The 72,089-nt window shown below is 47.2% G+C and overlaps 1 protein-coding gene across 1 annotated transcript; it reads right to left on the reverse strand.

Annotated features, from left to right (window-relative positions):
• Positions 1 to 13,190: 13,190 nt before the first annotated feature.
• On the reverse strand, positions 13,191 to 53,558 carry SENP5 (SUMO specific peptidase 5). Its single transcript, XM_075340554.1, has 10 exons — positions 53,262 to 53,558; positions 47,816 to 49,263; positions 28,532 to 28,637; positions 25,905 to 26,037; positions 25,704 to 25,751; positions 23,728 to 23,805; positions 22,065 to 22,202; positions 20,859 to 20,942; positions 15,925 to 15,975; positions 13,191 to 13,874 (listed from the first exon to the last, which is right to left on the reverse strand). The coding sequence occupies exons 2-10, from the start codon at positions 49,230 to 49,232 to the stop codon at positions 13,764 to 13,766; spliced, it is 2,166 nt and encodes a 721-aa protein (XP_075196669.1). The 5' UTR covers positions 49,233 to 49,263; positions 53,262 to 53,558; the 3' UTR covers positions 13,191 to 13,763.
• Between the last annotated feature and the right edge of the window lie 18,531 nt (positions 53,559 to 72,089).

Here is a 72,089-nt window from a genome sequence, read left to right on the forward strand (position 1 = left end):
CCCATAGAAGCGTGATCTTGCGAAAGACCTCCGGGTCCAAGGACCACTCCCCCTGACGGAGACAGTGCCGGCTGAGGAAGTCTGCCTCCACGTTGTCCGTCCCCTTGATATGAAGAGCAGTCAAGGAGGAGAGATGTTGTTCGGCCAGCTGGAAGATGTGCATAGTCAGAGTCAGAAGAGAAGGGGATCTGGTGCCGCCCTGATGGTTGACGTACGCCACCGTCACCCTGTTGTCCGAAAGGATCCGAACATGGCGACCTCTCAAGAAGGGGAGGAACCCCTCTAGTGCCTTGAGAACCGCCATGAGCTCCCTGTAGTTGGAGGACTGTCTGACCAACCGAGCGTCCCAGGGACCCTGGAGCACCCGGTGGCGTAGATGGGCACCCCACCCCCAATGGCTGGCATCTGTGACTTTTGTGTCCGTGACCGGGGAAAGCCAAGGAACCCCCATCCGGAGGTGAGAGGGGTCCTGCCACCAACCCAGGGAGTGCAAGGTGTCCGCAGACAGGGTCAATTGTTTCTCCAAACAGCCTCCAAACAGTCTCTGAAACTGAAGGACCTCCATCTGGAGGATTCTGGAACGCAGTTGGGCCCACCACACTCCTGGGATGCAAGAGGTAAGAGTCCCGACCAGCGAAATAGCCTGCCGTAAGGACATGCTTGGGCAACTCCTTACGGAAGAGAGAAAGGACAAGATCCTGGCGACCTTGTCCTCTGGCAGGTGGCACAACTGTCTGGTAGAGTCCAAGACGAGACCCAGGAAGACTTGACACTGGAGAGGCTGGAGTCTGGACTTCTGCTGATTCACCACCCACCCCAGGCTTTCCAGGATGGTGATGACCCTGGTCACGTGAGCCGCACATAGAGACTCCGACTGACTCACTATCAGGAGGTCGTCCAGATACGGAATGATCAATATGTCCTGTTCCCTGACATGTGCCATGACCTCCGCGAGGACTTTGGTGAAGATCCGTGGGGCCATGGAAAGCCCGAATGGCAGCGCTGCGAATTGGAAGTGTCTCAGCCTCCCGGAGACGTGTAGTGCGAACCTGAGAAACCGCCGGTGAGACGGAAAAATAGGGATGTGATAATAGGCGTCCTTTAAGTCGAGGACCGCCATAAAACACTCTGGATACAACAGCCTGACAGTTGACTTCATGGTCTCCATTTTGAAGGCTCGCTGCACCAGATGCAAATTCAAGTTCCTCAGGTTGAAGATGGTGCGGAAGGTGGAGTCCGGCTTCCGAACCAGAAAGAGAGTGGAGTAAAAGCCGTCCCCTTCTTGTTCTATGGGGATCTCCTGAACGACTTTCCTCGAGAGGAGAGTTAGCACTTCCACTTCCAAGGCCATCTGCCGCTCTGGGGACCGCAAGGATGTTATCACGAGAGACCCCCGAGGGGGTGAACGGAAGTCCAATTTTAACCCTTCCTCCACAATCTGAAGGAGCCACCTGTTGGAGGAGATTGCCTGCCATGCATGGAGGAAGAGGGACAGCCGACCCCCTACCTGATGATAGGCGTCATTGAGAGGGCTTGGGCTTATTATCGGAGTGCTTGCCAAAGAGAAAGCCCGAGATAGTCTTTCTACGGTCCTTCCACTGATCTTGCGGTTTTTGAGACCTCTTTGCGAAAAACTGACGTCTCCGAAAGGGCCGGCTGCGAGAGGACGCCACCGGAAAAACTGGAAACCCCTGTTTCTTATCGGATGCCTTAGTGAGGAGGTCGTCCAGGCCAGAGCCAAAAAGATAGGCACCTTCACAAGGCATGCTGCATAGTCGCCCCTTGGATTGGACATCACCCTTCCAAGTTTTCAGCCAGAGGGCCCGACGCGCGGAATTGGAAAGCGCCGCCGACCTGGCAAATAGTCTTAAAGAATCAACCGAGGCATCAGCCATAAAGGCAGCAGCACCCTGTATTAAGGGCAAGGACGAGATAATATCTTTCCTAGGAGTGTCATTGCGCAACTGGTCTTCTAACTGCTGAAGCCACACCATTAAAGACCGGGCAACACAGGCGCTGGTCACGGCCGGGCGCAAGCCACCTGCCGTAGACTCCCATGTCCCTCTCAGAAAACCATCAGCCTTCCTATCCAGCTGATCCTTAAGGGACCCCAAGTCCTCAAACGGCAAGGTAGTGGAACGAGACGCCTTGGCAATAGCGACATCAATTTTTGGGGTTCTATCCCAAGAGGTAGATGCTTCCTCATCCACGGGGTACTTCCTTTTAAGGGAAGAGCTAAGATTCAACCTTTTGTCCACTTTTTTCCACTGGTCAGTAATGAGACTTTGAACCTTCTGGGGAATGGGAAACCCCTTACGCTTCCTGGAATCCAAGCCCCCAAACATGACATCCTGGGTAGATTCGGGCCCCCTGGGGTCCACTATACCCATGGTCGAACGTACTGCCTTCACCAAAGGTCCGACGTCTGCCGTAGGGAAACAAGGGCGACCACCTTCATCGGAAGAGGAAGAGGAGCCAGAATCGGAGGGGGAGGATCCCGAGGATCCCGACGACCGAGAGCCCTGAGCCGAACCCGCCGAGGTATCGGGAGTAGACAGCTTATGATGACGGTTCTTGCGCCTCTTGCCCCCCTTAAGGGATTTAAGGGACTCCTGTACTTCCGCTCTGATAATGGAACGTAATTCAGATGAGAACCCCGGCCCCTCTTTGAGTAGGGTCTGTTGGATACAGCCTGCACACAGGGCCTTGGTGTAATCCGAAGACAGGGAGGATTGGCATATGGCACATTCCTTGTGACGCTGCTTGGAGGCACATTTTTTCGGTACCTAACAAGAGAGGGGACACGGAAACGGGGACTTAGAAACATGGAAGACCACGAAGTCCACTCACCCCCACGACTCCAGGCAATACCGGATCAGGAGGCGGATTCTTATCTCCCTTGGACCTCTTGGGACCCACCGACCGAACGCTGCCCGGACTGGATACAGCCTTCCGGGAACGATCCGCAGAGCCGCGTTCCGAGCCCCGCTGTGGCGACTCCTTGCGCTGCTCCTTGCTGCGGGGTGAATCTCCTGCCATAATGGTAACAATGGAGGAGAAAAAACTCACCAGTCCCAAGCGCCGGTCACATTTGTCTCGTTACATGGGCGCCGCCATCTTGGATCCTAGTGCGCATGCGCACACCAGTCACTTCCTGGTCGCATTGCACACGTCACCCTGGAATCGCGTCACTTTCGGTCGGAGCTTCCAGCTTCACTCCAGCGTGCTGCACAACAGGGACAAGCCTTCCAGCGGCCACCGTGAGTGCGCACATCCCTGGAGCGACGCCGGGCCGAGCTCCCGCTCCAGGCCCGCGCCTCACCGCCGCAGAGGTCTGAGACCGAGGGGGGGTGCATCCAGGCCCGAGCACCGGCTTCAGGGAAGTACCAGGCTTCCACACCGGGTCGGACCTGGGACAGCAATGGGTTGTCCATACCAGGACAGGAAACCAAAACTGATGTGGAGGAGAGGTACCGCCTTTTTATCAGTGGGTTTCCTGTCCTGATGTGGGCGGAACCTATCTCTCATGTGGTGCTGTCATGGGCGGCAGGGAAAAAACAGAATAAAAAGGCAGATTGGACATAATTTCACACAAAACACTAAAAATGGGCCAAACAAAACTGTTAGCACCTTTCCAAAATTGTGGGTAAACAACTTTGTTTCAAGTATGTGATGCTTGTACAAACTCACTTTTTTGCAAGTAACAGGTGGGGGCAATATGAAAAACACACCTGAAATCAAATAAAATGGGGAGAAGATAATCTTTCCATTGTGTGTGCCACACTAAGCATGGAGAACAAGAAAGAAGGGAATTTTGTTACTTACCGTAAATTTCTTTTCTTCTAGCTCCTATTGGGAGACCCAGACGATTGGGTGTATAGCTACTGCCTCCGGAGGCCACACAAAGCATTACACTAAAAAGTGTAAGGCCCCTCCCCTTCTGGCTATACACCCCCAGTGGGATCACTGGCTCACCAGTTTTAGTGCAAAAGCAAGAAGGAGGAAAGCCAATAACTGGTTTAAACAAATTCACTCCGAGTAACATCGGAGAACTGAAAAACCGTTCAACATGAACAACATGTGTACCCGAAACAACCCAAAAATCCCGAAGGACAACAGGGCGGGTGCTGGGTCTCCCAATAGGAGCTAGAAGAAAAGGAATTTACGGTAAGTAACAAAATTCCCTTCTTCTTCGTCGCTCCATTGGGAGACCCAGACGATTGGGACGTCCAAAAGCTGTCCCTGGGTGGGTAAAGAAATACCTCATGTTAGAGCTGCAAAGACAGCCCTCCCCTACGGGGAGGCAACTGCCGCCTGCAGGACTCTTCTACCTAGGCTGGCGTCCGCCGAAACATAGGTATGCACCTGATAATGTTTGGTGAAAGTGTGCAGACTCGACCAGGTAGCTGCCTGGCACACCTGTTGAGCCGTAGCCTGGTGTCGTAATGCCCAGGACGCACCCACGGCTCTGGTTGAATGGGCCTTCAGCCCTGATGGAACCGGAAGCCCAGCAGAACGGTAGGCTTCAAGAATTGGTTCTTTGATCCATCGAGCCAGGGCGGCCTTAGAAGCCTGCGACCCTTTGCGCTTACCAGCGACAAGGAGAAAGAGTGCATCCGAACGGCGCAAGGGCGCCGTGCGGGAAATGTAGATTCTGAGTGCTCTCACCAGATCTAACAAATGTAAATCCTTCTCATACCGATGAACTGCATGAGGACAAAAGGAAGGCAAGGAGATATCCTGATTAAGATGAAAAGAGGATACCACCTTCGGGAGAAACTCCTGAATGGGGCGCAGCACTACCTTGTCCTGGTGGAAGACCAGGAAGGGAGTCTTGGATGACAGCGCTGCCAGCTCAGACACTCTCCGAAGAGATGTGATCGCTACCAGAGAAGCCACTTTCTGGGATAGTCTAGAAAGTGAAACCTCCCTCAGAGGCTCGAAGGGCGGCTTCTGGAGGGCAACTAGTACCCTGTTCAGATCCCATGGATCTAACGGCCGCTTGTACGGGGGAACGATATGGCAAACCCCCTGTAGGAACGTGCGCACCTTAGGAAGGCGTGCCAAACGCCTCTGAAAAAAGACGGATAGCGCCGATACCTGACCTTTAAGGGAGCCGAGCGCCAAACCTTTTTCTAACCCAGATTGCAGGAAAGAAAGAAAGGTAGGCAATGCAAATGGCCAGGGAGACACTTCCTGAGCAGAGCACCAGGATAAGAATATCCTCCACGGTCTGTGGTTCTTAGCGGACGTGGGCTTCCTAGCCTGTCTCATGGTGGCAACGACCCCGTGGAATAATCCTGAAGACGCTAGGATCCAGGACTCAATGGCCACACAGTCAGGTTCAGGGCCGCAGAATTCCGATGGAAAAACGGCCCTTGGGACAGTAAGTCTGGTCGGTCTGGTAGTGCCCACGGTTGGCCGACCGTGAGCTGCCACAGATCCGGATACCATGCCCTCCTCGGCCAGTCTGGGGCGACGAGTATGACGCGGCTGCAATCGGATCTGATCTTGCGTAGCACTCTGGGCAAGAGTGCCAGAGGTGGAAACACATAAGGGAGCCGGAACTGCGACCAATCTTGCACTAGGGCGTCTGCCGCCAGCGCTCTTTGATCGCGAGACCGTGCCATGAAGGTTGGGACCTTGTTGTTGTGCCGGGACGCCATTAGGTCGACGTCCGGCCTTCCCCAGCGGCGACAGATTTCCTGAAACACGTCCGGGTGAAGGGACCATTCCCCTACGTCCATGCCCTGGCGACTGAGGAAGCCTGCTTCCCAGTTTTCTACGCCGGGGATGTGAACTGCGGATATGGTGGAGGCCGTGGCTTCCACCCACATCAGAATCCGCCGGACTTCCTGGAAGGCTTGCCGACTGCGTGTCCCTCCTTGGTGATTGATGTATGCCACCGCTGTGGAGTTGTCCGACTGAATTCGGATCTGCTTTCTTTCCAGCCACTGCTGGAAGGCTAGTAGGGCAAGATACACTGCTCTGATCTCCAGAACATTGATCTGAAGGGTGGACTCCTGCTGAGTCCACGTACCCTGAGCCCTGTGGTGGAGAAAAACCGCTCCCCACCCTGACAGACTCGCGTCTGTCGTGACCACCGCCCAAGACGGTGGTAGGAAGGATCTTCCCTGTGATAATGAGGTGGGAAGACGCCACCCTTGCAGAGAGTCCTTGCCGTCTGTGAAAGGGATACTTTCCTGTTCAGGGATGTTGACTTCCCGTCCCATTGGCGGAGAATGTCCCATTGAAGTGGACGCAGATGAAACTGCGCAAACGGAACCGCCTCCATTGCCGCCACCATCTTCCCGAGGAAGTGCATGAGGCGTCTTAAGGAGTGCGACTGACCTTGAAGGAGAGTCTGCACCCCAGTCTGTAGTGACCGCTGCTTGTCCAGCGGAAGCTTCACTACCGCTGAGAGGGTATGAAACTCCATGCCAAGATACGTTAGTGATTGGGTCGAGACAGGTTTGACTTTGAGAAGTTGATGATCCACCCGAACGTCTGGAGAGTCTCCAGCGCAACATTCAGGCTGAGTTGGCATGCCTCTTGAGAGGGTGCCTTGACAAGTAGATCGTCCAAGTAAGGGATCACAGAGTGTCCCTGTGAGTGCAAGACTGCTACCACTGCCGTCATGACCTTGGCGAACACCCGTGGGGCTGTCGCCAGCCCGAATGGCAGCGCTACGAACTGAAGATGGTCGTTTCCTATCACGAAACGTAGAAAAACATTGGTGCTCTGTAGCAATCGGCACGTGGAGATAAGCATCTTTGATGTCTATTGATGCTAGGAAATTTCCTTGAGACATTGAGGCAATGACAGAGCGGAGGGTATCATCCGGAACCGCCTGGCCTCCACGTGCTTGTTGAGCAGTTTTAGGTCCAGAACGGAACGGAAAGAGCCATCCTTTTTTGGCACCACAACCAGCTTGGAGGAAAACCGTGTCTTGTTCCTGAAGAGGAACCGGGATTACCACTCCTTCTTCCCGCAGAAGAGCATCTGCTCGGTGGGGAGGTGGGGACGTTCTGAAGAATCGAGTCGGAGGACGAGAACAGAACTCTGTCCTGTGCACGTGGGCACACTGTCCCTCACCCACCGGTCTGTGACCTGTGGCAGCTAAATGTCGCCAAAGGCGAGCGAGTCTGCCATCAACCGCGGATGCGGAGAGATGAGAGAGCTGAGAGTCATGAGGAGACCGCCTTGGTAGCGGTTCCTCCGGCTGCCTTCCTTGGGCGTGATTGAGCCCGGCCGGAAGCTGAGCCCCTCTGAGGCTTTTCAGCCCTTTTGGACGAGGACAATTGGGACCTGCCCGAGCCTGGGAAGGACCGAAACCTCGACTGTCCTTCCAGGACAGCATTAATAGGGTAAGTCGCAATGCAGACATTGCGAGGTTACGGACGCCCCTGCGGCACAGATGTACATGTGCTCAAGACCAGCTGCGCAAGAACAGCTGAAAAGCTTAGGGTGCCCATACGGCTGTGAATGCCGGAGCAACCGACACGCCGATAGCCTCATAGACAGATTTCAACCAGAGTCCATCTGTCTGTCAATGGCATCTGTAAGTGAAGTCCCATCTCCACTGCAACTATGGCTCTAGCCGCAAGCCTGGAGATTGGAGAATCCACCTTTGGACCCTGGGTCCAGCGCTTGACCACGTCAGGGGGAAAGGGATAACGTGTATCCTTAATACGTTTGGAGAAAACGCTTATCTGGGAAGCGTGGTGTTCCTGGACTGCTTCTCTGAAGCAGCGTGGCGAGAACAATACTCAATATACGTTTGAGCTACTGAAATGGGACTTCTCCTGCTGTGAAGCTGACTCCTCCGCTGGGGGAGCTGAGGGAGAAAAGATCCAACATTCCATTGATGGACGCTATAGGATCATTCCTTATGGCGTCACCATCCGGTGTATCCGGAGTGAGAGCGGTGTCAGGATCAAAGTCCTGATGAGCTACGTCTGCCTCATCATACAGAGAGTCGTCCTGGGACCCCCCCCGGAGCACCGATTTTATTCCAAATGAGGGTGGCCAGGGAGCAATGCTCCAGATTGCCCATGGCCTGTCCGGACTGCAAATCTCTATCCCATCGCAACTCCGTCCCTGTCCTTGGACAGGGTTGAGAGGTGGTTCTTTTGGCCACGTCAAGTAGAGACCCCGGCTGACCAAGTGCTACAGGGGAGCATTGCACACAATGGGGATCAGTGCCGTGGAACAGTATCACATGCAGTAAAAACAGCATCGAAAGCCTGTGTTGCTTATATGCTGCTGCCGACTTATAGAGCCAAGAATGGCGACCGTACAGTGCAATGTATAGCATACAAGCATAAAGTACAAATGAACACTGCAGCACATGCAGTACAAGCAGCATAGAAAGCCTGTGCCTTGGCACCCTTGCTTTTTTGCTGCTGTTGTGTAGCCATCTAGGGGAATATGGCCCAGAATAGCGACCATACAGTGCAATGTATAGCATACAAGCATAAGTACAAATGAACACTGCAACCCCTGCAAAACAAGCAGCATAGAAAAAAACCTGTGCCTCAACACCCTTGCTTTTCTGCTGCTGTAGTCTAGCCATTCTATGGCGAATATAGCCAAGACTAGCGACCGTACAGTGCAGTGTATAGCATACAAGCATAAATACACATGAACACCTCAGTACGTGCAATACAAGCAGCATAGAAAGCCTGTGCTTTAGCACCCATGCTTTCCTGCTGCTGATGTGTCGCCATCTAAGAGGGCATATAGCCAAAAATAGCGACCTATGCAGTGTAAGCATAAAATACAAATGGACAAACTGCGGTATTTAGTGTCAGCACTTCAGGTGCCGCTTACCGCCCGCCTATAAGCGGGTGTGTGGTCGCCCTAGTCCTGTGCCTGGTTGCCCAGAGTCCGTTCTCTCAGCTCGGACTGCAGGAATGGCTGCCGGCGTCCTTCTCCAGCTCGTGTGAGTAGGGGCGGGCCGTAGGCGTGCCCCTAGTCAGAGCGGGAAACCGGCGTCCCACAGTGTCCAGTGAGAGGGCTGGAGCATGTAAATAAGGCTCCAGCCCTCGGCGCTGCTGATTGTACAGCGTCTCTCCCCTACCCTGATTGACAGGGTGGGGGCGGGAACGAAGCGGAGCTAGGCCGCAAAAGCCGGGGACTGGATTTATAAGCGCCGCCGCCGTAAAAGCGCGGTCGGCGCTAAGTCCCCGGCGCACTACAAGTCCCAGCCGCGCCGCCGCTCCCGGAGCGTCCGGCGCGGTAGTTCCCAATAAATAAAGTCACTCAGCTAGGCTGCAGTGACTGTAACCCTTTACTGTCCCCGGCGCACTAGCACACCCAGCAAGTCTGGAGTGTGCTGTGCCTGTGTGTACGGGGACACAGAGTACCTGAATGGTGCAGGGCCATGTCCCTGAACGGCACTCCCGCTCCACATCCAGCAGGTTCAATGGGTCTGTGGATGGAGCCCGGCCTCAGGGCTTTGGGGCCGGTAAGATCCCACTTCCTCAGAGCCCCTCAGGGGGATGGGGAAGGAAAACAGCATGTGGGCTCCAGCCGCCGTACCAGCAATAGGTACCTCAACCTTACAAACCACCAGTGGGGTGAGAAGGGAGCATGCTGGGGGCCCCATATGGGCCCTCTTTTCTTCCATCCGATATAGTCAGCAGCTACTGCTGACTAAACAGTGGAGCTATGCGTGGATGTCTGACCTCCTTCGCACAAAGCCGAAAACTGGTGAGCCAGTGATCCCACTGGGGGTGTATAGCCAGAAGGGGAGGGGCCTTACACTTTTTAGTGTAATGCTTTGTGTGGCCTCCGGAGGCAGTAGCTATACACCCAATCGTCTGGGTCTCCCAATGGAGCGACGAAGAAAGTAGAGAAAATAACTTTCTAAGGATTTGTGAACCACAAAATTGTTGAAAAATATCAACAATCTCAAGGTTACAAGTCTATTGCCAAAGATTTTGATGTTTGTCTATGGTGCGCAACAAAGTCATGAAGCTTACAACCCATGGTACTGTAGCTAATCTCCCTGGACAGCAATGAAAAATTGATGAAAGGTTACAATGCAGGATAGTGTGGATGGTGGATAAGCAGCTCCAATCAAGGTCCAAAGAAATTCAAGCTGTCCTGCAGCTTCAGGGTGCATCAGTATCAGCGCAAATTGTCGACATTTGAATAAAATGCTATTGAAGTAGACCCAGGAGGATCCCACTGCTGACATACATAAAAAAAAAGACTGCAGTTTGCCAAAATGTACACGAGATAGCCAAAATCATGAGAAAGTGTCTTGTGGACAGATAAGCTCAAGATAGTAGAATTATGTGCTTTACCAAAAAGCTCTGTTTACAGAAAACAGAATGAGGCCTACAAAGACAAGAACACAGTACCTACAGTCCAATATGGTAGGGATGTAAAGAGGTTTTGCTGCCTCTGGCACAAGATTTCCAAAGGATTTTGGGTTGCAAAAGTAATCAGTGTCAGAAAGTTGAGTTTGTATCCTACACTGTGTGCAGAATTCTCTGTAATGAGGAGGGGTGTCAGGTAATGACATCAACACCCTATAGGTGTGCTTAATTATTAGGCAACTTCCTTTCCTTTGGCAAAATGGGTCAGAAAAGAGATTTGACGGGCTCTGAAAAGTCCAAAAGTGTGAGATGTCTTGCAGAGGGATGCAGCAGTCTTGAAATTGGCAAACATTTGAAGCGCGATCACCGAACAATCAAGCGTTTCATGGCAAATAGCAAACATGGTCGCAAGAAGCGTATTGGGCAATAAAGGCGCAAAATAACTGCCCATGAATTGAGGAAAATCAAGCGTGAAGCTGCCAAGATGCCATTTGCCACCAGTTTGGCCATATTTTAGAGCTACAACGTTACTGGAGTTTCAAAAAGCACAAGGTGTGCCATACTCAGGGCCAAGGTAAGGAAGGCTGAAAAATGACCACCTTTGTAAGGGAACCTGTCACCACTTTTTTGGCGTATAAACTGCGGCCAGCACCACCGGGCTCTTATATACAGCATGTTAGAATGCTGTATATAAGAGCCCAGGCGCTGTGAGAACATAAAAACCACTTTATAATACTTACCTAACAGTCGTCCGGTGGGCCATATGGGTGTCTCTTTTCTCCGGTGCCGGCGCCTTCTCTTTCGGCTATCTTCTTCCTCTTTCTGAAGCCTGTGTGCATGACACGTCTACGTCATACACACCGATCCTGCGCAGGCGCACTACAATACTTTGATTTGCCCTGCCCAGGGCATATCAAAGTGCGCCTGCTCAGGACCTGAAGTGGAGAGTGTGGATGACGTCAGACGCGTCAAGGACGAAGATGGCCAAAAGAGGCGGCACCGGCACTACAGGAAGGAGTTGGTATCGTTCAAGAAAAACATGATTTTCATGCAGGACAATGCTCCATCATTTACATCCAACTACTCCACAGCGTGGCTGGCCAGTAAAAGTCTAAAAGATGAAAAAATATGTATAACAAAATGTGTACTTGCAATTATTTTCTAGGAGAAATACTTCATTTTCTGGAACAAATTCAAGGGTTCCAACATTTTTGGCGGGAAAGGTGTTTACATCTTTATTTTATAACCTTCTTTCTGCCAGCATCTTTGGATTTGTAAACCCACTGCTTTCTGCCAGCATTTTAAAATTAGTAGGCACTCCTTCCTGTCAACAATTTCATGCTAGTTTGTTCTAAAAAAAATTGGTGCCTTCTATCATTCCCATAGGTCTATCACATCCATATGACCCACACACTGCTTCGATATATGCACTTGTCATCTAATGCTGTATTTCTTTGATCAATTTCTGTATGACCTTCATGCCATGCCTATTAATCAAAAGATGCTAGTAGGTAGTGAGGGGGTGCACAGGGCTCTGGTCCGTTGGCCAAGGACTACCTATATATTTACTGGACCAGTATTCTGTGAATATTTCTGCTCAATTCTAACAAACCGGTTTTTGGAGTCTGAAAATTTAGTATATTCATTGTGTCATTTGGTGAATTTTTTACCTCAGTATTTGTAAGACAACACCCAGGTGTGGATGCACGTATTTCTATTATACTTTTCTTCTGATTGTTCCACTCCTGGTTTTGGCTTACAAATGCTGAGGTAAGAAACTCACAAAATACTCAACGGCATGTGGCCTTACAGTTCATTTAGGATTGACTCCCCCTTTTATTTGAAAGGACTGAATTAAATTTGTTTTAGTCATGTAGGCCACACATTATATATATTATATATTTATACACACACACACACACACGGTAAAATCCTTTAGTAACCGTGGCCAGATCTGTGCCTTGCCACAATTCTGTCTCTGAGCTCATTGGGCAGTTCCTTTGACCTCATGATTCTCATTTGGTCTGACATGTACTGTTAGCTGAGCGGTCTCATATAGACAATTGTGTGACTTTCCAAATCAAGTCCTATCAGTTTAATTAAACACAGCTGGACTCCAATGAAGGAGTAGAACCATCTCAAGGAGGACCACAAGGAAATGGACAGCATGTGACTTGAATATGAGTGCCTGAGCAAAGGAAAGGCATGCAATACCAAAAGAACAAAAAAATAAAAAGCCTCACTGAGTTTCTTTCTTGTCAACCAGGTGCACATTAGGTGAGACTCAAGCAAATTAACCCAGACTGTGGGTATTAATGAAAAATTAGCGAAAGACGAAATTCAGCAATTTGTTCTCAAAACTCAGACCCCCACGGCTCAAAACCTTTTACTTTTGTATTTTCAGATTATTTTTTTTGTTATATAAGCAGTACTATGCTTAAATCACCACTCCAGCATTTTTTTCTTTAGAGGGGTTCATCTTTTTTCGTCGTTGCTCTAGTTCTGCAGCACCACAAGTTATGTCACAAGCTCTCAATACAAGTCTATGAGAGCCAGAACGAGGCCCACATAGACTTGTGCCCTCCGGTGTTCTCCATGAAACACTGGAGCAGCCGGTAGGACACAAACTGCCGGAGCCGGACGGGAGTAGCGGTGATAACAGATAAACACGCCAGAGGCCAATAATAACACTAGTGTAGGGGACTTTAAAGCACCACTCCAGTAGTGAAATAAAAAAAACGCTGGAGTGGTGCTTTAGAAGCATAAGTGAAATTTTTAGCACCTGATTCACCCCAAACAATGTTCTTAGTCTATTAATGCAGACACAGAAAGACCGAGGCACATGAAATAAAATAGTATCATTGTTGAAGCATAAACATAGCGCAACTGACCATATCCACAATCATCCCTAATTTGTGGAGCTTCCCATTATACATGGGCTGTAAAGAAAAGTGAAAATGCAATAAATAAAATACGTCTGAGCAAAATATATGTAATGAGTCATTTTTTCCATTGGAAAAACATTTAAAAGTAAATACAGTTTTAATAACCACAGGAAAAATGTACCTGTTATTCAATATATTTAAACAAAATTAAAACTTTCTTTGTCACTTCTATCTACAAGTCAAAGGTGCATCAAATATACAGTCCTTGTTGTACTGCTGCATGCTTCTGCATATTCGCATGCTGACATAATAAATAATAAATACCAGAATCAAATGAAGCCACAATAGATTTCATGGCAGCCTTCTTCTAATTCATAGTCCATGTCCAAATCAGATGAAATTAAACAAAATAAAAAGGAGCATTTGAGGTAACAATGGAGGGCCAGCCACCCTTCAAACGTTCATGTCTAAAAGTTGTGGAAGTATTAAATAATTCAAGTAGAGCTTGAATGTCTTCAAATGGGCCACAAAAGGTGCAGCTGTCTTTTTATTAATCCAAGAGTCTACGTTCACAGAGTTCTTTGTATATCTTCTTACGGATACTAGGCATGTCATCTTGGGAGAACTGGAAAGGCTGTTCTTGAGCGAGGCACTTGCAGTACTAAGAAGACATTAAAGACTTCAGTTATTTCTAAAGTATAATCTATGGAGACAAATGGTCAGCAGCATGCAAGAAGGCCTGGCTGCACGATTACGGTCAGGTACATTACTCCCTGAAACGCTCCGGTGTGTCACAGAAAATATAGTTATATGGAAGAGAGCTGTCAATCATCTGAGTGGTGCTGAGAGAAGCCGGCCAGGAGAGGTGCCGGACTAGTGTCACCTTTGGCTATGGTCCCACTGCGGATGTTTTAAAGGGAACCTATCACCGGATGTTTATAATACTTACCGAACGGTTGGTGCGGAGAAGACTGGTGGGATGGGTGTCTCCGTTTTCCAGGTCCCGTGCCTCCTCTTTCGGGCATCTTTGTCCTCATTCTGCAGCTAGTGTGAATGACGCATTCTACATCATCTACACTAGCTGACAGCACTGCTCTGTACAGTAGAAATACGGATTTCTTATAAACGCCGGCAAGCAGCCGGCGTTCACAGGAAGTTTGTCATGACAGGCACAGGGATCATCAGCTAACCCCTGGCTGTCATGACAACTCATTGGCGCCCTAGGGTAACATCATGGGGCTGCTGATGGAAGCGGGGAATGATGCGTCCCTCTGCCAGATTGTGTTAAATCTCGCTGTCAGAGATTAACATTGGGAGTTAACTAGTTTAAAAAGGAGTGTGTGGATCTCCGATAGACCTGCAGCAGTTAGAGGCACATGTTGGCTTGTGAGATCAGCTGACAGGTGCAGGGAAAGATGCGGGCTCAGCGTGTAAGCCTGCATCAGGGAGCTGACATGAAACATACCTATCGGTAAGAGGTTAAAGGGAATCTGTCATCAGGTTTTTGCTATATCGACTGACAGCAACACAATGTAGAGAAAGAGACCCTGATCCCAGCGATGTATCACTTAGTTTACTGGATGCAGTTGTAACACAATCAGAATTTTTAGGCTACATGCGCACGCTGCTGCTTTTTCTGCACACAAACTGCAACCAAAATTGCATGTTGTCAGACAGCCTGGAAATGTAAAAAACCTGCTTGTAATGTAGGTGCATTTTTGGTGCAGTTTTTGTGACAAAACTGCACCAAAAACACACCAAAATGACAGCATGCGTTTTTTGATGCGTTTTTGTGTGACAAAAGTTGACGAAAACGCTAGAACGAACATGCTGCTTTTTTTTGTCACAAACCTTTGTCAAAGAAAACATTGACAAAAACTGCAATGTGTGCACAGCAAATCTGACTTCTCATACACTTTGCTGGGAAGTCAAAGGTCAAAGTTCTGACAACAAAACTGCACCAAAAAACGCGACAAAGAACGCAGCGTGCACATGTAGCCTTAGTTCTGTAGTGATAATCTCATACTGATAAAACACTCATTGTATTAAAACAAAAGCTCACAGCCTAATAAATGACGCATCACTAAAACAAGTGTCTCAGTGTGTACCTCATGCTGCCCTGAAATTATATAATGAAAACCTGCTGACAGCTTTCCTTTAAAAAAGGAACTCTGTCAGCACAGAATGACTATGCAAACCAAGCACAGGTGCTTATGCATCATGGCAGGGCCAAACATTTAAGTGCAGCTTCTCACCTGCTTGTTTTCCCTCTATCTCCACCCTCTGCTTTGATTGACGAGCTTCATAAAGCCAAAGAAGGGTATGGATGGAAAGAAAACAAGCAAGGAGCACTTATAAGATTGGACACACCATAAAGCACTAAACGCCTGTATTTGGTTTGAACAGTCAGTCATTCTGTCCTGATAATAGTCCCCTTATATTTGTCAGTGGGATGGCTATTAATTTGTCTAAATCTGAACTGGTAGAGAGCGTCTGTACTAAAAGGTCTGGAAGATGTATAATTCGAAATGGTGCAAGTAATTATTGTAATGCGCAAAACATTAATTGAAAAACTGACAGTTCAGGTGGTGTGCCACATTGCTAAATGTGGTATGTATTCTGTATGTGACAAACTGAAGAATCTATGGCATTTTTTCTAACAGACTGATACACGAGTCTCAAGTTGTTCTGGCAAAAGGCTATATATTTACCTGAAGCAAAAATACGCCGCAGTCAAAGTCATTCTTCTGTTGTGGAATGCACTGGAAGAGAAAAAAATCTAAACTGAAGAATCCAACATTTTACTAAACGAAATACACAAATCAGGAAAGAGCATAAAGGTAACTCAGAATTTGGGCTGAATGTGACCAGATACTGTGCCCGCTCCACACTGCTCCTGTCCTCATAGGATGCCATAATAGCTTTTTTGCATTTCTTCCCATTCTCACTTTAGTAGAAGTGACATAAATGTAAACCTCCTAGAAGATGGAGTAACTTCTAAATGATGTTAATAACTTGTGTTGGATTAAACGCGGATTACAGGGGTAGAATTCAGATTCTGTGGTGAAATCCATGATTTGACGATAACCCACATGCCTGTATTTGGGGTTTCGGCAACACCACTCACATCCAACAGAAAACTTTCAGTTTCTCTAGAGAAACAAAACAGAGGAAGTAGCATGGCACTTATTTTACTTAGAAACGCAGAGGATTAGCCACACTGAATAATAATGGGCACAATCCTAATCATCATATGGTTCTGCTGCACACACAGCACAAACCTGTAGCAGAAATCCAAAAGTCAGTCATGGATCTTTTCTGCAGATATAGCAGTATATCATAATTTTAGCCGATGTCTGAACAGAGCCCTAAGCATAAAAAGTTGGAAAATACAGATGCTACTTTTCTAAAACAGAGAAAAGAAGGGAATTTTGTTTACTTACCGTAAATTCCTTTTCTTCTAGCTCCTATTGGGAGACCCAGACAATTGGGTGTATAGCTACTGCCTCCGGAGGCCACACAAAGTATTACACTTTAAAAAGTGTAACCCCTCCCCTCTGCTATACACCCTCCCGTGCATCACGGGCCCATCAGTTTTGGTGCCAAAGCAGGAAGGAGGAAACTTATAAATTGGTCTAAGGTAAATTCAATCCGAAGGATGTTCGGAGAACTGAAACCATGAACCAAAAGAACAATTCAACATGAACAACATGTGTACACAAAAGAACAACAGCCCGAAGGGAACAGGGGCGGCTGCTGGGTCTCCCAATAGGAGCTAGAAGAAGAGGAATTTACGGTAAGTAAACAAAATTCCCTTCTTTGTCGCTCCATTGGGAGACCCAGACAATTGGGACGTCCAAAAGCAGTCCCTGGGTGGGTAAAAGAATACCTCGATAAAAAGAGCCGAAACAACGGCCCCCTCTTACAGGTGGGCAACCGCCGCCTGAAGGACTCGCCTACCTAGGCTGGCATCTGCCGAAGCATAGGCATGCACCTGATAGTGTTTCGTGAAAGTGTGCAGACTCGACCAGGTAGCCGCCTGACACACCTGCTGAGCCGTAGCCTGGTGCCGCAATGCCCAGGACGCACCCACGGCTCCGGTAGAATGGGCTTTCAGCCCTGAAGGAATCGGAAGCCCAGAAGAACGGCAGGCTTCAAAAATCGGTTCCTTGATCCACCGAGCCAAGGTTGACTTGGAAGCCTGCGACCCCTTACGCTGGCCAGCGACAAGGACAAAGAGCGCATCAGAGCGGCGCATTGGCGCCGTGCGAGACACGTAGATCTGGAGTGCTCTCACTAGATCTAACAAATGCAAATCCTTTTCATATTGGTGAATTGGATGAGAGCAAAATGAAGGTAAGGAGATATCCTGATTGAGATGAAAAGTGGACACCACCTTAGGGAGAAAGTCCGGGACCGGACGTAGAACCACCTTATCCTGGTGAAATACCAGGAAAAAGCCTTTACATGACAGCGCTGCAAGCTCTGACACTCTACGGAGTGAAGTAGCCGCCACTAGAAATGCCATCTTCTGCGAAAGACGCGTAGAACCATGTTGAAATCCCAGGGTTCCAGCGGACGCTTGTAAGGTGGGACTATGTGGCAAACTCTCTGCAGGAACGTGCGGACCTGCGGAAGCCTGGCTAGACGCTTTTGAAAAAACACGGAAAGCGCCGAGACTTGACCTTAGAGAGAGCCGAGAGACAACCCTTGTCCAATCCCGATTGAAGGAAGGAAAGAAAACTGGGTAAGGCAAACGGCCAGGGGGTAAACCCCCTCTCAGAGCACCAGGCTAAGAAGATCCTCCAAGTTCTGTGACAGATCTTGGCTGACGTTGGTTTCCTGGCCTGTCTCATAGTGGCCACACAGTCAGGTTGAGGGCCGCAGAATTCAGATGGAAAAATGGCCCTTGAGATAGCAAGTCTGGTCGGTCTGGGAGCGCCCACGGTTGCCCCACCGTGAGATGCCACAGATCGGGGTACCACGACCGCCTCGGCCAATCTGGAGCGACGAGAATGGCGCGGCGGCAGTCGGACCTCATCTTGCGCAACACTCTGGGCAGCATTGCCAGAGGAGGGAATACATAAGGCAGTTGAAACTGCGACCAATCCTGAACTAAGGCGTCCGCCGCCAGAGCTCTGTGGTCCTGAGACCGTGCCATGAATGCCGGGACCTTGTTGTTGTGCCGAGACGCCATGAGATCGACGTCCAGCGTTCCCCAGCGGCAACAGATCTCTTGAAACACGTCCGGGTGGAGAGACCATTCCCCCGCGTCCATGCCCTGGCGACTAAGGAAGTCTGCTTCCCAGTTTTCTACGCCCGGAATGTGAACCGCGGATATGGTGGAGGCTGTGGCCTCTGCCCACAGCAGAATCCGCCGGACTTCTTGGAAGGCTTGACGACTGCGAGTGCCGCCCTGGTGGTTGATGTACGCAACCGCCGTGGCGTTGTCCGACTGTATGCGGATCTGCCTGCCCTCGAGCCACCGATGGAACGCCTTGAGGGCTAGATACACTGCCCTTATCTCCAGAACATTGATCTGAAGGGAGGACTCTGTCAGAGTCCAGGTTCCCTGAGCCTTGTGGTGGAGAAAAACCGTTCCCCATCCTGACCGGCTCGCGTCCGTCGTGACCACAGCCCAGGATGGGGGCAGAAAGGATTTTCCTTTCGACAGAGAAGTGGGGAGAAGCCACCACTGTGTCAGCCTCCTTCAACACAAAGCATAAAACTGATGGGCCCGTGATGCACGGGAGGGTGTATAGGCAGAGGGGAGGGGTTACACTTTTTAAAGTGTAATACTTTGTGTGGCCTCCGGAGGCAGTAGCTATACACCCAATTGTCTGGGTCTCCCAATGGAGCGACAAAGAAATGTAGGGTTTTTTTTCCATCTTAGGCTACATGCGCACGCTGCTTCTTTTTCGTGTTCACAAACTGCAGCCAAAACTGCAGCCAAAACTGCACCTTGTCAGAGAGAGCCTGGAAATGTCACAAAAAATGTAGGTGCTTTTTTGGTGCATTTTTGCTGCTTTTTTGGTGCGTTTTTGGCTGCAGTTTTGTCAACAATTGTTTCATGTATTTTTCAGTTCAAACAAGCCCATAAAGCTTGTTGAATTGTAAAAAAAAAAAAATTAGAAATAAATAAATAATTAAAAAAAACGGCGTGCGGTCCCCCCCAATTTTAATGCCAGCCAGATAAAGCCATACGGCTGAAGGCTGGTATTCTCAGGATGGGGAGCCCCACGTTATGGGGAGCCCCCCAGCCTAACAATATCAGCCAGCAGCCGCCCAGAATTGCCGCATCCATTAGATGCGACAGTTCTGGGACTGTACCCGGCTCTTCCCGATTTACCCTGGTGCGTTGGCAAATCGGGGTAATAAGGAGTTATTGGCAGCCCATAGCTGCCAATAAGTCCTAGATTAATCATGTCAGGCGTCTATGAGACACCCTCCATGATTAATCTGTAAGTTACAGTAAATAAACACACACACCTGAAAAATCCTTTATTAGAAATAAAAAACACAAACACATTCCCTCATTACCAATTTATTAACCCCGACAAACCCTCCATGTCCGGCGTAATCCAGCATGCTCCAGCGTCGCTTCCAGCAGTGCTGCATGGAGGTGACCGGAGAAGCAGCAGACACCGCCGCTCCGGTCACCTCCATGCAGCTAATGAAGGCAGCCGCGCGATCAGCTGAGCTGTCACCGAGGTTACCCGCGGCCACCGCTGGATCCAGCGGTGGCCGCGAGTAACCTCTGACAGCTCAGTTGATCGCGCTACAGCGTGGAGCCGGCGGCAGGAGCGTGGAGCCGGCGGCAGGAGCGTGGAGCCGGCGGCAGGAGCGTGGAGCCCGGGACTTGCGGCGGCGGTGAGAGGGGTCCATCATCTCCCCTGTGCGGGGACCGCGGTACTTCGGGGAACACGGGGAGGACGGGACTATCAGCGGCGGCAGCAGCGAGAGGGGGATTGACGTTGGCAGCTGAAAACATTGATTTTTCCCTCTCGCTGCCGCCGCTGCTGATAGTCCCCGTCCTCCACATCATCTCCCCTGTGCGTGTACGCTGGGGACAGTGGTACTTCGGGGAACACGTGGAGGACGGGACTATCAGCAGCGGCAGCAGCGAGAGGGAAAAATCAATGTTTTCAGCTGCCAATGTCCATCCCCCTCTCGCTGCCGCTGCTGATAGTCCCCGTCCTCCACATCATCTCCCCTGGGGACAGTGGTACTTCGGGGAACACATGGAGGACGAGACGGGACCACTTGCCTGACCTCACTTCCTGACAAATCACCTGCGTTTTTGCTAGCAAAAACGCAGGTAAAAGGCAGGTAAAATGCACCACTTTTGATTAGCATGCATTTTTCCTGCGTTTTTGATGCCCTCATTGATTTCAATGGGTGACAAATGTTGACAAAAACGCAGGAAGAATGAACATGCTGCATTTTTTTTGTCACAAACTTTTGACAAAAAAAACGCTGACAAATAAACTGCAGTGTGCGCATGACAAATCTGACTTCTCATAGACTTTGCTGGGAAGTCAGATGTCAGAAAGTTCAGCTGACAAAACTGCAGCCAAAAAAGCAGCAAAAAAGCAGGAAAAAAAGCAGCGTGCGCATGTAGCCTTACAATGCCTGAACGGATTACCTTTTTTACAGTAGTCTGCCAACACTGAAGAAATTCAGGATGATTCTTTTCCTTGGCTTCTGTCATAAGGTACTTGAGGATGTTCTGCATAAAATTAAAATAAATAATAAAAGAGGAAGTAAATCAACATGAGCCACCTTAAAGGAAATAGTTTTCCTTCCTTGTAAACGACACAAAATATGTAAAATAGTCTTAACATATTGCAAAAGAAGTACACAAGAAAGGCAGAGGTGGTCAGAGACCCCAAAGAGCCACTGTGCCCTGCTCAAGAGCCTTTATGGTCAGGAGACCATAAGATGTTGCGAAAGGAAAGCGCTAGCTCCTTCTCACAAGGTTCATCCAAGTTAATTTTTACCAGTGACTAGTTGCAATTCAGCAGTGTGCAAGTGTGATCACTCCTCTATGCCACAGAAAAGTAACCTGGGACGTTATAGTACTGTAACTTAGTCTAACCAGATGCAAGCCCAAAAATATAAGAAAATGTGACTAATGATTATTAATAGTCACATACATAACGACGCCTGCCTCGAAATGATTATCACTTTCCGTAACCTCAGTCCATACGCCTGGTCAACAGTCTATCTCTGGATAGGATTTGCACAAATTTCCTTACCTTCTGGGATCCCAGGTTGGCATTCTGATTAGCCAGGTAGATGAGATTTTACCGATGCACCATACTCCGCACAGGTGAAGTCGTGCAAGGACGAATCAATAGCCGCGCCGGGTAACCTGGAAGCCTGGGAAATAGGTGCAGCTCCATGGCCAGAGAGCACAACCCAGAACACTAATCTGCTCATCTCTATTCCTAACCAATTTATTTAGCATGAGAAGAATTAAATACGGGAATGTATTTTCTACAATAAAAGATTGCCTTATCACAATGTTATTCGGTTATGCTCCCCATTTTGTGCAGTTCTTTTCTCTTCGTTGTTCTCATCTATTTTACACTGCACAGGTGAGCATCCAGTTTATACAACAAATATTATATTGATATTCCGGCAGTGCACCCCTTGTGTACTTCTTGCTCCATGGCCAGAGAGCACAACTTGGAACACTAATCTGCTCGTCTCTATTCCTGACCACTATTTAACATGAGAAGAATCAAACACGAAAATGTGCGAGCACCAAGCATCTGGGCTAGGTGGCTTCCTGGAAACACAAGTCCTTGGGACTATCATTTTGAAAATGAAGATGGCTGCCACTTACCTCTGTACAAAATTTTAAATGTAAGCCTTGGGAGTCATAAAAAGAAATAGTCTTATTTGGGATGTTCACACCAACAAGGGCCCAGTGGACTTGTAAGTGTATTGGAATCAACAGCAAGTTCTTCTTGAAAAGGTCCACCTAGAGAAAACCACATGAACACACTAAGTAAAGCAAGTCTGGTATTCTGAAGAAAATAAATGCGAGTCCCTCATAGGCAGCTCTTATCTGAATCTCCACAAAATAGAAAACCGCACAGGAGGACACTATCACTAAACACTAATAAAATGATAACCTCCCAGTCATTTTTCACTGGAGTGATAGAAGTGACTGCCTCCACTTTCCCTATGCTGCAACTGACTTTCTGCATTGGCTGTTGCTGACGCTGCTTCAGGATCCTCTGGTCCTGTTTGATCTGCCATGTCAGACATGGAGGAGGGCATGAGCATTCGTTATTGCTCCCCACGCCACTTTATCTATTGCTGAAGTGGAAGCGGTGGGCAGCGCCATCTTGCAGCCTACTGCGCATGCGCAGAGGCAGCTTCCGGTTTCTGCTGACGTCACATCCACCGCAGGCACCCGGATCGTGTTCAACTGCATGGACAGCCAACAGGTGTCGAGCAGGAACAGGCAGGAAACGTTGTCTGGCGTGTTCTACTGCAGGGACAGCACATGCGCGCTGAGCAGGAACACAGACATGGAGGAAGACAGGGAAATTCCTGCACGGACAGCCGACAGGCGCAGAGCAGGAATGCAGCCTGGATCTTAGTCTTGAGCACTCGCTGCAGAGACAGTCACCGGACGCCGAGCAGGTATGCCAGACACACAGGGTAGAATCTGCCCGTGTGCCATCAAAAAAAAAAAAATACCCTTGGAGACGCTTTAGGGCTGAGGCCAATGATGTGGAAGCAGCCAGGCTTCCAGCTGGCGGACTCAACCCCGACACAGCCGTCCTTCACCGTGGCAGCGCCACAGCTCTTCTGGGTCTCCCATCCTGGGACAGGAAACCGAACTGATGCAGTAGACAGGTGCCACTCTTATTTCAGTGGGTTTCCTGTCCTAAGATGGGTGGATCTCTCTCTGGTGGCGCTGTCGTAGGGAAGGGAAAAAAGTAATTAAATACATTCCAGACGCAAGTCTGCTGTTCATTATTATTGACAGCACTCTGAATTATCCTAACTCACCATACCAGATAGACAGAACTATAGAAAGAGTTGAACGGCACTAGAGAGCTTTGTATACAGGGCGGTACTGTCAACCTGACGGCATGGTCTTGTATTCAGACAGACAATTTCTTCAGTTATACACACACTTATCCAGGACAGGAGCATGGTGTTACAATAAGGACGGTGCGCAGACCTGTATAACTGGCGGACTCGGTGCTGCTAGAGCTCACCATCTGTGGGCACCAGTACCTATACAGTGTTCTGTACCCAAAACTGGTTATGTTGTACTGGCCAAGCCTCCTGATGTGCCCACCATACATGCACTGGAAGAAAACAATAGTCCAGAATATTGAAATAATAATAATAATAATAATAATAGTCCATAATCTTAATGACGGTGGACTTTCAGCTGAAATATCTGGAGAGAGCAATAAAGATTGATCTTTTATCCCCACTTATTTCAGTGACCCCATACTGAATGAATGTAAAGAAAAACTTGCCTTTTTAGTCCATCGTTTCACTCCATCATATCCTTTGGTCACAAGTTGCTTATGAAAAAACGTGTTAAAGAAGTGAATCTGGAAAAACAAATGGAACGTTAACAACAGTGTCTGCAAAGAGAAATGGTAAAAGATGCAAGATTTCTGGTTACCAGCAGGAGATTATCACTAGTAATCCTGCTGCTATGTAGTCCTCCATATTCATGAGATCTGTATAACCCGGTCCCACCACTAATTGGATGTTTTCTGCCTATGCATAGTGTACACAGAATGCTGCTAATGAGCATCTATACAGAGGTCAGCATTCAGACAACTGGCAGATCTTCAGCAATGTGTAACAGTAATACGGCAATACAGAATGCAATGGGAGGTGCTGGAATAGGGTCCAACCCCGTAAGCAGAGAAAAAGTAGGAATCCGGCAAGCAACAGAGAAATTAAAATTTGGCTTTATTAAAGAATAACATGGCGTCTGTGCACATGTGTGACGTTTTGGTCACTTAACCTTTTCAAGAGTGGGGAGCCACATGGGTTAATTTGTTACTGCACTATTAGGGTTATAACAGTATAACAGGCATCGTTATTGTAAGGTGTGCTTGACACATAAAACGATTTTATCAAAACCGCAGCAAGCAGCCCAGTAAGTGATTCCTCATTGCTGGAATAAGGGCCTCTGTCTCTACATTATGCTGCAATCAGATTAGCTAGCACAAATCTGTTGACAAATTCCCTTTAAGTTATATTTATACTGCATTATTATCAGGAACAAGCATTTCCCGTAATCAGGCAGTGTAAACAGGCTGCCAATCACTCAATGACAGAGCAAAATACTTTTTGGTGAATAAAACAATATTTTGGCTGTTTAAACAGATCATTCTCGGCAGCACATCATCCTGTGTAAACAGCACCTGTGCTGCTGAGAATAATAATCAGCCTATGCACAGAGGACAAACAATTACTGATCATTCTCTGATTATACATATGAGTTCTCGTTGTCTAAGGCTGGTTTCACACTACGTCTTTTTAACATCCGTTGAAAACGTTTTTTTAGCGGAAGTACGGATCCTGCTTTTACAGCAAATAACGTATGCAAACGCATATGTTATTTTGCAGGATCCTGCACTGGATGTTTAGGGGCGGGCATTGGAGTCATGTGATCGGGAGTGAGGGGAGCTAGACTGGGAGCCGGCTTCTGACAGCTGCAGACGCTGGTAACCAAGGTAAACATCGGCCTTGGATACCCGATATTTATCTTGGTTACGAGTGTCTGCAGCTGCTAGGAGCAGGGCTGTCTGCACACGTAACCAACGTAAACATCGGGTAACTAAGAGAAGTGGTTACCCGATATTTACCTTGGTTACGAGTGTCCGCAGCTCTCAGGTGGGGGAGAGAGGAAGGGGAGGAAGGGGGAAAGACAGAGATAGAGAGAGAGAGGGTGAGGGAGGGAGTAGAGAGATAGACAGATCACGCGAGACTGGTTCTGGGCATGCTCAGTACTTTCTGGGCATGCTCAGTACAAAAGCAGGATCCTGTCCATCAGCACGCCAGCGTTCACCTGCGTTCGCGTGCTGTTTAGTCAGGATCCGGTGACTTGCAGTATTTTGACGCAGCTCAAAAACGCTACAAGTAGCGTTTTTGAAACATGTTAAAAAACTGCAAGTCACCGGATCCGCACTATAACGCACGCAAACGCAGGTGAACGGATGTTAACGCGAGTCCATTGCAAATGCATTGAAATGAAAACGCATTTGCACTGGATCCGTACTTCCGCTAAAATAACGTTTTCAACGGATGTTAAAAAGACGTAGTGTGAAACCAGCCTAACCTGGCTATTAAATCACTGCTGATCAGCAAATACGACCCATTCTTCACAAATACATTGCCCCCAATCAGCTCTGTATGATCACACTAGTGACTAGGAAAGGACTATCTAAAAGGTAACAGAGAAAAAGTATAACTAAGAATTGTAAATTCACACCTTATCTGGCGCAGTATCCATTATGAGATCACCATACATGTTAATGACCTATATATAAAAATAAAATTTGAATAATTAAGATTTTAATGGAATATTGATTGAAAAGGTTATATATGCACACATACATGCAAATGGTTTTATTCCACAAATAACATTTCAAAAAAGGCTTTAAAAAATAAATTAATATTTGTATTTCCAAACCTGGTCATTGAGCCACTGTTGTTCATCAAGGGTGATAAGATCATCCAAGTAGAGCGTGTGTTTATTATAGCAGATCCGGAAACCACAATTTTTGGCTCTAAACTTTGCCATTTCCTTGCAAATGAGAGGTATCCTGAGAGAGAACACGATGAAACAGAAATTACTATTTATATTGTGTTTATCTGTCTGGACCAGGTACAATACGCATCAGTGGACAAGTCCCTACAATGCATCATCCCGGTGACGTGTCTAAGGCTAGGTTCCCATTTCCCTTGTTTTAAATCCGTCAGGTCATTGCGAGTGAGCGACGGATCCGTCGTTTTTTAGATGTCAACTGACACAACGGATGTGTTATTTCACAGGATTCCGTTCAGCGGAATCCTGTAAAAAAAAATAAAAATAAAAATAAAAAAAAAAAAAATGATTGTCGCGTCAGTTACATCCAATAATGAGTCACATGACACCGGGGAGGGAAGTGGCTGATTGGGCACAATGTGGCCATTTTCATTTATGGGTGTAATCACTTATTGACAGCGGTTTATGGCTGTGTGTTGAGTTATTGAGTGCATACCAGATTTATACTGGTTATACAAGCTGTACACAAAAAACAAAAAAATGACACAAATAACTAAATATATTCAGTATCTACATGACTGTAAAACGCTGGAGAATTCAACAGGTTGTTTTGTGTGAAACATCAAAAATGAAGGAAAAAAAAAATTAAAAAAAAATTAGCATTTTCTTTCTACATTTGCATTGCATTTTTTTTTTTTTTTACATTAAACAGTAAATGGATATGTACTGCAAATCAATGCAGAAAAGTAATACGATTTTTCAAGCAACACAAAGCCTCATACTGCCACGTCGATGCGTGAAAAAAAAAAATTATGGCTGCTGAAAAGCAGAGGCAAAAATCAGGGTAGGGAACTAAAGGAAAAACAAAGTTTTCTCCTATTCCATAGGATAAAAGTTCCCAGTTCTGCTGATTGGTGCAGTGGTTTGACCCCCAACAATCAATAAGTTGTTGATAACTTAAAAGGAGGTAAAATTAGTCATGAGCGAGCACTAAAATGCTTGAGCGCTCAGTAACCGAATCGAGCAGATCAGACGCTCGCGTGGACTCTATTTGAGAAACGAGCATAATGGCAGTCCATGGGAAACAGCATGGGGAAGACACATGAACACCCAGGTCGCTGTTGGGAACTAAGTAAATAAAAAAAGAAAAAACAAAAAAAAACAAAAAAAAAAAAAAACGAACAACATGGGGTCCCACCTATTTTTTAGATAGCCAGCCAAGGTAAAGCTGGGCTGATATCAGTCTGACCGGGAGTGACCTATGAAGTGTTGTTCTCAAAACGAGGCTCCATAGGATATGCTAGACAGAATCGGTAGATATCGTGGGATCGCCATGGACTATGTCGACGCAGTGTGGATTTATTTTCAATAATAAATTAGTGAAGGAGGGACTGGTTTCTTGTTTGTTTGTTTTTCTTTGACTCTCTTTTTATGCCTTTCGGAATCCCATTTGTGGACTAAGTCAGACTCTGTGGACTCCTTTGAATCTTCATGTTTTCTTTTTTTTTCTTTAAATAAATTGGTGAACGAGGGCTAGCATGGGAGAGTCTTTATTCAAATATATACAGGAAAAAAATAGTGTCTTTCTTCTTTTTACTTACTAGGTTAGCAATGGGGTGTGATAGACACTTCTCCCATGGGTTTAATGTCAGCTGATATCATCTACATAAATTATTATCCCGACTATCACCACACCAGAGCAATCTTGAAGACATGGGGCAAAGTGCCAGAAATGGATCATCTTATTTGATTTACCAATTATCGGGAGGCTGCGGGCTAATATTTTTAGGCTGGGAAGAGCCAAATAATACAAGCCCTTGGCTGGTTATCAAAAATAGGGGGGGCACGCCATGCAGGTTTTTTAATTATTTATTTATTATGTTAAACAAGGGTAAAAGTACCCTTTAGTGCCACATGAAAGGCATTCAAGGGTGCAAGTGTACAAACCCTGCTCAAATCTAAGCTCTCCTTCCTATATCTGAACTGATAAGAATAATGTTCAGAGCATCGCGCCCCCAGGATTCATACAAGACCTGATGACGCGATGTGGCCGCCCAATCACAGTAATGCCAGTAGCCAACATGGCTACGGCATTACTGTGTAGGACAGGTAAAACCCGTATGTTTATTGGCTAAGAGCCGCAAAACGTGGGGAGCAGTGCTTGACCACCCACGACACTATTGAGTAATGAACTTATCTGAGCACATGATGCTCAATCCAGTATTGCGCAGTGCTGAGCACACTTGTTCATCACTAGTTATAATACAAAATACATTGTAGCAATGTCATCCAGGTCAGTAATGCACAAAACAAAAAAAAACAAAACAGAAAACACAAAAAATAAACAACACACAATAAAATGTCTATAAATTAGGCGTCTGCCTTACACCTGGGTGCAGTGAAGTGAAACACACAGGAAGACGCAAGTCTGACTGTCCTACGCTCTTGGAGGTATTCAACACCAGAGGCTTGCAGATTACAATAAATGTCAGTAAATAGCATGATTTTTCCTTACTACTGAAGATTCGCATGAGGAGTATTAAATACCAGACCTGTGAGTGAAGTCCTGGTTAAAAACCTCCTTTAATCGAGTAAGGACGTCCGTTTCGCTCAATGGAATCAAACTCCCATACTTCTTCACAACTTCATTGAGAAGATCTAGAAAGAGATGGGAAAACAGAAGATAACAAATATAAAAACCACAGAAATATTGTTCAATCTGAGATTTAGTGGGGGGGGATCATCTCTGCTGATTATCATGTGAATGTCAATCCTTCTTGAGCATGAGGGGTAATCCCATACCACATAACCAATTTGTTATTACACTGTTGGACTTTACCCTTCGGCACAACTTCTTCCTGTTTAATGGGAAGTTCTACCAGCAGCTCAGGGACAGAGCAATGGGGAGCCCTTGTGCTCCCACTTATGCTAATCTGCTCCTGGGCTGGGGGGAGGATAAGGTTGTGTTCAGGGACGAGGATGTCATCAGGAGCCCACATATCTTTTGGGGCCGCTATATATATAGATGACATCCTCGTCCTATGGTCGGGGGGCCCTCTGAATTCAGTTTGTTAACCATCTTAACACGAATGACATAGGACTCTCCTTTACATCAAAGATTGGGGGTGATCACATTAACTTTCATGAAGTTTCCATAACTAAGGGGATGGATGGCTCTCTGCAGAGTAAAATTTATCGTAAACCATCAAGTACTAACAGCCTTTTAAGATGGGAGAGCGCCCATTCGGTCCCTCTAAAGTGGGGCATCCCTAAGGGGCTATTTTACAGACTACGGCGACATTGCTCCTCTGAGTGAATGAGACACAGGTATCTGACCTTAGTAAGAGACTTCTTAATTGGGGGATACCCCAAAAGGGTCATTGAACAAGCACATAGACAGGCCAAACCTGTGTAGATCTAGCCTTCTTACACCTATGGCAAAAGTAGACCATGACCAGATTACACGCCTTGTGGGCACTTTTGATGGCCAAAAAGGAAAAGTTATGGAAATCCTTAAACATTGGGGCGTTCTTCGAGCAGACCCTGTCATCTCAGAGTTTATATCCCCAAGACCGTCCGTGACCTTTAGGAGGGGCAAGTCAATAAAGGACCGTGTAGTACATAGTCACTACACAGCACCTCAGAGGGGCTCTACCTGGCTAGATAGAAGGGATTTCGGCACCTTTAGATGTGGCAAGTGCAAGTTCTGTGGTTGGGTGGCACCATCCTTTACAAGTATAGCTACTAATAGGACTTTCTAAAATAGACATTTTGCAAACTGTCGAACCACAGGGGTGGTGTATGTCTGCACGTGCCAATGTCCCCAGGACTATGTCGGTAAGACAAAACGCAAATTGCACGTCCGTATTGGAGAACATCTGGGGGACATTCGACACAAGCAGGATACACCACTAGCGAGGCATTTAAATAATATACAGTACATGGAGGTAATATGGATGCCTTCTCCTTTCGAGTCATTGAATCTATCCCCCAGTCACCAAGTATGGGGGGCTGGAATAATAAAATCTTGCAGCATGAAGCAAGATGGATTTTTTGATGAAATCATTAACCCCTTTAGGAATGAGCAACTTTTGTTTACCAGCTTCATTTAGTCTAAAGGCCACGTCTCACTAAGCAACATCGCTAGCAACATCGCTGCTGAGGCATGACTTGTGACGTAACAGCGATGTTGCTAGCGATGTTGCTGTGTGTGACATCCAGCAACAACCTGGCCCCTGCTGTGAGGTCGTTGGTTGTTGCTGAATGTCCTGGACCATTTTTTAGTTGTTGCTGTCCCGCTGTGAAGCACACATCGCTGTGTGTGACAGCAACAACTGAATGTGAAGTGAGCAGGGAGCCGGCTTCTGCGGACGCTGGTAACCAATGTAAATATCGGGTAACCAAGGAGCCCTTTCCTTGGTTACCCGATATTTACCTTCGTTACCAGCGTACGCCGCTCTCACGCTGCCAGTGCCGGCTCCCTGCTCACATAGCCAGACTACACATCGGGTAATTAACCCGATGTGTACTCTGGCTAGGAGTGCAGGGAGCCAGCGCTAAGCGGTGTGTGCTTGTAACCAAGGTAAATATCAGGTTGGTTACCCGATATTTACCTTAGTTACCAAGCGCAGCATCGCTTCCATGCGTCGCTGCTGGCTGGGGGCTGGTCACTGGTTGCTGGTGAGATCTGCCTGTGTGACAGCTCACCAGCAACCCGTGTAGCGAAGCTCCAGCGATCCCGGCCAGGTCAGGTTGCTGGTGGGATCGCTGGAGCTTCGCTTAGCGTGACGGTACCTTTACATCTCAACTGGTCCCTTCGTAGTAATCATTTGATTCTCATTTGCATTAATACACCCAATGTTGGTTTTACCATTATATTTTGCCCATATTTATACACCTTGTGTGGCTTGGAATTTGAACAATAAACTAAATGATTACACTACACAACTTCGTTTATGGTATACAAATGCCCCTTTTCTATTTTATTTATATACGGTAATTAAAATTTCTACTTTTAGATATCCAATATGTGTACAGGGATCTATGACGCATAACTGATTAGTAATGGTGTCTTTGTACATTATGTCATCTTGATTGCGATTACATATATGTGGGTCTGGCGGATCCGGCGTTATGATACGTAGCCCCATTGGAGATCTTTAATACACATGCACGATAACTTATGGGGCAGGCATGCCGTTACTGAGCTACGGTATGTCTTGACATAGCTGTACTGGCGCTAGCACGCCTCGTGTCATGGACGTGCACGGTCTGACATTGGTGCAGTAGCCGTCTATTCTAGGGGAGGTGGGACGCGGTGCGTAACGTATGTGGTCCGCTTCCAAATATTTTGGGGGCAGGCCTGTGATGGAACGCACTGCGTTCCACGGACTGACGCTTCATGTTAATGTGTCGTAGGCACACCACCTATATACACGACTTGCACAGTTTCATTGTGGGACCGTAGCTATCTATTCTGGGGATGGGCCTCTACCAGTCCTGGCAGTGCGTCATGCATGTGGGCCACTTCCATACATCTTGGGGGTGGCCCATTTTGGAACACATACCGTTTCACGGAATAACGCAGCTACATCAGCATGTTGTGGCTGCACACTGCAATTGATGGGAGTTGATGCCAATCATATTGGGGGTGGGTCCGTATTGGAACAATTTTTCTGCACGGATTAACAACTTAATAGGACAGCATTTAATAACCATTCCCTCTGATTGAGGGTTGCTGACAATTTTTAAATTTATATGTAGACTTTTGTACTTATTTTTTGGAATGCTTGTGATACGGTAGCCTTCTGGCCCCTCCCCTCATTGGTATCACATGGGATGTGGTCCAAGCCTCACTTTTAACCTTTACTGGACTATAAGGAGGGCTGTGGATATTGCTTATTCATGTATCGTCCTCAGACACTGACACAGCTTTCCTTCTAAGGGGTCACTGGGTCTGAGACCCTGGATCATTGACCTATGACCCCTGATGAACCCTGGTGTATTTACAACTGGGGAGAAACGAGTCGGGATGCAATGGGACTGATTGCTTCACTATATCCATAAATACGACCTTTAAGATGAGAACCCGAACGCTCTTTATCGTCTGCTGTGATAGGTGTTAGTCTGTGCAGGGCCATATAGGGTTGCTTTAGGGCTTCCCGACGGTGAATGGGGGCGCCAAAAACAGGGCGTCATACCCTCCATTGTTAGGTAGGGACTTCTAGGGCCTACTAGGTTCAGTGTGTATAGGCCATTATCTATATGCCTTAAAATATTCGCTGGATAGAGGATTGTTATTTTTTTCTTGTTGCAGGTTGTTAACATACTGGGAATCTACCCTTAACAGTTTGATGTGGTTATTACATTATCTGCATATATCCAATAGAACTGGTTAATTACATCAGTAAGTGTTGCTTCTGTATATTATGTTTTGATATTGCCTATACATGTATGCCTACCTATTGGAGAACTCTACCTAGTCTTTTTAAATCATTTGTTTGTTTTGGCCTTGATCTTTTAATTAATTCAATAAAAGCTATTTTTTTAGCAGGGTTTTTTGTTTTTGAGGGTTATATTAAATGTCATGACATGGTAGGGCATTATAAAGGCTAAGGAGGCTACCTCCTGTGTTTCACAACTATGGTATTCTACTAGAGACACTTAAGGCCACTTTACACGCTGCGATATTGGTCCCGATATCGCTAGCGTGCGTACCCGCCCCCATCGGTTGTGCGACACGGGCCAATCGCTGCCCGTGTCGCACAACATCGTCCGGACCCGTCACACGGACTTACCTTCCCTGCGACGTCGCTGTGACCAGCGAACCGCCTCCTTTCTAAGGGGGCGGTTCGTTCAGCGTCACAGCGACGTCACAGCAGCGTCACTGAACCGCCGCCCAATAGAAGCGGAGGGGCGGAGATGAGCGGGACGTAACATCCCGTCCACCTCCTTCCTTCCGCATTGTGGCCGGGAGGCAGGTAAGGTGAGGTTCCTTGTTCCTGTGGTGTCACACGGAGCGATGTGTGCTGCCACAGGGACGAGGAACAACTTAGTTACTGCTGCAGTAACGATATTTGAGAATGGACCCCCATGTCACCGATGAGCGATTTTTCACGTTTTTGCGACGATGAAAAAATCGCTCATGGGTGTCACACGCAACGGCATCGCTAAAGCGGCCAGATGTGCGTCACAAATTCCGTGCCCCCAACGAGATCACTTGAGCGATGTCGTAGCATGTAAAGCCCGCTTTAGTGTACATGTGTACTGTATGGGAAGGGGGGAGTATATGACATCTGGAGGAGGCTTTTCTCTCCAGACAAAAAAAGAACCAGACAAGTAAAAATCCAACATCTGCCATTAGGGTCAAGTCGGCACCACAATCGAAATTGGCAGATTTGTCTGACACTAAATCAAATGTGTAGTAATGGGTTTGTCCACCCCTTGTTTTAACCCCTTCCCACTGGGGTCAATTTTTCTTTTTTCTTCACCATCCTGCTGTAAAAAAAAACTAAAATAAATAAATAAAAGTACCTGAAATCTTTCTTCCTTAGGTGAGTATAATTACAGTAATGCTACACTTCAAAGTTAAATACAGTGGGTATGGAAAGTATTCAGACCCCTTTAAATTTTTCACTCTGTTACATTGCAACCATTTGGTAAATTCAATTTTTTTTCAGTAAGGCTGGGGCCACACGGGCACTACTGCGATCCACTTGCATGAGACTCGGCTCGTGCTGGCAGTACAGCAGAGCCGAGTGTCATGCCTGTGTCCTTGCAACTGAGGTCCGTTCGTGCGAGCAGACCTCAGCTGCGGGCCGGCACTCAGGAGAGGAGGGAGGGATTTCTCTCCCTCTCTACTGTGTAGCCGGCTATTGCCATTCTCGCACTGCACTAGCAGTACACCGGTGTACCGCGAGTGCAGTGCGATTTTTCTCTCGCCCCATTCACTTGAATGGGTGCGAGAGAAAGAGACTCAGCTTACAATCGCAGCATGCTGCGATTGTTTTCTCGGTCCGATTAGGGCTGAGAAAATAATCGCCCATGTGTGCTGACACACAGGCTAGAATTGGTCCGAGGGGAATGCGATGTTTTATCGCACTCCACTCGCACCGATTTTCTCGCCGTGTGGCTTAGCCCTAAGGCTGGGGCCACACGGGCACTACTGCGATCCACTTGCATGAGACTCGGCTCGTGCTGGCAGTACAGCAGAGCCGAGTGTCATGCCTGTGTCCTTGCAACTGAGGTCCGTTCGTGCGAGCAGACCTCAGCTGCGGGGGGCGGGCCGGCACTCAGGAGAGGAGGGAGGGATTTCTCTCCCTCTCTCCTGTGTAGCCGGGTATTGCCATTCTCGCACTGCACTAGCAGTACACCGGTGTACCGCGAGTGCAGTGCGATTTTTCTCTCGCCCCATTCACTTGAATGGGTGCGAGAGAAAGAGACTCGGCTTACAATCGCAGCATGCTGCGATTGTTTTCTCAGTCCGATTAGGGCTGAGAAAATAATCGCCCATGTGTGCTGACACACAGGCTAGAATTGGTCCGAGGGAAATGCGATGTTTTATCGCACTCCACTCGCACCGATTTTCTCGCCGTGTGGCTTAGCCCTAATGTACACTCTGCACCCCATCTTGACAGAACAAAAACAGAACTGTACAATTGTTTGCAAATTTATTAAACAAAAACTGAAATATCACATGGTCATAAGTATTCAGACCCTTTTCTCAGACACTCCTATTTAAGTCACATGCTGTCCATTTCCTTGTGATCCTCCTTGAGATGGTTCTACTCCTTCATTGGTGTCCAGCTGTGTTTAATTAAACTGATAGGACTTGATTTGGAAAGGCACACACCTGTCTATATAAGGCTATGTGCGCACAGTGCGTTTTTGCGCATTTTTCGGGTGCGTTTTTCGCCTCAAAACTGCATGACTTTGCTTCCCCAGCAAAGTCTATGAGTTTTCAATTTTGCTGTCCGCACACAACTTTTTTTAAGCTGCGTTTTTGAGCTTTAAAAAAAAAAAAAAAAAAAAAAAAAAAAAATGGACATGTCAATTCTTTCCTGCGTTTTTCTGCGTTTTCCCCCCATGCAATGCATTGAAAAAAACGCAAAAAAACAACGCAGAGATCAAAAACGCAGCAAAACGCAGTGAAAAACGCACAAAATCGCGGTAAAAACGCATGCGTTTTGTTGTGCATTTTTAGCAGTCAAAAAAGCACAAAAACGCAGCGTCAAAAAAACGCAGTGTGTGAACTTAGCCTAAGACCTCACAGTACATGTCAGACCAAAAGTAGAATCATAAGGTCAAAGGAACTTCCCTAGGAGCTCAGAGACAATTGAGGCAAGGCACAGATCTGGCCAAGGTTACAAAAGAATTTCTGCAGTACTCAAGGTTTCTAAGAGCACAGTGGCCTCTATAATCCTTAAATAGAAGTTTGGGACCACCAGAACTCTTCATAGACCTGGCCATCAAGCCAAACTGAGCAATCGTGGGAGAAGAGCCTTATTGAAAGAGGTAAAGAAGAGCACCAAGATCACTGTGGCTGAGCTCTAGAGATGCAGTAGGCGATGCAAGAAAGTTCCACAAAGTCAACTATCATTGCAGCCCTCCATCAGTCGGGCCTTTATGGCAGAGTGGCCCGACGGAAGCCTCTCCTCATTGCAAGACATGAAAGCCCGCATAGAGTTTGCAAAAAAACACATGAAGGACTCCCAGATATGAGAAATAAGATTCTCTGGTCTGATGAGAGGAAGATAGAACTTTTTGGTGATAATTCTAAGCGGTATGTGTGGAGAAAACCAGGCACTGCTCATCACCTGCCCAATACAATCCCAACAGTGAAACATGGTGGTGGCAGCGTCATGCTAAGGGGGTGTTTTTCAGAAGCAGGGACATGATGATTGGTTGCAATTGAAGGAAAGATGATGTGGCCAAGTACAGATATCCTGGAAGAAAACCTCTTCCAGAGTGCTCTGGACCTCAGACTTGGCTGAAGGTTCACCTTCCAACAAGACAATGACCACAAGCACACAGCTAAAATAGCAAAAGGAGCGGCTTCAGAATAACTCTGACCATTCTTGACTGGCCCAGCCACAGCCCTGACCTAAACCCAATTGAGCATCTCTGGAGAGACCTGAAAATGGCTGTCCACCAACGTTCACCATCTACTCTGACAGAACTGGAGAGGATCTGCAAGGAAGAATAGCAAAAGATCCCCAAATCCAGGTGTGAAAAACTTGTTGCATCATTCCCAAGAAGACTCATGACTGTACTAGCTCAATAGGGTGCTTCTACTCAATACTGCGCAAAGGGTCTGAATAATTATGACCATGTGATATTTGGGGTTTTTTTTTTTTTAATACATTTGCAAAAATTTTGAGATTTCTGTTTTTTTCTGTCAAGATAGGGTGCAAAAGTTCTGAGCGCTGTAGTTTTCTGGCACTTTTACAATTGTTTCTTTATTCACTCTCACGCATAGTGTTTCACCATTAGCGGCTCCACATTAGACTTGGTAGCCTCTGGGCGCTGGTATTTTCTATTCTTCAAAATATTTATTTTGTAATGGAGGGAGGAAAAGAGGGAGGAGATTCGGATTAAAAAAAAAAAAACAGTTTCATATTCTTTTCTTTTTATTTTAAATTAGGGATATTTGGCTTTCGGCTGAAGTTTCAGGATGATCCTAAGATGCCCTCTGACCTTTTCAGGTGACATTAATGTGACCTTCTCTAAACATTTGATTGCACATGTCCAACTGTTCAATGTTTCAGAAGGTTTCCACAACTTGCTGTTCTCTTAAGAGAGATCTTAAATGCAACATTCAGAACATTTGTTTGATCCATGAATTGCCCAATAAATTGAGAATTAATTAGAATTGGTATTTAAACAGTCCTCCTCACCATGCTGGTCACGTTTTGACATCATGAGATCAAGACAATACCTAACAATTGATCAGATGTACTTCACCATTGAGAGGCTTCAAGCAGGATGTTCTCAGACAGAAGTAGCCACTGAGCTTAGAGTGTCACAGAGTGTCATCACAAGAGATACAGAGAGACTGGCAAAATTACAGCAAGGCAGAGAAGTGGACGTCCTTTGGCCACATCCCACACTGCTGACCGCTTCATTGAGAAAATGACCTTTAGAACTGAATGATGAATGCCACACAACTCCAGGCACATTTAAAAGAGGTGAGAGGCACCCAAGGGTCCCGTAAGATCATTTGAACCATTTACATAAGCAGTGTATGCATGATAGATGACCTGCAAGGGTACCTGACCACACCACCATGCACAGGCATCATCGTGTTGCTGGTGTAGGAACCAGTGGGCCTCACTGGTGTTAACTGATTAAAGTCGATTCACGCAGAGCACAAATGATGGCAGCCAGCGATGTTGGAGATGTCAATGAGAGTGCTATGCATTAGCCAGTTATCAAACGAGCCTTTGGTTTTGGTGTTACAGTGTGGGCAGGTGTGTTGAGTCAATACAGAACCACTCTACACTTGTTAATGATACAGTGACAATCTCCTACTATCTGAATAACATCATTAATCCAGTTATTGTGCCACTGCATGAACAACACAGGCCTAATTTCATCTTCATGGATGACAGATAATGCTTCAGCTCTTCAATGTCACATCATTAAGGAACAGCTGCTAGACATTGGGGTACCTCTAATGGAGTGGCCTCCACTCTTCAGACCTGAATCCCATAGAAAAACTATGGGATTCGCTGATTTGCCATGTAGAGGCTCGCAACTCTGCACCCCAAAACCTCAATGACAAGAAAGCGTCCCTTCAAAAAGAGTGGAATGCCATGCCTCAGCAGACACCGATGTACCGCACGTGCAGAGCGAAAATCGCAATAGCCGGCTACGGAGGAGAGAGGGAGAGAAATCCCTCCCCAGCGCTGGCCCGCCCCCTACAGCTGAGGTCCGCTTGCACAGTCGGACCTCAGTCGCAGGGACACTCGGCCCCTGCTGTGCTGCCAGAGTGAGCCGAGTGTCATGCGAGGATTGCACTAATGCTCCATGTGGCCCTGGCCTGATTCTGAGATTTGGGACATGTTGACCTTCATTATAGTGGTAAATTTTGGTCAATATTTAAGAAATTGTTTCTGGAAAAAAAAACAAAAATTTCACAAAAAATAAATTTTATGCCCTTAACCCCTTAACGACCTTGGACGTACTGAGTACGTCATGGTGACATGGTGCTAAAGGACCCATGACGTACTCAGTACGTCCTGGCGAAATCGCGGTCCCGGAGCCCCGGGGAGTGAAATTTATTTACTTAAACGGTGGATTCGGGAAGGAGGGGACCTCTGCCTGACGTCAGGAGGGGTGGTGCCTCCTCCCCGAACCTACAGAGGCTGTGATTGGCTGACGAACGCCGCTCAGCCAATTACAGCCACTGTAATGTTCCAGCCATTGAAAATGGCTGGAACATTGAAATCCAGCCCTGATCAGTGCTGCTGTAGCACTGGCCATTGGCTGGAGCTGGGTGATCGATGCTTCACCCGCCCCCAGCTCTGATTGGAGAGACCGGTCTTGTGACCGCTCTCTCCAATCAATGTGGATCTGCGGCCTGTGACCGTCCCTGGAAGCCGAGGAGAGCGGTAAGTTGTTGTCCCCGCCGCCCGCCCCTGTCCCCGATCGCCCCGCCGCCCGCCCCTGTCCCCGCCGCTGCTCCCGCTTCACCGCCGCTGTCTCCGATCGCCCCGCCGCTGCTCCCGCTTCACCGCCGCTGCTCCCGCTTCACCGCCGCTGTCTCCGATCGCCCCGCCGCTGCTCCCGCTTCACCGCCGCTGTCTCCGATCGCCCCGCCGCTGCTCCCGCTTCACCGCTGTCCCCGCCGCTGTCTCCGATCGCCCCGCCGCTGCTCCCGCTTCACCGCTGTCCCCGCCGCTGTCTCCGATCGCCCCGCCGCTGCTGCCGCTTCACCGCTGTCCCCGCCGCCATGCTCCCGATGCACCGCTGTCTCCGCCGCCATGCTCCCGCTCCACCGCCGTCCCCGCCGCCATGCTCCCGCTGCACCGCCGTCCCCGCCGCCATGCTCCCGCTGCACCGCTGTCTCCGCCGCCGCTCCCGATCCACCGCCGTCCCCGCCGCCATGCTCCCGCTGCACCGCTGTCTCCGCCGCCGCTCCCGATCCACCGCCGTCCCCGCCGCCATGCTCCCGCTGCACCGCTGTCTCCGCCGCCGCTCCCGATCCACCGACGTCCCCGCCGCCATGCTCCCGCTGCACCGCTGTCTCCGCCGCCGCTCCCGATCCACCGACGTCCCCGCCGCCATGCTCCCGCTGCACCGCTGTCTCCGCCGCCGCTCCCGATCCACCGCCGTCCCCGCCGCCATGCTCCCGATCCACCGCCGTCCCCGCCGCCGCTCCCGATCCACCGCCGTCCCCGCCGCCGCTCCCGATCCACCGCCGTCCCCGCCGCCGCTCCCGATCCACCGCCGTCCCCGCCGCCGCTCCCGATCCACCGCCGTCCCCGCCGCCGCTCCCGATCCACCGCCGTCCCCGCCGCCATGCTCGCCACTGTCCCCGCCGCCGTCGCACCCACCTTTTTCAGCCGCTGCTGCCCCCGATCGGCGGCGGCCGCCGCCTCCTTCATCGGCTGCCCCTTCTCCATCGCCACACCACCTATCCCTCCATGTGCTGCAAGCCACCCTCCCCCCACGTGGGGGGAGGGTGGCTGGCTTGCAGCACATGTGGGGGGAGGGTGGCTGGCTTGCAGCACATGCGGGGGGAGGGAGGGGGGCTTTTCACGGCTCAACGTTATAAACTTCTGTGAAGCCCCCAGGGGTTCAAAGTGCACATAAAACATCTAGAAAAAATATTTGAGGGCTCTAGTTTCCAAAATGGGGTAACTTATGGGGGAGCTCCATTGTTTAGGCACCTCGGGGAGTCTTCAAACCCGACATGGCGTCCGCTAATGAGTGCAGCTAATTTTGCACTCAAAAATTCAAATGGCGCTCCTTGCCTTCCGAGTCCTGCCGTGTGCCCAAACATTTGATTTCCACCACATATGGGGTATCTGCGTACTCAGGAGAAAATGCACAATACATTTTATGGTGCATTTTTTCCTGATACCCTTGTGATAAAAAAAGCTACCTGGTTGAAGCAACAGTTTTGTGGTAAAAAAAAATTTTTTTCTTTTCACGGCTCAACGTTATAAATTTCTGTGAAGCCACCAGGGGTTCAAAGTGCACATCAAACATCTAGAAAAAATATTTGAGGGCTCTAGTTTCCAAAATGGGGTCACTTATGGGGGAGCTCCATTGTTTAGGCACCTCGGGGAGTCTTCAAACCCGACATGGCGTCCGCTAATGAGTGCAGCTAATTTTGCACTCAAAAATTCAAATGGCGCTCCTTGCCTTCCGAGTCCTGCTGTGTGCCCAAACATTTGATTTCCACCACATATGGGGTATCTGCGTACTCAGGAGAAAATGCACGATACATTTTATGATGCATTTTTCCTGATACCCTTGTGAAAATACTAATTTTTATGGCTAAAGTAACATTTTTGTGTTAAAAAAGTAAAATTTTCATTTTTTTGTCTACATTGCTTTGGTTGCTGTGAAGCTCCTAAAGGGTTAATAAACTTCTTGGATGTGGTTTTGAGCAGAGTGAGGGGTGCAGATTTTAGAATTGGGTCACTTTTGGGTATTTTCTGTCGCCTAGGTTTCTCAAATCACTCCAAATGTGATGTGGTACCTAAAAAATTTTTTTTTGTAAATTTTGTTGGAAAAATGAGAAATTGGTGATGAACTTTGAACCCTTCTAACTTCCTAACGGAATTTTTTTTTTTTTCAAAAATTGCGCTGGTGTAAAGTAGACATGTGGGAAATGTTATTTAGTAACTTTTTTGTGTGACATATCTCTCAGATTTATGGGCATAAAATTTCAAATTTTGAAAATTGCAAAATTTTCAAAATTTTCGCCAAATTTCCGAAATTTTCACAAATAAACGCAAAACATATCGGCCTAAATTTACCACTGACATGAAGTACAATATGTCACGAAAAAACAATCTCAGAATCGCCAGGATCCGTTGAAGTGTTCCAGAGTTATAACCTGTCAAAGTGACACTGGTCAAAATTGCAAAAAATGGCCGGGTCTTTAAGGTGAAAACAGGCTGGGGGCTGAAGGGGTTAAAGCAGATAGTTATATCACAGAAAATCATTAATAAATAACCTTTCCCACAAGTCTACTTTACATTTGCACAATTTATGAACTTTTTTTTTGTTGTGAAGTGGGAAAAAAATAATTTATAAGGACCACAGCTGAAACTCTCTCTTGTAGACTTGGCCAACCCTCAGTAACATCAAATGAAGGTCAGTGGACATAGGTGGTTGAATTGAAGGACTTGCTTCATCGCCCATTTACAGTGATTAAAAAAAATTACAAGCTGAGGATATAACTCCCAGCATTTTCATAAAGGAGTGGAAGAACTTGCCGTTTTGCCTGTCCCAAAGACGTTTAATCGCAGATGGAATTGCTGCTTCAATGAAACGGAGAGAGACACTGATATTAGAAAAAGTTCTTCTGGCAGCTGTGTATGTGGACTCAAGTCATCGTATATTGCTCGATGATCAACAGCTTAGTAAAGGAAAAGAAGCTCTGAGAGGTAGCAGTTAGGATGAGTGGGCTACAGACTTCTAAGATTAAGAGGACTTGGGTCCTACCAGTGCTACTGCTGCCGCATCTTCAGCCTCATCAGATAAGGAGTTTCATTTTGAAAAGTATGTGGATGATATGGAGGAAGCAAAGCGTTGCTGCAGGGAAAAAGATTCCACCCCCATAGAAAACAATTTACCATATTTCAGAAAAATGTTTCACTTCCTCTCAACATTAGAGTTCAACCATTCATCAAAACTGACTGTGCATGAGCCATGAGGCAATTCCTTTATATACGGAGATGTTGCCCATGTGGTCACTGCTTTGCCAACAAGTCAAGTTAGTGTAGAGAGGTTGTTCTCTGGCCTTATCAAATATGACCTACCGTATTTTTCGCTTTATAAGACACACTTTTGTTCCCCCAAATTTTGGGGGAAAGTAGGGGGTGCGTCTTATAATCCGAATATACGGGAGGGGGTGTGTGTATAATATATATATATATATATATATATATATACACACACACACACACACACACACACACACACACACACACACACACACAGAGTCCAGTGGAGGTGCGGACAGCTCTGGAGCGGTGCTGGGGGCTGCTGGGGGCAGGGAAAGCTGGGAGCGGCAGCGTTTGATCTCCTGCTCCCGCTCATATAATATACACAGCTGCTGTCCATCAGAAGCGTGGTGCTGAAACTGCATCGCGCCGATGGGCTGTGGCAGCGGGGCATATTTTATCTGCCTGTGCTTACCTTTGATCGCACATGATCCCCCCTCCCCCTGTGTTAAATATGGCCTCCCGTGCTGCTGCCCATAGTAAAATAATAAACTCTTTACTCACCTCCTCCAGCGTCTGCCCGATCTCCCTCCTGCTGCTGTGATTAGGCACGCAGAGATATCTCTCTGCTGTCCTGATCACATGACCTGCACTAGAACCAGGAAGTAGGAAGTGCAGGAGACAAGAGGAGCTCAACCCCGAGGAGGGACACACGAGACAGGACAGCGCTGCAGAAGGTAAGGAAAGAGTTTTACTAAAAGCAGCAACACGGGGGCGATATGTAACACAGGGTGATGTGTGCCAGCCACAGTGGGCCTGTGTGCCAGCCGCAGTGGGCCTGTGTGCCAGCCGCAGTGGGCCTGTGTGCCAGCCGCAGTGGGCCTGTGTGCCAGCCACAGTGGGCCTGTGTGCCAGCCACAGTGGGCCTGTGTGCCAGCCACAGTGGGCCTGTGTGCCAGCCATAGAGGATGTGTGCCAGCCATAGGGGAAATGTGGCATCACTGGGGGACGTGTTCAATATAAGGTGGCCATATCCAGATTAAGGGGGCTAATTTTAGGATGACGGGGGTATGAGGGACATATACCCTATATTATTTGTTAGACGGACACTGGCATTATAAGACGGACCCCATTTATTAAAAAATTCTCTATTCCTTCACCAAATTTGGGGGTGCGTCTTACAACATAAAGCGAAAAATACGGTAATAATTTTATCTATGAAGGAGGATCTGATGGAGGCGATACTATTTCTCAGAACAAATTCATAGACTGCACAAATGTTGTTCCGTATATTTTTGTTCAAAACTATTTCCCTACTGACTGCATAGTGTATTGCATACTTACAATTTATTAAAAGTTTTGTATTCCAATAAATATATTTTATGTTCTATGTAAACAGCTTGATTATTGAATTAGAATAAGGATTACAAGCCTGATGTTACCATTTTACTACAGTAAATTTATCACAAACATGAATCATGTATTAGAGAGTCGGAGTCATGGAGTCTGAATCAAGGAAATTGAGTATTTGGGAGTTTGGCTTACCGACTCCTCAGCCCTGCATTTTAGCCTTTGGAGCACAAAGTTGTCAATAACAGTCAGTGGACTCCTCTTGCAGAGGCCCCCCAAGGTGTGAGGTGCAAACTACACCCCTCAGGGAATTCATCCAGGAGTGTAATGTGCATATTATCACTGTGCAGAAAACGTTATAAGATAACTTTATTCTTTGGGTCAGTACAATTACTGCAATGCCGGGGATATTTAGGAATTTTTCTAATTTGACATTTTTGCAAGCAAAAATGTAGATTTATAAAAACTTTTGTTATTGCGTTGCTATATTCTGAGAGCTATAACTTTAATTATTGAACGAGCTGTGTGTGAAGTTGAAGTTTTTGATCACTTTTTTTCTGTTTTGTGTGTCAATATTAAAAAACAAAAAAAAAAAAACAAAACATTTCTAGTTTTTTTTTTTTATAGTGTTCACCTAATGGGCTAAATATTGTGCCTGCTTTATAGACTGGTATCACCATGTATGGAATGACCCAAACGTGTATTTTTTGTTTACTTTTGTTTTAACTTGCAAAACATTTGTTTTTTTTTGTTTTGTTTGCTTTTTCTTTCAATGTTTTCTTCACTTCTTGGCAGTATGGGACATCACCTTTCACTTGCCTGATTGCTTGTCTAATACGATGTAACACATCTGCATCGATCTTACACAGATAGGAGGCGTGTCATGTCTTGCTTATTGCAGGACCTTACAGGCCACTATATCTAAGTGACAGCATAGCCATTATTGGGCCTAGGGTTTAGGTGACCATCGGCACCGAGTGACCACAATCATGGAGTGAAAATGGTGAGAAAGTAGGAGCACAATCCCTCATAAGCAGATACAGTGCCTTGTGAAAGTATTGGGCTCCCTTGAATTTTTCAACCTTTTCCCACATTTCAGGCTTCAAACAAACATTTTTTTTAATGTTATGGTGAAGAATCAACAACAAGTGGGACACAATTGTGAAGTTGAACGATATTTATTGCTTATTTTAAACTTTTTAAAAAAATAAATAACTGAAAAGCGGGGCGTGCAATATTATTCATCCCCTTTACTTTCAGTGCAGGAAACTCACTCCAGAAGTTCATTGAGGATCTCTGAAGGATCCAATGTTGTCCTAAATGACTGATGATGATAAATATAATCCACCTGTGTGTAAGGGTATGTGCGCACGTTGCTTTTTACCTGCTTTTTACCTGCTTTTTTGCTGCTTTTTCTTCTGCGCTGTTTAATGCCAAAATGGATGTGTTCTTCTATTCAAGCAAAGTCTATGGGAATTTGGGTTTCTTGTTCACACTATGTTGTTCAAAATGCTGCCTTTTTGTGGCAGAACGTTGGTCAAAAACTCAGCTTTTCAAAGAAGCAACATGTCAATTGTTTTTGCCATTTGGGTTTTGCACTGCAAAGCTGAGTTTTTGACCAAAGTTCTGCCACAAAAAGGCAGCAGTTTGAACAACATAGTGTGAACAAGAAACCCAAATTCCCATAGACTTTGCTTGAATAGAAGAACACATCCATTTTGGCATTAAACAGCGCAGAAGAAAAAGCAGCAAAAAAGCAGGTAAAAAGCAGGTAAAAAGCAACATGCGCACATACCCTAATGAAGTCCCCGTATAAATGCACCTGCTCTGTGATAGTCTCAGTGTTCTGTTTAAAGCACAGAGAGCATCATGAAGACCAAGGAACACAACAGGCAGGCCCGTGATACTGTTGTGGAGAAGTTTACAGCCGGATTTGGTTACAAAAAGATTTCCAAAACTTTAAACATCCCAAGGAGCACTGTGCAAGCGATCATATTAAAATGGAAGGAGTATCATACCACTGCAAATCTACCAAGACCCGGACGTCCATTCAAACTTTCTTCTCAAACAAGGAGAAGACTGATCAGAGATGCAGCCAAGAGGCCCATGATCACTCTGGATAAACTGCAGAGATCTACAGCTGAGGTGGAAGAGTCTGTCCATAGGACAACAATCAGTCGTACACTGCACAAATCTGGCCTTTATAGAAGAGAGGCAAGGAGAAAGCCATTTCTCAAAGATATCCAGAAAAAAAGTGTATTTTAAAGTTTGCCACAAGCCACCTGGGAGACACACCAAACATCTGGAAGAAGGTGCTCTGGTCAGATGAAACAAAAAAATCGAACTATTTGGGCACAATACCAAATGATATGCCAAACAAAGCAAAATCTACAATGGAATGGTTCACAAATAAATGTATCCAGGTGTTATGTCGGCGTCACACGGTACGATATATCGGGCGATATGTCGTTAGTGACGCACATCCGGCATCGTTAGACATATTGTACCGTGTGACACCACTGAACGACTATTAACGAGCAAAAATACTCACCTTATCGTTGTTCGTTGACACGTCGTTCATTTTCAAAATGTCGGTCCTCCATCGTTCCCGAGGCAGCACACGTCGCTCCGTGTGACACCTCGAGAATGACGAACACAGCTTACCTGCGTCCCGCCGGCAATGTGGAAGGAAGAGGTGTGCGGGATGTTACGTCCCGCTCATCTCCGCCCCTCCGCTTCTATTGGCCGGTTGCTGTGACGCCAAACGTCCCTCCCCCTTCAGGAAGAGGATGTTCGCCGCCCACAGCGACGTCGCTCAGCAGGTAAGTGTGTGTGACGGGGGTTAACGACTGTGCGCCACAGGCAACTAATTGCCCGTGACGCACAAACGACGGGGGCGGGTACGATTGCTCGTGCGATCGCACGATAGATCGTCACGTGTGACGCCAGCATTAGAATGGTCAAGTCAAAGTCCAGACCTGAACCCAATTGAGAATCTGTGGAAAGAGCTGAAAACTGCTGTTCACAAACGCTCTCCATCCAACCTCACTCAGCTCCAGCTGTTTGCAAAGGAAGAATGGTCAAGAATTTCAGTTTCTCGATGTGCAAAACTGAGAGACATACCCCAAGCGACTTGCAGCTGTAATCGCAGCAAAAGGTAGCGCTACAAAGTATTAACTTAAAGGGGGCGAATAATATTGCACGCCCCAATTTTCACTTATTTTTTTAAAAAAAGTTTAAAATAAGTGATAAATTTCGTTTACTTGTTGCTGATTCTTCACCATAAATTTTTATCTTTATGTTTGAAGCCTGAAATGTGGGAAAAGGTTAAAAAAATTCAAAGGCGCTGAATACTTTCGCAAGGCACTGTAGATGCTGCTGTCACTATTGCCAGCAGAATCTGATGGGATGAATACCAGGGATCGGTTTGCACACTAATCGTAGCAGGATGTCAACTACGACATGCAATGGACACACGTTGATGATTTTGCCGGCTCTGCTTGCGAGCCAGCAAAATGATTATGCAGTACATGTATGGCTGTTTGTGTGAACACACCTCTTTGCTGGGCCGTACATGTATCGCAGATGTAGGGAAGGGGTAAAGGGTATAAATATTCAAAAAGATTGGATTGCACACTTTTTTTTTTTCTTTTTTAAAACATTTTCATCAAATTTACAATACTTCCAAAAATAATTGGAAAATATATCAATGTACATTTACCAATAACAAAGTACAATGTGCCATGAAAAAAATCCGAGAATCACTGGGATATGTGAAACACACCAGAGTTATTACCACATCAAGTGACAAGTCTGATTTCAAAAATAGGCTTCATGACTAGGGGGTTAAAGGGAACCTGTCAGGTCAAAAAAAGCGTTTTAACCTACAAGCAGGAGCCTGTGTGAGCTATTAACCCCTTCCTACCCATCCCTTTCTTGTAATATTGTGTAATATGAAAGTACTTACATATTCCCTATGTAAATAGCATAGAGCTCTAGCCCCATGGGCATTGCATGCTTTCAATGGTATTACGCCCAAGTGGGCGTGATACCATGGATTTACATGAGTGACGTCATCCTCTGCTCCTTCAGAATTTCGCGTGTGGGCGCTTTACCATTCTCGCCGCCTCATCCTGGTGTTTGTTGGTCGGCTTCTGACACGCACTGCACATGCTCAGAAGACTCCTGCGGTTCCTATCATGCGCAGTGCGCTTCAGAAGCCGACCAGCAAACACCAGGATGAGGCGGCGGCAAGAATGGTAAGCACACGCGAGATTCTGAAGGGGCAGACGTGACGTCGCTCATGTAAATCCATGATATCACGCCCACAGGGGCATAATACCATGGGAAGCATGCAAACGCCCACAGGGCTAGAGACCGTGCTCATTTACATAGGGAATATGTAAATAATAAAATGTATTTTTTTACTTTCATATTACAAGAAAGGGATGGGTAGAAAGGAGTTAATAGCTCACACAGGCTCCTGCTTTTAGGTTATAACGCTTTTTTATTCTGACCGGTTGCCTTTAAACAAATGACTATTTTAAACATTTTGGTTTCTTTTTTTACACACAGGGCACATACCGCAAATACTGGATGCAACTTCTTCATCTGGGACGTTGTTGAGGAACTGCTGTCCGTTCTGTAGGCCCGGTATATCCAAGCCTTCAGAAGTCGTCTGTTGCATGGGACTTTTACAGTAAGGATGATCCAACAACTTTGTACTAAATATGTCAGAGTCTGTGCTGTCATCCAAATCCATGGGGCAGGATTCATCTCCATTCCCAACAATGTCCATGGAAGCATTTTCCTGACATCCAAAAGCATCGCTAGCACACTCATTCAGTTTGTCATTAGTCAGGGGAATCTGGTCATCGTCCTTCTCGCCATGAGCAGCCGTTTCCTCCTGGCAAGATATGTAGACTTCTTTTTCGGTGAGTAGAAAGTCATGTGGCTGGTTGTTGGGAAAGTCACTTGCCCTCTTGGTTAAGGAGTCGGCGCCGCACCACGGAGCGGGTGCACAGAGCAGAGCTTGCTGGCTGTCTTTTAAGAGAGAGACGTTGGATGCGGCATTTCCAAAAGGAGCTTCCACACTCTTGACAGCAGCGTCACCTCGTAGGCAGCTTTTGGTTGTGCATTGTGGGATCTGATATAAAATTCCTGAAGTGTTATTGTTCATATCGTATGACCTCCGTCCCGCTCGTTCGTGTCTCTGAAGTTTCAACTTCAAATACGAGACCACTTTCTTAATCCTGCTTCTCAGAGTCTTCTTGCAGCAGTTCCAAAAACCTTTCTGAAACCACATCCAGTTAAAATCCAGTAGTCTATAGTTTGTCTTTCGTGCTCTGAGCTTCTCAGACTGTAATTTACCACAGGCTGCAATCTGAAAGAGTTTTCTCTGCATCATAAATAAGGGTACTCTTCCGATATTAAGCAAATTACAGCTTTTCAGCAGCCATAAGCCTCTAGAGCACGTTCGTTGTAATAAATGAGAAAGTCTCTTTCCCTGACTCTTGGCTGCCTCGAAGCTGCGGGCAATTTCATCCTTGAATTTCTGCACCTTGGAGATCTTCTTTGGTGGCACACTAGCAGAGTCTTGATGTACAAGATTTATGGACACAGGTCTTGATGCCTCCTTCCCACCACAAAGTTTAGTCGTCTTTGCGGCTTGCGATTGGGTCGCTGTATTTATATGTAACGGAATCTCAGAAGAAAAGAAAACTTTTCTAGGACTTTTTAGCTCGTCTTCTTTTACGGCGTTTTGTCCAAATTCTGTTCCTGAGGTCCGACCAGCAAATCTCTTCTGTGCTTTCGCTTGGCTGCCGGCAATCTGCTGGTCCGTACGGTCATCTTTCAGACTGGTATTATTCCATTTTTTGGAGAAGGGATTTGTGTGTTCTATGGAGATAAAGTTGCTAAAACCTCCACACTGTCCAGAACATTTTGACGGCTGGACAGAAAATCGATTTTTTGGGGGGTGTAAAAATTTATGTTCTTTCATTTTTCAGCCACATAAAGGGCGTGAAGCTATCCTAAAAGAAAAAAAAATAAAAGGGAAAATGCTGAGTAAACAATCCTGACATTACAACAGGTGCACATTTATTAAAATCAACTTTCACATAAAAAAGAGAATATATAGGTGTAGACAGATATATATATATATATATATATATATATATTATATATATTTCAACATTGCCTTGTTTATGGCTGGTTAGTGTTCTGGTCACATCACCAGGAGGGAGGCCGGGTTCACAGGAGTATATAAAATATCGCCACGATTTTATCCAGGAAACTTATTTCTCTCACTTGTCATCTGTATACAATCTGCTTTTTTACATCAGCAATTATTAAAAAGACCATGTATAGGCTCCTATGTGAAAGAATTACAATGTGAATGTTATACAGATCTTCCGTTTGCGATTTTTTTATTTAAGCATACCCATAGACTTAAATGGGCGAGTCTGACCTGACACATGGAAGAAACTAGTGTATGCAGCGATTTTTTTTTTTTTTTTTTACACAATCAATTTGGGATGTAGTTGAAAAATCCCATTTAAAGTACACTGTGAATATATTGTATGTGAAGACATCTTTCTTTCTCAGCTGATGATCTTGAGACAGGGCAAAAAAAGAAACACTTCCTTTACATCAGGGGTCCCCAACCATTCCTACCATGAGCATCACGTTCAACTCTGAAATATGGTTGCAGACCACAGTATAAAAGGAGAAATGTAGAAACCCCGTGTGTCTTACTGAAAGTTATAATCCCACGAATAACCCCTTGTAAAGTAATAATACCTCAAAAGCCCATTTATAAAGTAATAATGCCCTGAGTGCCCTCTTACAGTAATAACAGCCTAACCCCCCCCAATTAAGTACTTGTGCCCTTAGTTCCCCTTTATAAAGTAATTAGTAATGATCGAACACTAACAGGCTCGGGTGCTTGGTACCGTTAAAGGGAACCTGTCACCACTTTTTCGGCCTATAAGCTGCAGCCACCACCACTGGGCTCTTATATACAGCATGTTAGAATGCTGTATATAAGAGCCCAGGCCGTTGTGTAGAACATAAAAAACACTTTAGAATTCTTACCTAATGCTCGCTGGGGTGGAGTTGGGTCATATGGGCGTCTCCGTTGTCCAGTGTTGGCGCCACCACTTTCAGCCATCTTCGTCCTCCTTCTGAAACCTGTGTGCATTACGCATCCTACGTCATACACACTTGACGGTCCTGCACAGGCGCACTACAATACTTTGATCTGCACTGCTCAGGGCAGATCAAAGTGCGCCTGCGCAGAACCTCAATGCCGGCGAGTGTGGATGACTTATAATGCGCCAGGCACCCCGGCTACAGAAAAAGGATGACAAAGATGGCCGAAAGAGGAGGCGCCGGCACCGGACAACGGAGACGCCCATCTGACTAGAATCCACTGCAGCACGACTGTTAGGTAAGTATTATAAAATGATTTTTATGTTCTCACAGCGGCCTGGGCTCTTATATACAGCATGTTAGACTGCTGTATATAAGAGCCCAGTGGTGGTGGCTGCAGGTTATAGGCCGAAAAAGTGGTAACAGGTTCCCTTTAACGAGCAGCCAGACACTCTGATGGATGCAACTTGAGCACCCGAGCATAATGGGAGTCAATGGGTAAATATTCCGGAAAAATGCTTGAGTACCCCCATTAGCTTCCTTTATATTCTGTACACGAGTCGAGCCCATCCAACTGCTGGTTACGAGTACAGAGCACCCAAGCCTGGTAGTGCTCACACATCATTAGTAATAATGCCATATAAAGTAGTAATTGCCAATGTGTTCCATTACAAAGTAGTAATTCTATGAATACCCCCTTAAAAAGCAATAATGCCACAAGTGCCTTCTTTAAAGTTAATGTCCTGAATGAACTCTTATAAAGTAATAATAAACTCCCCAAGTAAGAACTTAAAAGGTAGTAATGACCTAAGTGCCAATTATAAACTAATGTCCCGTCACTGCACTCTTAACAAGTAAGGCTGCTTTCACACATCCGGTTTTTGCAGTGCGGCTAAATCCGACTCTAAAACCTATGCAACGGATACGGCGAAAAAAACGCATCCTTTGCATAAGTTTTTACATGCAGCCCGTCCGTTTTTTGCCGGTTGCGGCACACTACTGAGCATGCGCAGTGCAAAAAAAACGCATGCGGCGGCCGGATGCATTTTTTGCTGCATCACGCCGCATCCGGTGTCCATAGGCATGCATTGGAAAAAGCGGCGCGATGCGTTTTTTTTCGCCGGACAAAAAACGTACCAGGCAACGCTCCATCCGGCCACCGCATGGGCTAAATATGCCGCATCTGGCAAAAAACGGACCGAACGCAAGGCCATGCCGCACAATCCGGCACTAATGAAAGTCTATGCGGAAAAAACGCAACCGGCAGCAATAAAAAAACGGTTGCGTTTTTTCTGCAAAGAGCCGGGTTGTGACACACAGCAAAAACCGGATGTGTGAAAGCAGCCTAATAATGCCACAATGTATGTCCTTACAGTTCAAAGTGGCACTTGAGCAGTGAGCCACATGTCGGGGACCCCTGCTTTACATACATTACATTAATCTGCATCTCTGGCCATAACATAGGGAGCGTAAAGACAAATATAGACAGGGCTGGCAACAACACGCAATGCCACAGCAGTATCTAAGGGGCTAGAAATAGGGTATTGTGGGGGGTTGTCATAGCAGCCAGGAGCCTACCGAAGACTCGTCTGCCATGTTAGTACACCTTTAACACCTGGCCTGTGGTTGGGCTTCATAGGAGAAAGGTCATGTTATCATTTACAATAATCACTGAATTGTAGTTTACTGTACAAGTAATAGAGGACTCAAGGCCCCCAGGAAAAGTAATAAAAAAAATAAATACTAATGAAAAAAAATATAAATATATAAGTTGCTTGACTTTATTTTTTGTGTTCTAGGAAACAGGAAGTAAATTAACACATTTGGTATTGCAGCTTGGGTAAGTGTCTGATCTAATAACATATGAATACTTATCCCATATTATGAACAGCAGAATTGCTGCTTGTTAGCCACTTCGCCGCACAAAAAAATGAATAAAAAAAAAAAAAAAATCAGAAAGTCATAACCTCAAAATAGTGCCAGTAAGAATAGCTTGTAATGTAAGAAACAAGCTTAAGTACTGCTCTGTGGATAGAAAAATAAATGATGAGGGGCCCCTGGGACTGTTACCCAAGGGCCCGTGTAAGCCTGAATACACAATGTAAAGCTTCTTTAATTAGAAAGTCAAATTGGTAGAAGAATGTCTGAGACCAGCACATCAGTATTTGCATATTTAAAAGTGTAACCCATAGCAACAAGAGGAAATAAACTTACTGTGGGCACCAGCCGACCCCAGTGCCCACCCTGAAGGTCCCACAGACAATTGTTGTAAACATTAGCCGACCCCCCCCCCCCCAGTGCCCACCCTGCACATCCCCCAGACACACTTGCTGTAAACATTAGCCGACCCCCAGTGCCCACCCTGCACATCCCCCAGACACACTTGCTGTAAACATTAGCCGACCACCAGTGCCCACCCTGCAGGTCCCCTCGACACACTTGCTGTAAACACCAGCCGACCCCCAGTGCCAACCCTGCACGTCCCCCAGACACACTTGCTGCAAACACCAACCGACCCCCAGTGCCCACCCTGCAGGTCCCCCAGACACACTTGCTGTAAACATTAGCCGACCCCCAGTGCCCACCCTGCACGTCCCCCAGACACTTGCTGCAAACACCAACCGACCCCCAGTGCCCACCCTGCAGGTCCCCTAGACACACTTGTAAACAGCAGCCGACGCCAAGTGCCCACCCTGCAGGTCCCCCAGACACACTTGCTGTAAACATTAGCCGACCCCCAGTGCCCACCCTGCAGGTCCCCCAGACACACTTGCTGTAAACACCAGCCGACCCCCAGTGCCCACCCTGCAGGTCCTGGACACTACTGTGGGCACTAGCCGACCCCCAGTGCAGGTCCCCGGGACACACATGCATTTACCTCGGCAGAGCAGGCCATGTGGCGGACCCCCCTCACATCCATGATAGCACACATGGAAGTACACGGGCAACAGCGAGGAAGCCACTGAGCGCTACCGCCAGTGCGAGCGTCCTATGACGGGGGCCGTACACGGAGCCGGTACGTATCACACACCGCCTCTGCTGTGCCCGCACCGGCTCTACAGGAGGGGACGCCCGGTGCACTCCGCACACAACTGCTCGGATCCTCCGGCTTCCTCCTGGCCAAACACAGTACGACGCCTTCTGTACGGAGCATCACAAGGGACAAACAACCAGCAGAGTGCGAACCCCAGCCAGGGAGGAGCACGTGACCGCCTGAGCACTGGCCTGGGGCTGCCCCGAGTTCTGGGGGAGGGCACAACGAACCAGAGCTCGTAGTCTTCTACTGAGAAATTAAGGTCAAAGTCTAATAAGAAGAGGACGGTAGTGGCTTATACATTCGGTATTCTTATCTCACCCATTCGTGAGATGAGAACACCTATCTATATGCCCCAGCAAAAAGTGGCCAGGATTACGGAAATAACCGAGCGGTAACGCTACGCTGTTTACGTAATTCCGATAGAAGTGAATGCGAGCTACGGAAAACACGTACCCCAGCAATTTGCGCTATTGTCGTAAATCAAGAGTTACGGAAATAGCCGAGCGTTTGTGCTACGATGTTTCCGTAACTTCTTTGGAACTAAACGTAGGTTACGGAAAAAAACGAGCAGGCTGTGCTCCGCCATTTTCAACACTGCTATACAGGGGAGTACGTGTTTCGGAAATAAAATATTACGCTTTATTCCGTAAATTCAAATCCTGAGAGCTACGGAAACAGCGTAGCACAAACGCTCGTTTTTTTCTGTAACTCTTGGACTACGGAAGAAGCGTAGATCGCTGCGCTACGTGTTTTCCGGAACACCACTTTACTTCTATTGGAGTTACGTAACCAGCGTATCGTAGGCTATTCCCGTAAGGCCGTGCTCGCGGGTTATTCCTGTAGCAACGGTGAATGGCAGCAGTGTAGGGAGGCGACCACCCCTGGCTCCTCTCACTGTCTATCGCCCCCTGTGCGATCAGATCGCGAGAGGTTTAACCCTGTGGCAGCGTGGAGTAACGATCGTCAGGTGGCTGTTTTGGAATTTTACCAAACTATTTTCGGCATTTAAACTGCGTGTGCCCCACATTCCAGCTTGGTAGGGTGAGCGATCACTCTGGGTGGAAACCGTTCACCTGGTCATAATATCATCACTATGGTAACCGGTGTATATGCAATCACACGGTTCTCAAGCAACCCACGAGCTTCTGTTTGTGTGTCAGTACCAGGCTCTGCCTCTAGGCCGCCCCGTGACACATTAGTGTGCTGTGTGTCAGTACCAGGCTCTGCCTCTAGGCCGCCCCGTGACACATTAGTGTGCTGTGTGTCAGTACCAGGCTCTGCCTCTAGGCCGCCCCGTGACACATTAGTGTGTTGTGTGTCAGTACCAGGCTCTGTCTCTAGGCCGCCCTGTGACACATTAGTGTATGTGTTGTGTGTCAGTACCAGGCTCTGCCTCTAGGCCGCCCCGTGACACATTAGTGTGTTGTGTGTCAGTACCAGGCTCTGTCTCTAGGCCGCCCTGTGACACATTAGTGTATGTGTTGTGTGTCAGTACCAGGCTCTGCCTCTAGGCCGCCCGTGACACATTAGTTTGTGTTTTGTGTGTCAGTACCAGGCTCTGCCTCTAGGCCGCCCCGTGATATATTAGTGTGTTGTGTGTCAGTACTGGGCTCTGCCTCTAGGCCGCCCTGTGACATATTAGTGTGTTGTGTGTCAGTACCAGGCTCTGCCTCTAGGCCGCCCCGTGACACATTAGTTTGTCTTTTGTGTGTCAGTACCAGGCTCTGCCTCTAGGCCGCCCTGTGACACATTAGTTTGTGTTTTGTGTGTCAGTACCAGGCTCTGCCTCTAGGCCGCCCCGTGATATATTAGTGTGTTGTGTGTCAGTACTGGGCTCTGCCTCTAGGCCGCCCTGTGACACATTAGTGTGTTGTGTGTCAGTACCAGGCTCTGTCTCTAGGCCGCCCTGTGACACATTAGTGTATGTGTTGTGTGTCAGTACCAGGCTCTGCCTCTAGGCCGCTCCGTGATATATTAGTGTGTTGTGTGTCAGTACCAGGCTCTGCCTCTAGGCCGCCCTGTGACATATTAGTGTGTTGTGTGTCAGTACCAGGCTCTGCCTCTAGGCCGCCCCGTGACACATTAGTTTGTCTTTTGTGTGTCAGTACCAGGCTCTGCCTCTAGGCCGCCCCGTGACACATTAGTTTGTGTTTTGTGTGTCAGTACCAGGCTCTGCCTCTAGGCCCGCCCCGTGATATATTAGTGTGTTGTGTGTCAGTACTGGGCTCTGCCTCTAGGCCGCCCTGTGACACATTAGTGTGTTGTGTGTCAGTACCAGGCTCTGCCTCTAGGCCGCCCCGTGATATATTAGTGTGTTGTGTGTCAGTACTGGGCTCTGCCTCTAGGCCGCCCTGTGACATATTAGTGTGTTGTGTGTCAGTACCAGGCTCTGTCTCTAGGCCGCCCTGTGACACATTAGTGTATGTGTTGTGTGTCAGTACCAGGCTCTGCCTCTAGGCCGCTCCGTGATATATTAGTGTGTTGTGTGTCAGTACCAGGCTCTGTCTCTAGGCCGCCCTGTGACACATTAGTGTATGTGTTGTGTGTCAGTACCAGGCTCTGCCTCTAGGCCGCTCCGTGATATATTAGTGTGTTGTGTGTCAGTACCAGGCTCTGTCTCTAGGCCGCCCTGTGACACATTAGTGTGTTGTGTGTCAGTACCAGGCTCTGTCTCTAGGCCGCCCTGTGACACATTAGTGTATGTGTTGTGTGTCAGTACCAGGCTCTGCCTCTAGGCCGCCCTGTGACATATTAGTGTGTTGTGTGTCAGTACCAGGCTCTGCCTCTAGGCCGCCCCGTGACACATTAGTTTGTCTTTTGTGTGTCAGTACCAGGCTCTGCCTCTAGGCCGCCCTGTGACACATTAGTGTGTTGTGTGTCAGTACCAGGCTCTGTCTCTAGGCCGCCCTGTGACACATTAGTGTATGTGTTGTGTGTCAGTACCAGGCTCTGCCTCTAGGCCGCCCTGTGACATATTAGTGTGTTGTGTGTCAGTACCAGGCTCTGCCTCTAGGCCGCCCCGTGACACATTAGTTTGTCTTTTGTGTGTCAGTACCAGGCTCTGCCTCTAGGCCGCCCCGTGACACATTAGTTTGTGTTTTGTGTGTCAGTACCAGGCTCTGCCTCTAGGCCGCCCCGTGATATATTAGTGTGTTGTGTGTCAGTACTGGGCTCTGCCTCTAGGCCGCCCTGTGACATATTAGTGTGTTGTGTGTCAGTACCAGGCTCTGCCTCTAGGCCGCTCCGTGATATATTAGTGTGTTGTGTGTCAGTACCAGGCTCTGTCTCTAGGCCGCCCTGTGACACATTAGTGTATGTGTTGTGTGTCAGTACCAGGCTCTGCCTCTAGGCCGCCCTGTGACATATTAGTGTGTTGTGTGTCAGTACCAGGCTCTGCCTCTAGGCCGCCCCGTGATATATTAGTGTGTTGTGTGTCAGTACCAGGCTCTGCCTCTAGGCCGCTCCGTGACACATTAGTGTGCTGTGTGCCAGTACCAGGCTCTGCCTCTAGGCCGCCCCGTGACACATTAGTGTGCTGTGTGTCAGTACCAGGCTCTGCCTCTAGGCCGCCCCGTGACACATTAGTGTGTTGTGTGTCAGTACCAGGCTCTGCCTCTAGGCCGCCCTGTGACACATTAGTGTATGTGTTGTGTGTCAGTACCAGGCTCTGCCTCTAGGCCGCTCCGTGATATATTAGTGTGTTGTGTGTCAGTACCAGGCTCTGTCTCTAGGCCGCCCTGTGACACATTAGTGTATGTGTTGTGTGTCAGTACCAGGCTCTGCCTCTAGGCCGCCCTGTGACATATTAGTGTGTTGTGTGTCAGTACCAGGCTCTGCCTCTAGGCCGCCCCGTGACACATTAGTTTGTCTTTTGTGTGTCAGTACCAGGCTCTGCCTCTAGGCCGCCCGTGACACATTAGTTTGTGTTTTGTGTGTCAGTACCAGGCTCTGCCTCTAGGCCGCCCCGTGATATATTAGTTTGTCTTTTGTGTGTCAGTACCAGGCTCTGCCTCTAGGCCGCCCGTGACACATTAGTTTGTGTTTTGTGTGTCAGTACCAGGCTCTGCCTCTAGGCCGCCCCGTGATATATTAGTGTGTTGTGTGTCAGTACCAGGCTCTGCCTCTAGGCCGCCCCGTGATATATTAGTGTGTTGTGTGTCAGTACTGGGCTCTGCCTCTAGGCCGCCCCGTGATATATTAGTTTGTCTTTTGTGTGTCAGTACCAGGCTCTGCCTCTAGGCCGCCCGTGACACATTAGTTTGTGTTTTGTGTGTCAGTACCAGGCTCTGCCTCTAGGCCGCCCCGTGATATATTAGTGTGTTGTGTGTCAGTACCAGGCTCTGCCTCTAGGCCGCCCCGTGATATATTAGTGTGTTGTGTGTCAGTACTGGGCTCTGCCTCTAGGCCGCCCTGTGACACATTAGTGTGTTGTGTGTCAGTACCAGGCTCTGCCTCTAGGCCGCCCTGTGACATATTAGTGTGTTGTGTGTCAGTACCAGGCTCTGTCTCTAGGCCGCCCTGTGACACATTAGTGTATGTGTTGTGTGTCAGTACCAGGCTCTGCCTCTAGGCCGCTCCGTGATATATTAGTGTGTTGTGTGTCAGTACCAGGCTCTGTCTCTAGGCCGCCCTGTGACACATTAGTGTATGTGTTGTGTGTCAGTACCAGGCTCTGCCTCTAGGCCGCTCCGTGATATATTAGTGTGTTGTGTGTCAGTACCAGGCTCTGTCTCTAGGCCGCCCTGTGACACATTAGTGTATGTGTTGTGTGTCAGTACGAGGCTCTGCCTCTAGGCCGCCCTGTGACATATTAGTGTGTTGTGTGTCAGTACCAGGCTCTGCCTCTAGGCCGCCCCGTGACACATTAGTTTGTCTTTTGTGTGTCAGTACCAGGCTCTGCCTCTAGGCCGCCCCGTGACACATTAGTTTGTGTTTTGTGTGTCAGTACCAGGCTCTGCCTCTAGGCCGCCCCGTGATATATTAGTGTGTTGTGTGTCAGTACTGGGCTCTGCCTCTAGGCCGCCCTGTGACATATTAGTGTGTTGTGTGTCAGTACCAGGCTCTGCCTCTAGGCCGCTCCGTGATATATTAGTGTGTTGTGTGTCAGTACCAGGCTCTGTCTCTAGGCCGCCCTGTGACACATTAGTGTATGTGTTGTGTGTCAGTACCAGGCTCTGCCTCTAGGCCGCCCTGTGACATATTAGTGTGTTGTGTGTCAGTACCAGGCTCTGCCTCTAGGCCGCCCCGTGACACATTAGTTTGTCTTTTGTGTGTCAGTACCAGGCTCTGCCTCTAGGCCGCCCCGTGACACATTAGTTTGTGTTTTGTGTGTCAGTACCAGGCTCTGCCTCTAGGCCGCCCCGTGATATATTAGTGTGTTGTGTGTCAGTACTGGGCTCTGCCTCTAGGCCGCCCTGTGACATATTAGTGTGTTGTGTGTCAGTACCAGGCTCTGCCTCTAGGCCGCTCCGTGATATATTAGTGTGTTGTGTGTCAGTACCAGGCTCTGTCTCTAGGCCGCCCTGTGACACATTAGTGTATGTGTTGTGTGTCAGTACCAGGCTCTGCCTCTAGGCCGCCCTGTGACACATTAGTGTGTTGTGTGTCAGTACCAGGCTCTGCCTCTAGGCCGCCCCGTGACACATTAGTTTGTCTTTTGTGTGTCAGTACCAGGCTCTGCCTCTAGGCCGCCCCGTGACACATTAGTTTGTGTTTTGTGTGTCAGTACTGGGCTCTGCCTCTAGGCCGCCCCGTGGCACATTAGTGTGTTGTGTGTCAGTACCAGGATCTGCCTCTAGGCCGCACCGTGACACATTAGTTTGTCTTTTGTGTGTCAGTACCAGGCTCTGCCTCTAGGCCGCCCCGTGACACATTAGTTTGTGTTTTGTGTGTCAGTACTGGGCTCTGCCTCTAGGCCGCCCCGTGGCACATTAGTGTGTTGTGTGTCAGTACCAGGATCTGCCTCTAGGCCGCACCGTGACACATTAGTGTATGTGTTGTGTGTCAGTACTGGGCTCTGCCTCTAGGCCACCCCCGTGACACATTAGTGTGTTGTGTGTCAGTACCAGGATCTGCCTCTAGGCTGCCCCGTGACACATTAGTTTGTCTTTTGTGTGTCAGTACCAGGCTCTGCCTCTAGGCCACCCCCGTGACACATTAGTTTGTGTGTTGTGTGTCAGTATCAGGCTCTGCCTCTAGCCGCCCCGTGACACATTAGTGTGTTGTGTGTCAGTACCGGGATCTGCCTCTAGGCTGCCCCATGATACATTAATTTGTGTTTTGTGTGTCAGTACCAGGCTCTGCCTCTAGGCCGCCCCCGTGACACATTAGTTTGTGTTATGTGTGTCAGTATCGGGCTCGGCCTCTAGACTGCGCCCATGAGTGTGCCCTTCTGTCCCATCTTATGTTCTTATATGCACATCAGCCTCATGTGCAGCAGTAAGGACACGTTCACACTGTGTGGTTTTTCTGCTGCCAAAATCTCCTCTTTTGCTAGTAAAAAAAGCTGCTACTAAAAAGCAGGTTTTGTTGCTTTGTGTTGCTTTTCTTGCATTTTTGGTGTAGATTATGTGTCCCTTGTCTACAGTATATGTTTAACCTGTTCACGACCTAGGACAAATATATTTGTCCTAGGTCGCATCCTTCCGACTACCGTGGGCTCGCGCGGAGAGCCCGTGGTCATCCCCGCACGTGTCTACTGATCTGATTGCTCTGTTCCTCTCCGCCATCGGCATCCCTGTGACGCAGTCACGGGATGCCAATGTGTTGCAATGATAGCGCAGGGTCAGCTGATGACCCGTCGCTGTCATGAATCATTCCTGTGAACACAGGCAGAGTGCCAGTATTCACAGGAACACAGAATTTCTGTTGATCAGAGCAATACTGAAGTTGTGATGTATATGCCCAAGCCTCTCCTGTGAGATTATATATATATATATATATATATATATATATATATGCCCCAGGCCTTCCTGTGGAATATATGCCCCAGCCCCTCTTGTGATAAATATGCCCCAGCCTCTCCTGTGATGTGTATTCCCCTGATGTCTCCAATATGGTGTATTCCCCTGACATCTCCAATATGATGTTTATTCCCCTGACGTCTAGAATGTGATGTATATGCTCCCAGTGTCTTCGATGTGATGTATATGCTCCTTCCCCCTCCTGTGATGTATATGCCCCTCACATCTCCAATGGGATATATATGTCCCAGCCCCTCCAGTGCCACTGGTATGCCCCCAGGATCAACAGGTGCTGGGCCACAGACATCACTGGGAGGCATAAACTTTGCTGTGTAGCACAGACAGCACTGGGGGGAGTAGACATCACTTGGGGGCATGGACAGCACTGGGGTAGCACAGCCATCACTAGGGGTGCAATGCCATCACGGGGGGGCACGGACCTCACTGGGGGGCACGGACAACACTTGCGGAGCATGGACATCACAAGGTGGTAAACATCATCGGGGGTACACACCGCTGGGCGGAACACAACACGGGGTGATACACAGCTCTGAGGGTTGCACACAGCCCTGAGGGATTCACACAGCACTGGGTGGGTGATACACAGCACTATAAGGAGCACACACAGCTCTGCGGGGGGCCACCCAGCACTGGGGGGAGCACCCAGCACTGGATGGAGCATACAGCATTGGGGGGCACACAGCACTAAGGGGTGGCAAACAGCACGGGGGGGACACACAGCACTAAGGGGCTGTGCACACAGCACTAGAGGGGGCACAGTACTTGCGGAGTACAGACATCACTGGGGGTGATACACAGCATTGAGGGTGGTACACAGCACTGGGGGCACACATAGCACTAGTGGAGGCAGATGTGGCGCCCCTGAATACATCAGTGTGGCACAGGGAACTGCATCCTTACCCAGAGTGCAGGGCCTACCCCCCACGGTTCCAGGTGCCCAAGAAACCGATGTTACTCCCATCTGCACCACAAAACCCAATCACCTCACATCAGTCACTGCCAGACACACCAGGGGTGTTGGGCTAACTGGAAATGGGCCAGCCACTGGGGACTGAGCAGACTGTGAGAGGGAGACAGAGAAGGGAAGTAGGCTCCAAAGAGAGAGCAGCTGGGAGAGTGAGCTCCTGGGGAGCTAGGGACACTGGTTGGGTCGCAAGCGGTGATCCGGGTCCAGAGAAGTTGGGGACCGGTAGCAGTGACATTGGACAAGGGTGTGACGGACGTAGTCTTAGAGGACTGTCGGCACCAGAAGGTCCAAAAAAACTGACCGGTACCGAGCACGACGGGGTACAGGACCCTAGGTCAGGAGCCGATTCAATGTCCTGGCAATTCACCTGTAAGGGAGAGGATCTCCAAGGACTTCCCTACGAGCTCAGAGGTTGAGGGCATCAGCAAAACGAGGGGGACAGGGGTGTATCCAGACACAGTAACCCACTAAAGTCCCACGTGCCAGCCCTCAAGAGCACAGCTACACTACACATAGTGAGCTGGGCCCCCAAAAGCTTCAAGCCACGGGGACCACCAACGGACCATAACTTGTGCACGGAGATGGGCTCTGGATCACTAAGTGACATCGGTGGGACTGGGCACTTGGAGGGGCTCCCGCCTGCCGCAGCTGTACACAGAGACTTTGGTTTACCTGCAGTGTGTGTGTCTCCTTTCTAAACCTCATCCAGCACCACGACTACCCACAGTGAGTACCCTGGTCCCCTGCACCCTGTCCTTCCAAATAACCACAAACCCCCTGATCCCGGGGCCTTCCCTATCTGCGGAAGGACTGACATCTTGCTGCTTAACACCATCTGCCCTGGTACTCCTTCAGCAGCAGCGATACTCCCATTACCGCAACCCGCAGGTGGCGTCACAAACTTATGCCCTTTAAATATCCCCTTTTTACGGATCAAAGTGTCCACCAAGCCAGGTCCGGACCCCCTCGAGCCACAATCCCGGATCCGAGCAGCCCAACTAACACCGGTACACCTTGAATCTTACCTGGCAAGATAGGACTGGACCCATTAACCCGGGTGACGTGCGCCTTACAGAACTGTTCAAAACTGTGCTGTGACTGTCCATTTGAATTGCTGCCATTGTTCCGCCACACACAACAACAAGAGGGTGGGGGAACAGCACCTGCGGAGCACAGACATCACTAGGAGGATATGGACTTCACTGGGTGATGCACAGCATTAGGGGGGTACACAGCACAGGGTGAAACACAACAATGGGGGTGATACATAGCATGGGGGGCACACAGCATTGGGGGGACACACACCACTGTGGGTTACACACAGCATTGAGGAGGTACACAGCACTGGGGGAACACATCACTGGGAGTGGTACACAGTAGTAGGGGAGGCACACAGCTCTAGGGGGCACACAGCACTTTGGGGGCCATAAAGCATTGAATTGTGGGTTTCACACAGCACTTGAGGGGGCACACAACATCAGAAGGCGGGCACACACCGCTGGATGCGGTGAAGCTGCTGTTCTGTGGGACGGAAGCGCTGAACGCTAACCCCGCCCACAAAGTAAGTCCTGAGCACCTATTGGTACGCGCACGCAGGGCATGTGGGGATTTAAAGGGCATTATTCTGATGGGGCATTGACGAGCCATACGTTCTTAACCTCGTTCCTACCTGGCGATTTTCTGTTTATGAACTTTCATTTTTTCCTTCATTTCTTCCAATAGCCGTAGCTTTTTTTTAAATGTTTTTCCGTCAATATTGCCATATGAGGGCTTGTTTTTTGCGGGACAAGTTGTACTTTTGAATGATACGATTTATTTTATCATATGATGTACTGGAAAGCATGAAAAAATTTCATATGGCGAAAAAAAGTGCAACTATACAATTGTTTTTCTCTATTTCTAGTGTTCATTTTACGGAAAAAATAACCTAGCAATAGGATTCTCGAGGCCATTATGATTACAGAGATACCACGCTTGCATAATGTTTGTTTTGTTTTTATGTGGTGAAAAAAAATGTAAAAATTTGTTAAAAAAAAAATAAAAATTGCTGGTGTTACCATTTTCACGAGAGCCGCAACATTTAAAGTTTTCCAGAAATGGGGCTGTGTGAAGGCTTGTTTTTTTGCAAACCCTGAGCCGATGTTTGTTTTGTATACCATTTTGAGGGTAAATACAACTTTTTGATTTTCCTTCTTTTACAGTAATACCTCAGTTTTGGGACTCGATCCAGTGACCTCCTGCTGCGTAGTCTGTCTACTTCTCTGCTGAGCTACAGCCTGGTCGGTCTCTGTTCAACTGCTGATGGTTGTGTTATCTTTGCTTTTCTGTTCTTGGTTTGGGGTCAATCGGGTGTTCTCACTTTTCTATTTTATCTCTGTCCTATCACATGCCGGGTGGGACTATTTATATTTGCCTTGCTTTAGCCTTTTGTTGCTATACACTGGAGATCAAGATTAGAGAACAATGTATGATGACTTGCTTTTTTTCAGAAATAATGTAACCTATGCTGACCCTTATTTTGCCCAAAATGTGATGATCATAATTAGAGTACAACAATGACTGTAGCACAGAGAAAGATTATAACTAAATTTTCTGAAGGTAACAACAGTCATCAATCAGTAGGAAATATACAGACCTTTGCTTTGAATGACTTTAGCACATCTGCAGCCACAGGACACTTGTTTCTCCCACTGCTCTGGTGTGATTTTGGTCCACTCTTCTTCCTGTCTTTCCCTAAGTTTCTGTTGTGGATTTCTTGGCCATAACTGTCTCCAAGGATTTTCCAGAGATTTCCTATTGGGTTTAGGTCAGGACTCTGGGCTGGCCATTTCATTGTTTCAATGTTTTCTGTGCTTTACCCGTTCTGCTGTGTGACGGGGCATTGTCCTGCATGAAAATTGCTGGATGATTGAGTAATAAATGCAAATAAGGAACCACGTGTTGTTAAAGAAGGTTCTGATACACACATGCATTCACTCTGCCATATAGCTGTATGACATTATGTTCGTGACTGCTTAACACACACGAACATAATGTTTTACATCATACCCAAAAAATAAAACTTCCTTTCATCACTAAAATGAACTGTGGACCACTTCTCTGTCCACACAACATGCTCCTCACCAAAGGTGAGTCTAGCCTTTTGATTCTTTCTGCTAGTGAGAGGTTTAATCACTGCAAAGTGGGCTTTCAGTCCAAATACTCTTAAACGTCGTGACACTGTATGACGAGACAGAGCCGTACCATATTTAGTGCTGAACTGCCAAGCAATTCCAGCTGCAGTGTTGAAACGATTATCCATGGAGAGTCTCCGCATTATCCTGTCCTCTCTTGTATTTGTCTTTCGAGAGCGACCAGCCTTCTTGGGGGACTTGAAAAAGTTTGTGATGTTGTAAACATGCAATTTTCTCGAAATCACAGACTTGGAAAGACCAAATTCTCCTGCTATGGCTGATATGGTCACCCCTTTGGTTTTCATCTGAACAGCCTGCTGCAGGAGGGTTTCAGTCACTTTGGAAAGTCACACCATTTTTTCCTTCACCCGATGACGGCACCACAAGAGCGAGTCATTCACCCTTCAAGGACAGGAAACCTACAGAATAAAAAAAGGCGCTACCTCTCCCTGCATGAGTTGGATTCCTGTCCTTCAATGGGGAACCTCAGGATAGCGGTGGCGAGGGCCATGAAAGACAAACTTACCCAGCCCCGGCGGTCGGATGGGTCCTGCCTCGGCCGGCACGGGTTACCTGGAAGCGCCACAGTGGGCCTACGGGGGCTTTACTGTAAGTGAATGCGTGCGGCCCCCCTTTGGGAGGGGGTAGCCACCGCTATGTGTCTCCAGCAGCATCGGGCGGCGCCATCTTTAATGTTGCGCCGTGTATTCCAGTCTGCACGTGCACAGGAACATCCAGGTGGCGCTATCTTGTGTGTGGCGCTGCGCGCCTCCACTCTGCACAAACGCAGGCGCGCTGGGATGACAGCGGCGACCAGTCAAAGACCTGGAAGTGGGTCCAGGAGGCACTGGGGGGCTGTTGAACGCCTCGTCCATTTAAAAATGGCATGGGGCATGTGAGTCAGTCAGCAGTTTTTCTCCAGTATGACCCCTCAGCAGGATGGATCAGGAGCAGCAGCCCCAACAACAGCAGGAGCAGCAGCCCCTCTCTGCTGGCAAGAAGACCATCTCCCAGCAGAAATGTCACAAGTCTCTGCAGCAGCCTCAGCGTCATCAGGACAGCAGCGGCACTGGATCCGGCAGAAGACTGTCTACTAAGAGTGGTACCCGGTCCATTAGGTGAAGCCAGGAGCATGACAAACCCGACAGCAGAAAAGCCTCCAGTAGAGAGTTGTCGGTTGGGAGTGTTCCTCCCCCGACCCAGTACCATCTCTTTACATCGGAGTCGTGGATGATCTTCAAGAAAGTTCACTTTGTAAAGCATTTTTTTTTGTCTCCCCTCCTTCCCTGTTTGTTTGTTAGGTGGAGAAGCCGAAAAAATGATCCTGCAAAACTAAGCACAGAGAATGTGCATAAAAGAAGAAAGGATGTCCAGCTCTTCAGGCAAAGAAAACCAAGGTCTTTATTTTATCATGCAGATGCAACGAATGACATGACCAGCACAGGCTGTGGCAGTGCCTGTCCCGTGCTCCAGGACGAAACCGGGATTGAGCTTCTACACGGTGAGCTGATACATATATTGGACAGAGAATGTGCCCTTTGCAAGCAGGGGCTGGCCCATACTTGGACTAAGTGGCTCTGCAGCAATTGTATTCAGCAGACCATTTCCGAGATGGCCCCGGGATTCGCTTCGGATCTCAGATCTATGATTAGATCGGATGTCAGAAGCTCCCTTAAATCCCTGTCTCAAGGCGCGCCTTCCTATAAGAAACACAAGCTCTCTCCCCCTACCTTGTCAGAATCAAGTAGATGGGAAGGGGTATTGTTGAGAAGGGCCTATTGGATCAAATACTTAACCTCTTGACAGGGGATTGTGGCAAATGTGTCAATTTGCTTTACATGAGCCAGGTTTTCAAATACAGCTAAGATGGCCACCAATGACATCATAGACCCATCAGTATGGATCCACCAGATGACGACATAGACCCTCCCATCACCATCACCACAGATCCGTCCAATGACGTTATAGACCTGCCTACGATGATGCCCACCAATCAGCTCATGGATTAACACATTGTTCAACCCACTGACCATTGGACACATCCAAGTATGCCCACTGTAGGGCTGACCATGCCCCTTTTCCTAGTTTTTATAAAAGCATGTTCTTGAATAAATCTCTCAGTTTCTGGGCCGACTTTGGTCGAGGAAAGATGAATATCCGACTATGTGTCTGATCTCATTTTTCAAGCATGCACTCGATCCACACCAATTAGAATCAGACAGTAGGCAACTTGTGGAACTTTGTAAGAGTTCAACTTAAAAAATTGGCGCCAAACGTGGGGCCATCAGACATAGATGCCCGAAAACCCTTGGAAGCGGCAATTGGAACTGCAGGATGAGCTACACACATTGAGACAGGAGTTTGATCACCTCCTAACCCAGAGCACGGTAAGTCTGCTGATTTTCGTAATCTGTAGTCTTCCCTGTGTGATCTCGGGGTGTGTGGCACTGATTGCCTGACCGTGTCCGGTTTTCAGGGTATCTGTGACTGCATTCGGGTGTCACGGCTATTGGCCATTTTAATCTCGGAAGAACCTTCATGTGTTTAGTTGCCTGCTGCCTGTTATGTGTTGTCTAGAGGGGAAATTGACTGGTAGTTAGGAGAGCAAAGGGGTTTGTGAGCGTTGTCTGGAAAAGTAAATGGTATTGTTTGTGGTATAGTATACGGTTGTTGCTTGTGGTACAGTTTATGGTTCTGTGAAGAAATACGTGGGACTGCTGGTATGTGGTAATCTTGGGGCCTAGCACAGTGTAGCATGGAATGGCTGGTACGAATACCAATGGGGCATAGCGTTTAAGTTGCGTGGTGTGGCTTGTTACGTGGTAGTCTTGGGGCCTAACGTTGTATGTGAAATGGCTGGTATGGATACCATTGGGGCTTAGCGCAAGCTTGGGTGATATAATTGGTATGAGGTGTTTTGGGGTCTAGAGAGAGCGCTGGACATGAATCGGCTGGTACGGGCACCTTGTAGCCAGGGGTGACACCATTGGTGTCTTTGTGAATTACGGACCATGTAGGAACTGGGCAGGGACACCGTGATGAGGCGCCTGCTGCAGGCTTAACAAAACTTTACTTAGTGTTCAAGTTGTGAGTCATCTCCCCTGTCTTTTTGTTTGTTGGTGCGTAGTAATGTGGAATGGCAGAAAGGGGGAGGTTACAGTGTGGAAGAAATTGTTTTGAAGGAAAAAGGTGTTTTGGATGACAATGAATTGTTATCTGCTGCTTATGCATGGGGAAGGGTTTCTGAAAGTTTATATAGTGTCTATCTAGAGAGAATTGGGTAGAAGGGGAAAGGAAAAAGAAAGACAGTGTTTCAAGTTATGTGTATTACAAAAATGTACCTTGTGAGCGACCACCACCATATAATGGCGATGCTATGGTATGGCCAAGTCTAGTTGTGACCGGAAATATCCGGATGAGAGTGAACTTCGCTATGGTTGTGGGGACTCTAGGCCGCAATACTGTGATAAGCCATGTGCTATTCCTGGTGACAGCCATTTTAAGACAGAGCATGTGTTTGTACTCACACCCAAGATGGTGGCCAGAGACAACGACAGGAATGAGTGGGGGGGAGGGTGTGTGAGATAACCGGAAGACTATGTGCTGTGGGAATGTTTGAACGACAGACTGGGTGGACTACTATATACTTAGACAGAAAAATAAGTGTTTTTATCTATAATTAGACTAAGATCGTGGACATATATATATATTTATTTATACACACACACACACACATATATATGATTACAGTCTACAGAAAATAGGAGAGAGAGAGTTAGAGCAGGTGTGAGGTCAGTTTTCCCTTTTCCCTGCCACATGCCAAAATGGTGGATGAAGCACATGGTGCCGAGGCATAGTTGAGACAAAGAGAGAATTTCCCCTCCCCCCACATGCTGCTACAATCCAACAAAGAAAAGGAAATCAGGTGCTGTGGGGGCAATTTTTCTATAGGCTTCAGTGAAGCTGACAAAACTACACCCACTGAATAACACATGAAGTATTAGTAACAGTTTAAAATATTGAATATTGAATGATCGGGTAGTTGTGCTGGAGGTAGCTGTGGAAGATGGGTCCAGTGTGCATGTTGGATTGAGGTGAAGTAGGCATTTGAATGAAATGAGTATTTGCAGTGTGAGACTTAGGGATTAATATGTTAAAGTCCATTACAATATTGAAAATGATAGATTAAGAAAGCATTAAGATAAAAATTCTTAAATAACATACCTTTGCGGTAGATGTCATGATAAATAAGTAAATAATACATATTCCAGTTATGAATGGAGCAAATAAATCCTGAGAGTTGTATGTTTAAAAAAAAAAAAAAAATATATATATATATATATATATATATATATATATATATATATATATATATATCCAAGGGAGGAGAGAGATTTGTTAACTTGTCTCCAGCAAAAATGAGCAGTTTGCTTCTGGTTTTGGGGGGAGGAGCAACCTTTTTTTTTAGAAAAAAAAATCCAAAAACTTGTGGAGCAGGATTTTTGTCTCACCTTGCAGTGGGATCTATTGTGTGCCAGCTGTGAAAGAGCAGGCCAAACATGGGGGGCTTTCCACATTTAGTTCATTGCAAATTATATTGGTAAACGTAATTGAAAATAGTTTTTTATTTTACTAACTTTATCTCAAAGGAATAAAAATTAATTGTGGAAATGTTTAGATTTTTTGGTAGATACTGGAGCATAGGAGGCTGTTTAATCAGATGGATTTCTATTGCAAATCAGCATTTTATGGTAATTTGCTTGGAAAATTAATTTTTAGTTCATGCATCTATTCCCAGATGGCCAGTATTTATTTGCTCTAGTTTTCTGTCCCTCCATGGACATAGAGAAGTTATAGTATACATGGACAGAATTATCACAGAGGTACCGACAATTTGCTGATAATGTCCTCAATTTTACAAATACAAACGCCTCTATATCCAGAGGTTGTGTTGCGTTAGTTATAATAATCTTTATTAATAATCTAATTTTATTACTAATTACAATAATTTGGTTTAAGCCATGTCTATGATTTATGGCATTCTGTGTTTGATATTTAATGTATTGAATCATCTGGTTTCTTTTTATAGAAAGAAAGATTGTAATGCAGATTTCTGTGGTTCAAGCAAAGGTTGAAAAGTCATTGAAATGGTTTTCCATTATAAGATTACACATAACACAATATTTATGGTGTTCCCGGTTAGGTACAATCTACACAATGTGACATTTATGCCTACAGTGCTGGCCAAAAGTATTGGCACCCCTGCAATTCTGTCAGATTATACTCAGTTTCTTCTTGAAAATGATTGCAATCACAAATTCTTTGTTATTTTTATCTTTATTTAATTTATCTTCAATGAAAAAAAATAAAATTGTCATGAAGCCAAATTGGATATAATTCCACACCAAACATAAAAAAGGGGGTGGACAAAAGTATTGGCACTGTTTGAAAAATCATGTGATGCTTCTCTAATTTGTGTAATTAACAGCACCTGTAACTTACCTGTGGCACCTAACAGGTGTTGGTAATAACTAAATCACACTTGCAGCCAGTTGACATGCATTAAAGTTGACTCAACCTTTGTCCTGTGTCCTTGTGTGTACCACATTGAGCATGGAGAAAAGAAAGAAGACCAAAGAACTGTCTGAGGACTTGAGAATCCAAATTGTGAGGAAATATGCGCAATCTGAAGGTAACAAGTCCATCTCCAAAGACCTGAAAGTTCCTGTGTCTACGGTGCGCAGTGTCATCAAGAAGTTTAAAGCCCATGGCACTGTGGCTAACCTCCCTAGATGTGGAAGAAAAAGAAAAATTGCTGAGAGATTTCAACGCAAAATTGTGCGGATGGTGGATAAAGAACCTCGACTAACATCCAAACAAGTTCAAGCTGCTCTGCAGTCCAAGGGTACAACAGTGTCAACCCGTAGTATCCGTCGGCGTCTGAATGAAAAGGGACTGTATGGCAGGATACCCAGGAAGACCTCACTTCTTACCCCGAGACATAAAAAAGCCAGGTGGAGTTTGGCAAAACTTACCTGAGAAAGCCTAAAACGTTTTGGAAGAATGTTCTTTGGTCAGGTGAGACAAAAGTAGAGCTTTTTGGGAAAAGCCATCAACATAGAGTTTACAGGAAAAAAAAGAGGCATTCAAAGAAAAGAACACGGTCCCTACAGTCAAACATGGCAGAGGTTCACTGATGTTTTGGGATTGCTTTGCTGCCTCTGGCACTGGACTGCTTGACCGTGTGCATGGCATTATGAAGTCTGAAGACTACCAACAAATTTTGCAGCATAACGTAGGGCCCAGTGTGAGAAAGCTGGGTCTTCCTCAGAGGTCATGGGTCTTCCAGCAGGACAATGACCCAAAACACACTTCAAAAAGCACTATAAAATGGTTTGAGAGAAAGCACTGGAGATTACTAAAGTGGCCAGCAATGAGTCCAGACCTGAATCCCATAGAACACCTGTGGAGAGATCTCAAAATGGCAGTTTGGAGAAGGCACCCTTCAAATCTCAGGGACCAGGAGCAGTTTGCCAAAGAAGAATGGTCTAAAATTCCAGCAGAGCATTGTAAGAAACTCATTGATGGTTACCGGAAGCGGTTGTTCGCAGTTATTTTGGCTAAAGGTTGTGCAACCAAGTATTAGGCTAAGGGTGCCAATACTTTTGTCTGGCCCATTTTTGGAGTTTTGTGTGAAATGATCAATGATTTGATTATTGTTTCATTCTCTTTTGTGTTTTTTCATTGCAAGCAAAATAAATGAAGATAATAATACCAAAGAATTTGTGATTTCAATCATTTTCAAGAAGAAACGGAGTATTATCTGACAGAATTGCAGGGGTGCCAATACTTTTGGCCAGCACTGTAAATGTAGAACTCCGGTGCCACACATTTTTTGAATCTAATGTTTTGGATAATAGATTCAAAAAGGGGGGGAAGATGATGTGGAAAGTCACTCCTAATATTAAGTTTTCAATTTGTTCATCGACTGAGTTTTTCTATTAAAAGGGTAGTTCACCCACATTTTTTATTGTCTAGATCGATATTATATTGAGAACAATGTTTCTCTCAAATACCTTATATTAGCAATAGTGCTTGTGAGAGGCGCTATTGCAGACCGCTGTTCCTCGCTCCGTGACCCCCGGGCTCCGTGACCTCGGGGATCCGGTGATGTCACGTCAAGTTCCGGACACGTCACATCCCTGCAGCCGCCCCCAGTCTTCCTGACTCACTGAGCTGTGGGCGGTGTTTCACCGCTTGTGACAGCTCAGCGTGTCTCCTGCTTGCAGCGCTTTGCTGTGAGGGAGGAGGGAGCCGATGGGCTGTGACGAGCGGTGAAACACCGCCCACAGCCCATCACTCACGGACACTGTGGCCAGCCGCGGTGTCAGGAACTTGACGTGACGTCACCGGATCCCTAAGGTCACGGAGTCCGGGGGTCACAGAGCGGGAAACCGGTCTGCAGTAGCACCTCTCACAGGCACTATTGCCAACATAAGGTATTTGAGAGAAACTTTGTTTCTCAATATAATATCGATCTAGACAA

Source organism: Anomaloglossus baeobatrachus, chromosome 3 (assembly GCF_048569485.1).
Source record: "Anomaloglossus baeobatrachus isolate aAnoBae1 chromosome 3, aAnoBae1.hap1, whole genome shotgun sequence".
NCBI lineage: Eukaryota > Metazoa > Chordata > Amphibia > Anura > Aromobatidae > Anomaloglossus > Anomaloglossus baeobatrachus.

What these genes read in the sequence shown, in the direction of transcription:
- SENP5 (XM_075340554.1), bottom strand. Translation starts at nt 49,232, where the DNA reads ATGAAAGAACATAAATTTTTACACCCCCCAAAAAATCGATTTTCTGTC. An exon ending in TGGATACTGCGCCAGATAAG is followed by an intron (nt 23,806 to 25,703) that starts GTGTGAATTTAC and finishes TTGTTTTTCCAG; the next exon opens with ATTCACTTCTTTAACACGTT. An exon ending in GCGGCGTATTTTTGCTTCAG is followed by an intron (nt 13,875 to 15,924) that starts GTAAATATATAG and finishes ATGTCTTCTTAG; the next exon opens with TACTGCAAGTGCCTCGCTCA.